The 71879-nt window shown below is 43.4% G+C and overlaps 4 protein-coding genes across 4 annotated transcripts; 2 read left to right on the plus strand and 2 right to left on the minus strand.

Moving 5' to 3' along the window:
* LOC8065713 lies at positions 14425-15157 on the minus strand. The gene is made up of 2 exons (XM_002438103.2): positions 14771-15157; positions 14425-14687 (listed from the first exon to the last, which is right to left on the minus strand). Exons 1-2 carry the CDS (start codon positions 15140-15142, stop codon positions 14679-14681), a joined length of 381 nt encoding a protein of 126 aa, XP_002438148.2. The 5' UTR covers positions 15143-15157; the 3' UTR covers positions 14425-14678.
* On the plus strand, positions 18582-27092 carry LOC8065714 (dynamin-2A). Its single transcript, XM_002436748.2, has 22 exons — positions 18582-18928; positions 19062-19112; positions 19223-19343; positions 19457-19561; positions 19978-20039; positions 20360-20477; positions 20565-20901; positions 21075-21222; positions 21328-21429; positions 21510-21629; positions 22310-22393; positions 22493-22620; positions 23073-23157; positions 23302-23440; positions 23786-23862; positions 24033-24089; positions 24301-24439; positions 24528-24682; positions 24882-24995; positions 25075-25142; positions 25769-25941; positions 26460-27092. The coding sequence occupies exons 1-22, from the start codon at positions 18788-18790 to the stop codon at positions 26675-26677; spliced, it is 2742 nt and encodes a 913-aa protein (XP_002436793.1). The 5' UTR covers positions 18582-18787; the 3' UTR covers positions 26678-27092.
* LOC8061500 (endoglucanase 16) lies at positions 30310-34320 on the minus strand. Its single transcript, XM_021450507.1, has 5 exons — positions 33565-34320; positions 33210-33422; positions 32442-32642; positions 31380-31634; positions 30310-31255 (listed from the first exon to the last, which is right to left on the minus strand). The coding sequence occupies exons 1-5, from the start codon at positions 33874-33876 to the stop codon at positions 30542-30544; spliced, it is 1695 nt and encodes a 564-aa protein (XP_021306182.1). The 5' UTR covers positions 33877-34320; the 3' UTR covers positions 30310-30541.
* On the plus strand, positions 64381-66081 carry LOC8065715 (U-box domain-containing protein 21). Its single transcript, XM_002436749.2, has one exon. The coding sequence runs from the start codon at positions 64517-64519 to the stop codon at positions 65894-65896; it is 1380 nt and encodes a 459-aa protein (XP_002436794.2). The 5' UTR covers positions 64381-64516; the 3' UTR covers positions 65897-66081.

The following is a 71879-nucleotide window of genomic DNA, read 5'->3' on the forward strand; positions in this document are numbered from 1 at the left end:
CGAATTATTTTCATAAAAACTACTAAGCCTATGGCTAAATATTTGTGAAAATTTGAGGGTTTGAGAGAAGTCACTCATACCAGTTCCATGTGGTGTTTATTTATGTGCTTTTGAAGATGGAACTTGGTTGGGTCAAAGTCGGGCGTAGTGCTTCGTTGAAAAAGTGCTCAGAGGAGCACCGGACGATGCACCGGACGCTGCCTCTGTGCGTCCGGTGCGGTGAGTGTGCCAGACTGCACTCACCGGACGTAGGAACAGTGTCCCTGCAGCGTCCAGTGAGGAGCGTCTGGTGCTCACCTGTCGAGACCTGAAGCACCGGACGCTAAAGCCAGCGTCCGGTGCCCATCATCCGGTGCGATGCAGTTTTGCATCCTTCTCTGCGCATGAGTCCGGTGGTCACCGGACGCGTCCGGTGCCACATAAAGAGCGTCCGGTGACCCCGCGGCGGGCGCATAAAGCCCGCGCCCAGGGGGTCTCGTGGCCGTTGTTTCTTTTCCTCTCCCGATCTCGCCCGAGCCGCGCCCTTCTACTCCGTGCCCTAGCGCCGCCGCCCCTGTCCGTTCGTCGATCCCCGGCGCCCTTGAAGTTCTCCCCGCGCCAGATCTGCCCCCGATCTTCTCCTCTCCCTTCTCTTTGCGTGGCTCTCCGAATCACGCAGAGATTCAAGGGTGTGGGTGAGTTCTCTGAACTACGCCCCTAAGGTGTTTGGCTTTATGCCTAAATGAGGTTAAACATTGTTTTTGACGATGTTTGCTTTCGTTCAACTTTCATAGCACCTTGTGGAGAGGATTCGTGGTCTCCGGCAGCTTTCGATCGCGAGCTTTCTTCCGGAACGCGTTCCGTCATCCGATCGTAAGCCGTTCGCTCCCGTCTCCTCGTCTATTCTTGCGATCTATAGGGTTTACTCACCTCTAGTTGTTATAATTTCTTATATATACCCTATCTTGTCTATTCTCTGCAGCACGTTGTTCTCCGTTGTCAGTCGGTTGTTTGTCGGACGCTTGTTTTGCAATGGCTCGTACCAAGAATGTCAGCGGTCCGGCAGCCGGCACTGGAGGTTCCTCAGGTGGTGATGGTGGAGGTGATCCTCCCCGTCGCCTATCAGCGGCAGAAAAAGGCAAGGGCAAGAAGCTAGCCGCCAAGAAGCGCAAGGCTAGTGACCGAGATACAGAGGTGGCAGAAGCAGTTGCAGCAGCAGCAGCTGAGGAAGCCGAGAGGGGTGGTCTCTCAGGTACCCTGAGGATTGGGGATGACCTCACGCCACGGCAGCGGCATGCAGTTCTTGAGACAGAGGCATTCCATGGATCTCCTCCAGGCACCATGACGATTGGAGGACAGAGGATTAGGCTTGTGGTTAGGGATCCAGCTCAGGAGGATCCAGACACTATGACAGAGGCCCATGCAGAGGGTCCAGCAGAGGGACAGGAGCAGGAGCAGACACTCCGGAGGTCGACTCGCGCTCGTACCCAGGCCACTCCTCAGACTGGTACGCAGGGTCAGTCTACCTCCACTGCACGTGCCACCCCAGCCAGAGGCACTCCAGCTTCTCGACAGAGGCCAGTCCGGATCCACAGGGATCTCACTCTCGTGTCAGCCAGAGAGATCCAGCAGCTGCGGTTCGTGCCGTTTCCCACCTGGTTTCCAGCTGCCAGGGATCCCAGAGCCGGTGTCAGGTTCTACACAGTCGTCCAGGAGGACATCCACGAGGCACTGGTTCGCTCTCAGTCACAGTTCAGGGAGCACAGAGTGATTGACCTAGAGATACTGGGGAACGTGGTTGGAGCAGACATCCGTCAGTACTTCACCTACCTCCACGGACTTCCAGAGTTACTAGCTCTCCCTGGTACTTATTGCGAGCAGTGGGTCAGAGAGTTCTACGCGTCAGTGTGGGTTTCTCTAGATCACAGTTATATTCACTACGCACTGGCAGGGACAGACTACAGAGTGACAGCATAGAGGGCTAGAGAGGTGCTGGGATTGAGAGCCTACTCCACCAGGATTCACCAGCTCTGCTACGGGAACGTTGAGCCACCCCAACGTCCTCACGGTGGTGAGATACCACCAGTTGACTTCGTGGCTCATTGTTTCTGTCCACCATTTGGAGAGGGCTCCAGCAGGACAATGGGAGACCTGACATGACCAGCTAGGATCCTTGACTTTGTGTTGAGGAAGACTCTTCTCCCCAGGACAGGCTACAGAGACGGATTCACTCGCATCCAGCAATGGCTAGTTGCTCACCTCATCTCCCAGACGGAGTTCGACTTGTGGGATTTGATCGTCTCAGAGATTGAGGACACTATTTCAGAGAGCTTCAGGGGACGGCGTCAGTTGCCGTACGCACATTGGATCACCTTGCTTATTCTCCGTGCCAGGCCACTGCCCCTGCCAGCTCACTTGCAGAGGGAGTCGACAGAGTCAGACACCGTCTTCCCCCACTACGACCCCAGGCAGATGTTGAGAGCACACCACGACCTCAGAGCTACACCTCCTCCTCGTGCACCACATGGACCTGTGCCCCCACCTTCTCCCAGGGGCACTCGCAGTACAGCAGCTGTACCAGAGATAGAGGAGCAGCAGGACATAGCGATTGGGGCTTTCGCAGATGCAGAGGCAGAGGGAGAGTTTAACTTCGCCTCAGACAGCTCGAATGATGATTATCAGCCGTCACTGGCAGACCTCCCTCCTAGAGCACACGACCACGAGGTAGGGGGCTCTTCTAGTGCCTTAGACCCAGCTCTTCTTGCTATTCTAGAGGGTATGAGGGCAGACCAGCGCCGTGGAGCTGAGGAGCAGGCAAGGAGAGACAGGGATCAAGCTGCCATCAATGTAGCCATGCAGGCCAGGCAGGATGAGCTCCAGCGACAGCTTCTCACCTTTCAGGAGCAGCAGCTTGCGTTCCAGGCCCAGCAGACAGCGATGATGGCCGCGATTATGGCCGCCTTAGGGATTCAGCTACCGCAGATTCAGCTCCCCGGCACGTCGACTGTCAGGCCACCAACTCCAGCGCCTCAGACTCAGAGCCAGTCATAGCAGCCGCTCTAGCTACCAGCTCAGAGTCAGCCGTTCTCGACGCCACAGCACCAGGTCTCCCAGGGTGCTATCTCTTCAGGCTTTGAGCAGGTACCTCAGTTTACTCCTCTCTGCTCCGGCTTCACTCCTCAGTCAGCGTCAGCGTCACAACTCGTGTGAGACCCGTCGACAGATCCGCACCTCAGCTTCACCTACAGTGCTCTGACTGGTGACCCTACGCCTCCTCCTCTGCAGGCCCCTGCAGTCTTTACAGCGCCAGTTACCACTACAGAGCTTTTGTCGTCGTCTGTAGCGTCGTCCGAGCAGCCTGCACCGTCTTCTACCGTACCTGAGACGACAGCTACAGTGACCGAGTCCGTGCCCGCCTCGTCAGCAGGACTCGAGCAGTCAGCACAGCCTGTGACAGCTCCAGCACCCCCGAGCAGACCCGGACCGCTTCGCCTGCCGAGAGACTCCACTGCTTCGCCTCCTCCACCGACTTCTTAGGTTTTTAGCGCTTGATGCCAAAGGGGGAGAGAGTGCGTACGAGTATGAGAGTTAGGAGTTAGGGGGAGCTAGAGAGGGCGTTTATTCTTTTGAGATACTCTTTTGTGTGCTACTCTTTATCATGCATCACGTTTACTTTTATGCATTGCACTTGTGTGAGATACTTTGGTTGTGAGACATGACTTGTGCTTAATGTGTTATCTTAATGTCATGTGCTTGGCTCATATTACCTTTGCTTCCGCGTTGTTACTCCGATGTACTTATGAGCCTTATGTTTATATCCTGTCGTATACCACTCACATTTTTGGATGCAGGATATTAGACTTGGCTGATATAAGCATGACTAATTCCTTTTGCTCTTATTGTAACATGCTTATTGAAACCAAGTCGTTGTGAAAACCTCAACTCTTTTCACACTAGAGGTTGTCATCAATCACCAAAAAGGGGGAGATTGAAAGAGCATCTAGGCCCCTAGTGATTTCGGTGATTAATGACATTATTGATTACTATGACAAACGTGTGTTTTGCAGAGGCAAAGTCATAGGTAAGGTCATGGTAAATAGGTACTCGATGGACAGGGACGTACATGCCTACTTAATAGTGGAAATCGTTTTGGTTTTCAAAGGATGGATGGACATCGTCAAGACTAGACTAGGTCTAAGTGCCATATCGTGAAGAAGGGCACTTAGAGTAGTTTAGGACTTTGTTTTCCTTTGACCGTACTATTAAGAAGGGCTTTGATCTAGTAGCTTGACTTAGGCAAGGCTATAGGTTTAGGTGTGGTGCACACTTGGTAAACCTAGCACTAGGCAGCTCAGAGATAGTCCTTAGTTCGAGAGGAGCAAACTTCGTTTTGAAACGATCGCGTTTCGACGAAGTTTGGGTGCCCAAAGGGGCACCGGACGCTGCACCGGACACTCTGTGAGTGCGTCCGGTGAGGTCCTTAGCCGTTGAGACAGTGCCGTGCTTAGGGTTAGGCACCGGACGCTAGCACCGGACGCACCGGGTAGCGTCCGGTCCCATACCCAGGGAGGTTGCAAGCCTTCCCCGAGCACCGGACGCTAGCACCGGACGCACCGGGTAGCGTCCGGTCCCATGCACAGGGAGCTTGTAAAGTTCCCCCGAGCACCGGACGGTGCACCGGACGCTGGAAGTTAGCGTCCGGTGACCTGTCAGAGAGAAGTACAGTTAGCCGTTATGAAGCACCGGGCGCTCAGTGCAGTGCGTCCGGTGCAACATAATGTGTGTCCAGTGACCCCGTTTTCAGTGGAAAACGGTTGGCCGACCTTTGGACTTCGTGGATAGTATTTGTACTCCTCCACCTCGTCCATGAAAGGCCTCTTGCCCATTTGAACATCAGAGAAACTTGTTGTGGAGCAAGAGAGTAGCAAGAGCCTAGAGAGGATTGAGATTTGAGTGATTTCTTGAGAGAATCCTTCTCTAGTGAGTTCCAAGAGTCAAGTGAGCATCCACCACTCTCTAGAGCCTTGTTTGGGTCAAGTGAGAGTTCTTTGCTTGTTACTCTTGGTGATCGCCATCACCTAGACGGTTCGGTGGTGATTGGAGGCATGAAGACCGCCCGGAGTTCTTGTGGGTGGCTCGTGTCAAGGTTGTGAGCGGTTTTGGGCAATTCACCGCGACCGAGTGTCGAAGAATCAGCCCGTAGAGAGCACTTGGTCCTTGCGCGGATCAAGGGGGAGCAAGACCCTTGCGCGGGTGCTCTAACGAGGACTAGTGGAGAGTGGCGACTCTCCGATACCTTGGCAAAACATCGCCGAGCACTTTCTTCCACTACTCCTTTACATTCTAGCATTTACTTTGTGCTTTTACATTCTTAGAATTGCCTTGCTAGAATAGGATTGGAACTAGGTTGCAAAACTTTTATCCGGTAGCTCTCTAGGTCACACTAGGCACAAGGGGTTGAATTGGAGCTTATAGGTTGCTTAAATTTTTAGAGAAGCCCAATTCACCCCCCCTCTTGGGCATCTTGATCCTTTCACCCCTCTTGATAGTCGGCTATCTATCCTAAACCCGGTCAATCACTTCTCTACTCATCTTAGACCGGCAAAAGTGAAACCCTATGTTTATACCTTTGCCTTGTTCACTTTCTCCCTTGTATGTCATCATGATCTCCACATCATGCTTCATCTCTTTGTAATCATGTGGCCACCTTTCCATGCCACCATGCACCTCCATCACATGTATTACTGTGCCTAACTCAAATCACTTAAACACAAGACATTAGCAACTTGGTGTCATTAATTACCAAAACCAAACTTGGGCTTTCATCTGTTCCGTGCTCAACGGGAATAGGGACAGGAATACAAGATCCATGAAATTATGGTGCAGTAGGAGAACGGAAATAGGGACAGGAATACAAGATCCATGAAATTATAGTGTAGTAGGAGAACAGGAACATGAAAATAAATACGGGATGGCCGGACGGGGACAAGAACATAGGACAAGACTGGACATAGTGCATGGAGCTCGGTAATCTCTTCTGGCATCCATGTCTTGGATGGTAGAATTTTTTCCTACCTTATATAGGAACTGATTTCATATTCTTTTTCGTTATTCATCCATGATAGAAAAAATATGTTTGATAGACACATGCATGACAACGAGCATGTGACACTGCGCTCTATATGACTAAGGCCTTGTTTAGTTCCTAAAAATTTTCAAGATTCCCGTCACATCGAATCTTGCGGCACATGCATAGTTGAAAGCCCTAGTTTGGTTTTGGATAATTGATGAAATCCTTGTACTAACCTCTATACTAAGTGTGTGTAGACTCAATGAGGTTGGTACATGTCAAGTGATGGAGCAAGTGATGATCATGGTGATGATGGTGATGACCACAAGATGATCAAGTGCTCAACTTGGAAAAGAAGAAAGAGAAAAACAAAACCCTATGGAGATCAAGGCAAAGGTATTGCTTAGGGTTTTGGTTTTGATGATCAAGACACCATAGAGGGTGTGATCACATTTAGGATAGATAGCCGTACTATAAAGAGGGGAATTCTTTGGCTAAGCGGTTATCAAGTGCCACTAGGTGTCATTGTTCATGTGCATGCATTTAGAACCTAGTGATCTAACTTAACTCCTTCGAAGAAAATGTTTGTGAAAATGCTAACACGCGTGCACATGTTGGTTTACACGTTGTGGTGTTGGCACACTTTGAGAAGGAGGTGGAGTTTGAAGTGTAGAGAGAGGATGGGTTCGGCGGGATTCGGCGCTTTTCAAGAAAATGAAGTGCATATTTTCTATTGCGCCGATGGGAGTTTTGGAGAAGTAGCGAGAGTGTTCCTCGCAGAGAAACACTCATCGGACGCTAGCTGTTGAGGCACCGGACGCAGAGGCTGTGCGTCCGGTGTGCTGTGGTGCTAGGGTTAAGCACCAGACGATGAACACCAGACGCTGGGAAGCTCCTGTTCACGCGTCCGGTGCTATCTGACTTCGCCGGAGTGTTTGACTGGAAGCACCGGACGCTCAGGGAGCGTCCGGTGTTTAGCGTCCGGTGTGCGGGCGTTTTGCGATTCTCTCTGCGCATGGGTCTGGTGAGCACCGGACGCTACCGGTGCTTAGCGTCCGGTGACCCGCAGGTTTGCGAAACTCTCTGCGCATGAGTCAGGTGTGCACCGGACGCGTCCGGTGCTAACTTGCTCAGCGTCCGGTGCACTACAGGTGACCGTTAGACTCTGACACGAGAGTTTCAAAAGGCGACATGTGGCCACTTCTGGAGCACCGGACGCTGAGTCTGAGCGTCCGGTGCCCCTTTAAGAGCGTCCGGTGACCCCGAGTTTTGCCCAGTGAAAGAGCCAACGGCTGTTTGAGGGGCTATAAATACGTGTTTGGCCGGCTTGGGGCTCACACTCTTGGCATTCTAACATACTTGACATCCTTGTGAGCCTAAGCAAACTCCTTCCACTCATCTTCTTCATAGATTATACATCTTTGTGAGATTGGGAGTGATTCCAAGTGCATTTGCTTGAGTGATTGCATCTATTGGCACTTGGGGATCGTTCTAGCCGCGGTTTTCTTGTTACTCTTGGTGGTTGCCGCCACCTAGACGGCTTGGAGCAGCGGAGGAGGATTGACACGAGTTGGTGATTGTTTGTGGCCATCTCTCGGTGATTGTGAGAGGTTTGTGCCTACCTCGGCGGAGAGCCAAAGGCAACATTAGTGGATTGCTCGTGTCATTGAGCTACCTCACTTGTGGGTAGGTTCTTGTGGTGTCCTAGTGAGGACGAGGTTCGTGCTACACCTCTTAGCCACCGAACCACCAAGTGTTGGTCGACACAACGGGGACATAGCGTGCCGGCAAGCACGTGAACCTCGGGAGAAAATCGTGTGTCTTCATTGTGTTTGTTGATTGGATTTCTCCCGGTGATTGGACTTCATTTTATTGATTGGTTCATCCCCTCTACACGTCGGTATAAAGATCAAACCATCTCTCTTACCTTCTTGCAAACTAGAGTAGCTTATATAGAAACTTTAGGAAGCTCTCTAGTGTAAGTAGAGACATAGCTCTTGTGTGTCTAGTGATCATATCAACTAGAATTGTTGGATAGGTGGCTTGCAAACTCCCTTTTAGAGCTAGAGCAAAAAGCTCCGCTTTGTTGTTTACTAACCTATTGCTCTAGTGATTTTGTAGATTTTTTAAATAGGCTATTCACCCCCCTCTAGCCATATTAGGACCTTTCAATACTGCATTAAATATACATGAAAACAAAAACTAATTTCACAGCTCATCTGTAAATTGCGAGACGAATCTTTTAAGCCTAGTTACTCCATGATTGGACAATGTTTGTCAAATAAAAATGAAAGTGCTACAGTATCGAAATCCAAAAAAAAATTATGAACCGAACAAGGCCTAAATGTCACTTTAACATTGATGTTTAATTTTATGGTATTGTTATCTTATCGTGCGATCTATGTGTTTTTAGTGTAAAAGTTTTGATATCTCGTAGCAACGCACGGGCACGCTATCTAGTGAACCTAAGTACATCAATAAAATAACTACTATACAACAATTCAACCTCACTAACTAACTACATTGCATACATACGAAATTTACCTGCCCAACAATGGCATTGCACAATGTAGTGGACAACACGAGGAGGCGCTAGGCACGGTAGAGAGCTACACGAACGAGCACCGGGGATGGCAAACGCGTATAGCATAACTGGGAGGCGGGTTGGGGTAGGCAGGCCGCGCGTGGCTGGCCGACTGCGGCGAGGAAGATGAGGCGTGACAAGCCGCGCCTGGCCTTGCGGCCACGGCTGAAGGGTCGAGATGGCGGACTAGAGGGGGGGTGAATAGTCCTTTCTAAAACTTATTGCGCCGGCTAACCGAAACAAAAGCGGAATTAAAACTATCGGTCTAGCCAAGACTACACCCCTCTATCTAAGTTCTCTAGCACCTTGAAAAGATCCTAAACAAGCAAGCAAGGTGCTACCTTAGCAAGAGCTCACCTAACCAATTCTACGAGCAAGGTCACACAAACCTTATGCAACTAGTACTTTGCAAACCGGGGAGCTCCTACACAACTAGTAAGCAAAAGCACAAAGCTCCTAAGCTCACTAGCAATGCTCAATAACAAGGCAACCAATGCCAAATTAGAGAGCGCAAAATACTTAGCTACACAAGCTAAGCAATGTGACTAACAAGGTTACACAAACCAAATTAGTCACACAAGGGGAACTACTTCTAGCTACACAAGCAAGAAGGTAACTAGCAAGCTACACAAGCTAACTAATTACAAGAGCAACTACACAAGCACAAGTATATGAATGTAAGAACAAGCTTGTGTTAGGGACTTACAAACCAACGGGAAGAACAATGTTGACACGATGATTTTCTCCCGAGGTTCACTTGGTTTCCACCAAGCTACATCCCCGTTGAGACAAGCTCCAAGGTTGCCGCCGGTCCTCTTGCTAGTGGTGACCCGCAAGTCACACTCTCCCACGTGGAGTGCTTACCACAAGCTCTAGCACTTGACCCGGCCGGACCACTTGTCGCTCTTCACGTCTCGCTCAACTAGAGTTGCTCTTCGCGATCCCCGCGGGGTGAGCACCGTACCCCTCACAATCTCTTCTCCGGAGCACCGCACAATCTCCTTGCGTGCTTTGACGGAGTCACAAGCCACCAAGCCGTCTAGGAGGTGGCAACCTCCAAGAGTAACAAGCACCACCGGCTTGCAACACGAACACCTAGTGCCACTCGATGCAATCTCTCAATGCAACGCACTAGAATCGCTCACTCACGCAATCGAATGATTACTATCAAGCATATGTGAGTTAGAGGCTTTACTAGCACTCCCCAAGCATGGACACTAAGTCCCAAGGGTGCTCCTGACTAGCCAAGGCCGGCCACCACTTCTATTTATAGCCCCAAGGGCTAAACTAGCCGTTGCCCCTTCACTAGGCAAAACACATGGGCACCGGACGCTCTCAAGGAGCCACCGGACGCTCAACACCCAGCGTCCGGTGCTCAGCTGACCGCCACGTGTCACTAGCCGTTTGAAGTCGACCGTTGCCGCCAACGACTACTTCGCACACGCGCCTGCACAGCACCACCGGACGATGGGCACCGGACGGTCCGGTGCTCACCGGACTCGTGCGCAGAGAGTTTGGCAAACTCGCGACCTCACCGGACGCTAGGCACCGGACGGTCCGGTGCTCACCGGACTCGTGCGCAGAGAGGGTCGCCAAACAGCCCGCACACCGGATGCTGAGCACCGTACTCACTCCGGTGCGTCCGGTGCACTCTGCTGCACCCGACAGCACACCGGACGCTAAAGGCCAGCGTCCGGTGCCTCCGCGCTGAGCGTCCGGTGAGTGTTTCCAACTGAGAAACACTCCCGCGATTTCTCCAAAAATTCCCACCGGCGCAATAGAAAATATGCACTTAATTATCATCACATGACCGTATTGGTTCATCGATCTTGACCTCACTTGCTCTTCACCGTTGCCTCGGTCCATCGGCGCCAAGTCTTGCTCAAGCTTCACCGTCACACGCGGTCCCTCGCTTCAAAACCTCCGACTTGCCCTTCACTCTTGCAACCAGTCCATCGAGCCAAGCCTCATCTTGATCTTCTCCACCTTGGTCACATGACTCTATGTCATGTCTCATATGCAATGAGCTCCTCCATCATCACCTGTGGACTAATTTCCTGTGTATCTCACATAAACACTATTAGTCCACCTAAGTTGTCACTCAATTACCAAAACCAAACAAGGACCTTTCAACGGCAGGGCGGGCACACATCCAGGGCATGCCACGCCATCTTAGCTTGGCCGGGAGCCCGCGACGGGAGATGATAGAGCAGGCGGGGCGCTGTAGTCCTGCTTGCTCGAGGCGGACGACCCGCTCACGCGCGAGAGGGGGTGGGCAGACGGCCTGCGCGACGGCTTGGGGCAGAGCAGATGACCAGCGGTGCGGTAGCTCTGGGCAGAGCAGGCGGCTGGCAATGCGGCGGCTCGGAGAGAAAGGAAGAGAAGAGAAGGAAAGGAGGAAGAGAGGAAGGGATACGCCAACCTGTAACACAGGTTTAACGCCAATGCGGCCAGCGCCAAGCTTGGCGTTAAAATCCATGGCGCTAGGCTTGGTGCCAAGATCTATGGTGCCATTGTCTCCGCCAGGTTAGCGCTACGTCAAAAATTGAGAGGGTAGCTTGGCGTTAGTTCCGCTGGCGTCTTATGTGACCTTGGTGTTCAGTGCCTATAGCGCCAAGATTAGAGTCTATATTTTAAAATCTTACTAGCAAGAACATATTTGAGAGAAACTTTTAAAAACATTAAAAAAATAAAAAAGACGGTTGCACGCATGGACTATTCTGGTGAAAGCTCCAACACCAGAACACTCTAAGCCTGACCAGCTTCAGGTTCGCTCCCACGAACAGTCCTCCGGAGCGCCGGACCATATGGGAAACATTCATGAATACTTTTTGCTGTTCAAACTTGATCCCTGGCCTCAACCAACCTACTGCATGTCTAGACAAAAATTACTAGACTACTAATCACCCTTTTTACCACTAATCCCGAGCCTCAACCAATCATGAGGTCATGTTTGTAAGGTGGCAGCATGAATCACTACGAAACTAGTGATGTGTTAGAGCATCTCCAAGAGTTCCCTAAATGAGGTTGCTATCCTTAATATTTTGGCAAAACAAGAAATTTCCTTCTCCAATGGTTTGCTATTCGAAGTTGCCATTTTTATCGAGTTGGTAAAACACCCTCCCGCGTGCGCATTTATCCGCGCGCGTATCGGTGTTGCTATCGGTCTCCCGCGGTTCATTGCCGGTGTTCCCGCGCAGTGACGGACAATTTAGGATCTTCCTCGGCCTATATCTATCGACTGATCTCCCGCGGCCGCCAACTGACTGCGATCAAGGAGGAAGGACCAGGGAGCAGGGAGAACACGCGAAGCATGAAGAACCGGGGAGTAGGGACGCGATCGAGGAGGAAGGACCGCAAATACGTCGTGCCGATCGACGCCGCGCCGTCCGGGATCACGCGCCCGCTCGCATGGCCATCTCAGGAAGAGATCGCCCTCCATCTTCCTGATTGATCGACCTCCGTCAGGATCAGGTTCGGCGTTTCTGTTCCCATCGACCTCCATCTTCCTGATTGATCGACCTCCATCAGGTTCGTCAGGTTAGGTGCTAGATCAATGGATCCCTCGCGTACATCAAATTCTTGATAGATCGAAAGTCCTCATCAGGTTAACTGACTGTACGTAGAGTTCAGTAATTTAGGTGATAATTGATAGGGTTTCTAGTTGGTAGTGTATAGGGTTCATCTATTCCAGATCACGCAATTTGCTACTGTCATGTACTCTCTCCATACTGAAAAAAGGAACGTTTAGGACATGATTGTGATAACCAAGGAGTCATTTAGTAGGGGGTATTTTTCCTTCTTTACCCTTATTAAATAGGCTGTCGGGTGCCTGTTATCCAAGAAAGATTCGTAGTTCTATTGGCTAGCAAGCACGAGTTGGGAGGTTGGCTGTTAGGTGGTCGGTTCGATCCCTGGTGGTTGCGCTATTTTTTGGCACTGAGTAGATTTTCACATGTTTTTGCATGGCACTGTGCGCATGCGGGCAGGGATGGCGCGCGCTTATTTTGTTGATTTGGACGTTGTTCGCGCTTGTAGCCGTGTTTGGAGCCTGTTGGCCGCGTTGAACGCATTGTTTGCCGCTTTTTTTTTCGTTTGACGTTCAGCGCGCTTTTGTTGGCGCTTTTTTCGTTTACCTGAACTGCACGCCGCTGAGCCGTCTGTCCGTCTGCCCAGCCCCTTCGTATATAAAAGATGTGTCCATTCTTTCCTTCACTTCATTTCTTTCCTTCTCCACTTCTTCTCTTTCCATAAAAACAATGGCTAATCCATTTGATTTGAACGTTCGTTTAGAAGATGATGACGACAGTCTTCCTTATTTTTTTGATATCAATGAGCCAATGCCGGAGGATGACAACACATATGGTATTTTTTACTCTTTTTTTTGCCAAAGCAAACAACTGTATCTCTCTGGTAACCCTCATTTTCTTTTTCTTTTTTGGACAGGGTTTGATTTGAACTTACCATTGGACGAGTTCGGCGCTGTTGACTTCGATTATTTTCATAACATGGCTGGTAAGTTCATCATGCTTTTTTTGTTGCTTTCTTTTATATTATGCCGTGACTATTATTACTACTATATCTAACCATACTATTCCTTTTTACATAAAATAGAACATGCTCCCGTGGCTAAGAGCTGCATGGATTTTTTTTCTCCTTTTGCTAGAACAAGATGCCGTTCAAGTAGACCAAGTAGACCAAACGAAGCACAATTATTCTGATCGTGTTAGACAACAAGTGTACCAAACTTTGTTGATGAGAAGCAAGAATGGGAAATTAAGCAAGCAAGATACAACTATTGTTAGTAATCAATTTGGAGTTAAGATTCGAACTGTTCAGCGCATATGGAAGCAAGGTAAAAACCAACTAGCTCAAAACATACCAGTTGTGGTTCATAATCGAAAGAAAGGTAGAAGTGGCCGTAAAGCAATTCCTATTGATTTGGAAAAACTGCGGGACATTCCTCTCAAACAAAGAATGACAATTGAAGATGAGTCTAGTAGAATTGGTGTTAGCAAATGTAGGATACAAAGGTATTTGAAAAGGGGTTTGCTTAGGCGCCACTCTAGTAGCATCAAACCTTACCTTACCGATGCTAACAAGAAGACTAGGTTGAAGTGATGCATTGACATGATTGACCAAGGTTTGCTTGATGATCCCAAGTTCAAGGATTTGTTTGAATTTGTGTTTATTGATGAGAAGTGGTTCTACCTCTCTCAAAAATCAGAGAGGTACTACTTGCTACCCGAAGAAGATGAACCACACCGCACTTGCAAGAACAAGAACTACATCCCTAGAACCATGTTCTTGTGTGTATGTGCTCGTCCAAGATTTAGAAATGGTGAATGTGTGTTTGATGGCAAAATAGGTTGCTTTCCACTAGTCACTTTTGAACAAGCTATTAGAGGAAGCCACAACCGTCTTCGTGGAGCGGAAGTAATCAAACCAATTCAATCAATCACAAGGGAGGTGATAAGAGATTTCATGATAAATAAGGTGCTGCCCGCAATTAGAGCAAAGTGGCCAATAGAAGATGTGAACAAGCCAATATTCATTCAACAAGATAATGCTCCATCACATTTAAAAGTGGATGATCCTCAATTTTGTGAGATTGCTAAGCAAGATGGGTTTGATATTAGGCTTATATGTCAACCACCCAATTCTCCAAATTTTAACATCCTAGATTTGGGCTTTTTTCGGGCAATTCAAGCAATTCAATAAAGGAAAGATGCTAAGACATTAAAAGATTTAATTCTTGCAGTTCAACAGGTACGACATGATAATGCATTCCTTGTCTCATTACAACAAAGACTGCTTAAATGATCTAATTTCTTTCTCTCATGTTTTTGCAGTCATTTTTGGAGTACAATCCATGGAGAGCAAATAGGATCTTTGTGACACTACAAACTGTTTTGAAGGAAGCAATGAAGATAAAAGGTTGCAAAAAAATTAAGATTCCTCACATTCAGAAAGAAAAACTAGATAGGGAAGATAGGCTGCCATTGCAAATCCCTTGTGAACCTTCATTGCTAGCCGAGGCACTTGCTACTCTTCCTGATACAAGTTAGAGGATGCAAGTTAGTTTTTTTTGCTTGGTAAACGTCATTGCAAGATGGATGTAGGGAGTACTACAATACCTTGCTGTTTTTTTCTTCATCTGTGCTGGTTTTTTCTTCATCGTTGTTGGTTTTTGCTTGCACCTTCCTGATGTGTGCCTCCACCTTCTCCAGCACTTCATCAGTCACGTAGATGCTTGAACCTCTCATAACCAGTTTATCGACATCAGGAATGTAGAACTCGCAATCGAACTTGTCCATTAGATGGAGGAACTTCACTGGGATATCATATTCTTCGTGAAGAAGGCCACAACGGCCACACCTCCGAGCATTCCGGCGAGCTTCGTAGCAAGAATCTCTTCCTAATACGCCACCAACAACGTGGAGCGTGCCGCAGCGAGAACACAGAGACTCGACGGAGTCCGGCACCATGTCGACGGAGTCCGGAACCATGTCGACGGAGTCCGGCACCATGTCGATGGAGTCCGGAACCATGTCGACGGAGTCTGCCGCCTCCAGCGCAACGGATCCCGACGAGGCTGCGATGTCCTGCGAAGAGCAACCGGTGTCGGCGAGAGCGCGGCGAGTAGCGACCGCACGGCGAGCCGCGACCGCGCGGCGAGCGGCGAGCACGCGGCGAGCGGCGATCTCGCGACGAGCCATCGGTGGCGGAGAGGTGCAGGCGAGCGCGCGGCAGACTGCGAACGGCTCGGCGATGTGAACGGATCGGTGGCAGAGAGAGACGAGCATGCGGGCGGTGCAGACTGCGGGCGGGCGGGCGATGCATGTGAATGCGAAACGGCTCGCTTCGGCTTCAATGTGGGCGATTGCCGAGGAGCACGCGAACGGACGCACGCGAACGGGCGGCTCGCAGGGCAAACGCGTCCACGATAGGCCTCAGCTGTGTAGGATGTCTGTTTTTACGAAATCAGGTCTCTCCTCCAGGACGTCCCTTTTTTCAATATGGAGGGAGTATTTCGAGTTTGGCTATAGAAAACGAGAACGTTTCAAATTTGCTTCCTGATGCCATAACTTTGTTTGGATGTGATTCTAGCGTTTCTAGGCAGAAACAAAACCGATTCCAATATCCAAACACAAGAGTATCTTCTATGTTTCGTTATAGTTCAACTCAGACATCAACCTTTGATTCCACAATGCTGGCCTTGTTTAGTTGAGCAACTCCAACAGTTTGCTAAAAATACTTGGCATCCTAGTGTTTTTGCTAAAATCATAAAAACAGCCTCCAACAAGTTAGCAAAACTATTTGGTAATTTTGTGAGCTTGGCAAAATTCCCCCTTCACTTGGCAAATATGCCAAGTCCTCCATCGCTTGGCATCACGTGTATCCCAATTTGTCAACTAGTTTTGCCAACTTGTTAGAGACTCAATTTTATGATTTTGACAAAAATCCTAGGATGCTAAGTTCTTTTACCAAGCCCAAATAGCAAACTGTTTGGAAAAGACCTTTTTTTCACTTGACATTTGATTTTAAGACTTGACAAAACTATAGATTTGCCAAATGAGTTTTAGCAAACTGTTGGAGTTGTGAGTGAAAAGTTTTTGGGTATCACATTACATGTTTTATGAGATGTTGGAAGAGTGGTTCAGATACTAATCTATTCCTAATATATAATTGTGAAAATTTCAGCTCAAAACTTTCTGTCCGCTCTGCGTTCATCCGGAATCGGCACGTGCCACGCTGGTGGAAGAGGAAAAAATCGAAGCTTTCCTAGGATTTTCAATGTAAAATTTCCTGTACATATCAGAGCATATTGAGAATAAAAAAAGTACAGAGCCTAGGTGCAAAGTGTTTGTCCTATTTATTTACTTTTCTTTTATTCTTTAAATCAGTTGAAAATTGGTAAATGTGTAGTAATTCATAGAAAAAAAATCTAAAAATTACAAAACAAATTTTGTTCACCTCCACATAAGTGGACCCATGCAGTAACAAAAATTATCACAAATTTTAGTATATTTTTTTGCTGGAGATGCTTGCCTATGCTTTTTAGTGTAAAATTGATTGGCTGAAAATTGATAAATGCGTAGTAATTTATAAAAAAAACTAAAAATTACAAAACAAGTTTTGTTCATCTCCACATATGTAGATCCATGTAGTAAACAAAAATATCTCAAATTTTAGTATATTTTTTTGCTAGAGATGCTTGTCTATACTTTTATTGTAAAATTGAAATTATAGTTATCTTGCTTCAATTATTACGAAAATTTTATGGTAGCTTATTTAATGTGATGCTTGATTTGTGGTAAAAGTTTTAGCACGATTCCTACATATCTCACTGATTTACTAATTTACCTAAATTTATGCTTGAGGATGTTTCCACTACTTTTGCACGATGTGTTGTTATGTCATATAAACACTTCATAAGTTCATGTGTTCATAATCTACATACATTTAACTGGTATATCATATTTCATAGGAAAAAAAATAAAACTAGCAACAAACTTCTCATGCTTTAATATAATAATAAGGTTTATTAAGAGATAATATTAGAGTAAGATAAGGTTTGACTAATTTCTATTTTTATTATTGAATAGATATGTCTCCAAGCTACATATTATTATAAATATTAACAATCTAATATCATAGATGTCGTGGTTATCAATAAAATAAATTATGGACTTCAAATTTTATAAAAAAAGAATAAATATAAATAGATATGTAACATTATGTCATCACTTTTTATGGACATTTGATGTTTTTCTCCTAATACAACACACAAGCATATTTGCTAGTTAAAAATTAATTACCTAACTCGACTGAAAACCGCGAGACAAATTTATTAAGCCTAATTAATTCGTTATTAGCATATAATCATAGACTAATTAGGCTTTCTTCTCGCGGTTTAAATGCAAACTGTGCAATTAGTTATTTTTTTATCTATATTTAATATTCTATATATATATCCAAATATTCAATAGAATGGAGCGAAAAGTTTTTAGGTGGAAACTAAATAGGACCTTAGCTAGTGTGGCTAAGAGAACATCTACTTCGACAACACCTACTTTATTTTGTAGTAGTCATTGTGGCTCATGTCTAGTTAGGGAATCTTTGGGCAATGTAAATTTGGGAAAGATATGATATCTATATCTCTTGTAAAGATAAACTTCATTTGCTATTTTTCTCGCTATACAAAGTGTTCACATAGCATCCACTAATACATCCAACTAACACATTTCATTATGTCTTCATTCAAATTATTCAAAACCACATTATTTATTAATATATATTGCTACATTACCAACACCATATATATACATCTCCTGATTTTTCGCGATTAATACTCTAATCTATTTATATTCCTTCTTCATACCCGCGACAACGCGTAGAAAATCCTCCTAGTTCTATCTGTCATGTAATGAAAATTCCTTATAAGAAAACACTCAAAGCATAACATATTTTCATAGAATCATAAATTTCTATGGGTACTCAATGAAGGAGACATATATAAAATTATTACTCGATTGACCTACAACTTCGTAGCCTCTCATTTTTGAAACATTACAAGAACATTTAAATCCACACTAATTCAAATATACAATTTTTCAGATCTCAACACTTGTAGGCCGGCGTGAGAAATTTTTTATTTCCATGTAGTCGCCATGTAAAAAACTTTTTCATATTCTTTTGAGGCCGATGACTAGCTTTTGTAAAATTAAAATGAATTATATAGTTAATAATTAATAAAACATACAAAAATACAGAGTTTTCTCAATTCAACAGGCCATCGCTTCATGGGCCACGTCCTGGTGCAAACCCGATGGGAGTAGGGGCCCGTTCCAACATGCGAAACCCAACCGCTCTTCGAAAAATTGTGCACCTTCGCAGCCAAGCAAGCAAACGACTCCGTTGATGTGCAGTGCTCCTCCGTTCCCATCTCTGTGCCTGTGAATCTGTCTCTCTCGTGTGTCGCCCAAATCCACCACCCCCACGCCTCCCCCACCCCATCCCCGTGTAGATTTCAAATCCGCGTCAGGCCAGGCCAGGCCAGGGCAGAGCTCAGGTCTCGGTCTCCCCCTTCGCCGCCAGTTGCCGCAGCTCCCACAATCCCTCGAGATCCGCCGCCGGGGAGACCGCTGACCATGGAGGCCATGGAGGAGCTGTCGGAGCTCGCCGAGTCGATGCGCCAGGCGGCGTCGCTCCTCGCCGACGACGACCCCTCCGACGACGCCGCGCCGCGCCGCCCCACCACCTTCCTCAACGCCGTCGCCCTCGGCAACGTCGTGAGTATCGGTCCCCCCGCTCCCCCACCCCACCCCACGAGACCCCTCGCGATCTGCTCCTGCTGCTAGCGTGCTGCACTTCTGCTGCTCGTGTGACCCGATCTGATCTGTTCCGATCCGTTTGTCCGTGCAGGGCGCTGGCAAGTCGGCCGTGCTGAACAGCCTCATCGGCCACCCGGTCCTGGTGAGCTCCTATCTCCTTGCCGAGCGGCTTAGTTCCTTTTCGTCCCTCTTCCCCTTCTCGCGCTGTGTTTTTTTTTTACTGGATTTGGACGGTGTTGGTGTGCGGTGCAGCCGACGGGGGAGAACGGGGCGACGCGGGCGCCGATAGTGGTTGACCTTCAGAGGGAGCCGGGGCTCAGCAGCAAGGCCATCGTGCTGCAGATCGACAGCAAGTCGCAGCAGGTCTCCGCAAGTGAGTTGGATCTCGTGGCCGTGCTTCCTGCATCTATTGACGAGTTTTGGAAGCTTGGGGACTGAGCCTGATCTTGACCCTGATATTTCCTGTTTCGTTCTGCTGTGCCGCAGGTGCCCTCCGGCATTCACTGCAGGACAGGCTCAGTAAGGGGGCGTCTGGTGGATCAGGGAGGGGCCGTGCTGATGAGATTTACCTCAAGCTGCGGACGAGTACAGGTTTGTTTGTGCTGCGAGTAGCATAACCATTTAAGCAACTATGTTGCTGTTTTTCTTTCCGTTTCACTAGCATTGTACAGAACACTGTGTTAGTACATGCTCACACAGTCACACTTTTTGTGACGGTGCAAGGTGCTGAACTTGTAGAGTTGTTGTAGTCATGGAACAATGATGAAATAACAATTGGGCTGGGATATGTATGCTTGTGACACTGTATGCTGTGTGTTTGCGCATTGCACTGTGGAGCAGTATAATCATTTGCGAGAACATCTTTCTATGTCTTGATGCCTAACTAACATAACATTGGTGAACCCCACACATAATTTCTGTACTAAATCTTCTTTGTTCGTTTGCCTTTTTATTTTGTTGTGCTGCTTTATGAAACCCTCACAGTACTTTTACTGTTTTTTCTTCAGCTCCCTCATTAAAGCTGATTGATTTACCTGGGATAGATCAGCGAGCTGTTGATGATTCCATGGTAGGTATTTGAATTATTTCTAAACTTTTTTTTTTTGCTGTACTTAGATGCTTAGAGATTAGGTAGAGTGCTGATTAACTGGTTGTGTAGTAATATCCACAATGAACTTTCATCAGAGCATTGAATCGTGAAAGACAAGCTACAATTTTTTTTATCTTGGGACCACTAGAACATAGCTTTCTTTTCTCTGTACCTTGTTTCATTTTATTTGATAGCTTTTGAATTACCCTTGCACATTTATTTATGGAGATCACTTCTAGTTCTTTTAAGGCCATCAACTTCTTACTCTTTAGAAGAATGCTGATTGTTTCTTACTTTAGATCAATGAGTATGCTGGGCACAATGATGCAATACTGCTCGTTGTCATACCCGCAATGCAAGCTGCTGATGTCGCATCGTCTCGAGCTCTGAGGTTGGCCAAGGATATCGATTCAGATGGTCTGTGTCTTTTCTGAAAATGTCCTCGTTAGTTCCATTGCCACTGTATTGTAGTAACTGACGTATTTTCATTCACTGTAACTGTAGGGACAAGAACTGTTGGTGTTATAAGCAAAGTTGATCAAGCAAATGGAGATGCAAAAACTATAGCTTGTGTTCAGGCCCTACTGTCGAACAAGGGTCCAAAAAACCTTCCTGACATCGAGTGGGTTGCTCTAATTGGACAATCTGTTGCGCTTGCGTCAGCACAATCAGCTGGGTCTGAAAACTCGCTAGAAACAGCTTGGCGAGCTGAAGCTGAAAGCCTGAAAAACATCTTAACTGGAGCTCCCCAGAATAAGCTTGGTAGAACTGCTTTGGTTGATACAATTGCTAAGCAAATCCGTAAAAGAATGAAAGTGCGGGTTCCTAACCTATTGAGTGGGTAAGAATTATGTCTCGGTTCTTCAGTAACATCGTATCTGCTATCTAATACTTATATATAAATGCTATATAGTGGCACATGAGTTCTTCTATTACTACAATGGTGTTAATTCACTTTTATGCATGGTATGTTGCTAAAATTAAACCCGCTTGCTTCTTGTGCTGCAATTTCAGCCTTCAGGGTAAGTCTCAAATGGTGCAAGATGAACTGGCAAGGCTGGGTGAATCTATGGTACAGAGTCCTGAAGGAACCCGGGCAGTTGCTTTGGAGCTGTGCCGAGAATTTGAGGACAAGTTTCTTGCTCACATAACATCTGGTGAGGTTAGTAATGAACTTACACTCAAATTTGGTTATGCAGTTATACCTCCTAAAATGAATAGTTGATAATGATGTGAGTAACAAAGTGTACTGTTTTCAATATAAAAGGGATCTGGTTGGAAAATTGTTGCAAGTTTTGAAGGCAAGTTTCCAGACAGAATTAAACAGCTACCATTGGACCGACATTTCGATCTCAACAATGTCAAAAGGGTACGATCACTTTCAATTTTTTCATTGAGCTTTGGTTGGCAGTTAGCACATAATTAAACAGATTTTTCTCCACACAATAGATTGTCTTGGAAGCCGATGGTTATCAACCATATTTGATATCTCCAGAGAAAGGGTTGAGATCCTTAATAAAAATAGTACTGGAAATGGCAAAGGAACCATCACGACTATGTGTTGAAGAGGTACGTACCAATCAATCAATAAGAAAAATAAGCCATCACAACTCTGTGTTAGCTTGTACACATTTAATTTTGTTCTTCCCTACCCCTCAGGAGACAAGCAGTGAAGAAAATTAGTAGCTGCGTTTTCACAATTTGTTGCATACTCACCCTAATATTTTATTATGCTCTACAACACTGCTAAGACCACTCTTCCAGGGCCAATGATAAAAGCTACTCCATCCCAAAAGGAATGCATGTCCAGGTTCAGACCTAGGATTGCATTCGTTTTGGGATGGAGGGAGTACCTTATAAATTAAAGTTTAGTTCTCATTGGATTCATTTGAATGATGTGTATTTATTTTTGTTTACCTGTTCTTGCTCTTGCCTACCTGATTTTAGTTTTTAAAATTGAGGTTGAATTTCATTTACCATGACTAATATCCCTCAGCTGTTAGCTAGTAACTACTAATGAATGTGATCTCTATCTAGAGGAAATTCTTTATGTCCAATTAGGTTTTGGTCTACCAGGCGTTTTCTATGTGCTATTATATGTTATGCCCTCTTTGGTATTGTCTTTGTCAGTCATGTCTTGTGTATATTGTCGTGAAGTTCTTTGTGTGTACACATTGTGAAGTAATACTATATATAGTTTGTGTCCATCTTGCTTCCTTCCATGGAAAACTAATTTTCCATTGCATTAGGTTCATCGTGTATTGTTGGACATAGTCAATGCTTCCGCAAATGCCACACCAGGACTTGGAAGGTATCCTCCATTCAAGCGTGAGGTATCACTTTTTCTGTTTTACACGTATTTTTCCTCTTCCTGCTTGTTGATACTGTGTTTTGGCCTTTTTGAGGTATAAACTTTCTTCTGTCTGCTCAAGGTTGTTGCAATAGCATCAAATGCATTGGAGACCTTCAAAAATGATGCAAAAAAGATGGTCGTCGCACTTGTTGATATGGAACGTGCCTTTGTTCCTCCCCAACACTTCATCCGCTTAGTGCAAAGAAGGTCAGTCATCAGGTTGCTGTAGTTTGTTTCTAGTTGTTATATTTCATTCGCATTGCTCTGTGCTTGTAACTTGACAAGAAGAAGTATTGTATGCTTCCATTTGTCACCTCGTTTTCCACTGTAAGCCTGGCATTGCTGGACCATTAGATTCAATTGGCTTTAGGCTGAGGTAGTACAAAACATTTATGCACTTCCAAATAGCTACTCTATTATTTAACCACATCATACATAAACACAGACGGAAATAGGCGACTTAAGGTTGTGATTGTGACTCTTCTCTCTTTGGGTTTTTTATGATTTATATGTAACATATATGTTATCTATGTTGTATGTCGTGAATTGCAGTTCTGTTGTAAACTAAACTGTCCATTATTCAGCTCCAGCAACATCTGGTTTCATGATGAGGTTATGAAACACTGACCCATGGCCTTCTATTTGTCTTGTATTGATAGAATGGAAAGGCAGCGTCGGGAGGATGAGTTAAGAAATCGATCTTCTAAGAAAACACAGGATGCTGAACAGTCAACATCTAAGAGGGTATGATTTTGCGTCTGTGCGGTGGTATTTTTAATATAAATATTGAACTATAGGATCTTATGGTTAGACGTGTATAGTTCATACTGACTTTTTTGGCTTACAGTTACAGTATATATTGGCTTCAATCTTAAACTGTTATTATAGGCCTCCAGTCCCCAAACAGATGCTGAACAAGGCGGTGGCAGCTTAAAATCAATGAAAGACAAATCTGGCCAGCAAGATAAAGACGCAAAAGAGGGATCAAATTTGCAGGTTGCTGGTCCTGCTGGTGAAATTACTGCAGGTACAATGCTCCTAAGATCATACTGTGCCTAAGTTAGGTCATGGAAATACAGTGTCAAACATTATTCACCTATGCTTGTGCAAACTAATATTCTGCTAAACCAAAAATAGATATCAAATTTTTCTTTAATGTTGCCACAAATTAGCTGCATACTTGCACCATGTACTAACTAACTTCAATCTTTTTGAGACGTTCCCCATTTAGTTTGTTAGATTAGCTTGGGCAACATAACAAGAATTCTCTTGATAAACTGCTTCAACCACTTCGCATGTGTTCGTGGTAGTGGATACATTTTGATTGATTTGAGAAGTAAACCTATAAGCATATTCTTCTGTTCCTCTGCAGGTTACCTCTTAAAGAAAAGCGCAAAAACTAATGGGTGGAGCAAAAGATGGTTTGTTCTTAATGAGAAGAGTGGAAAGGTTAATCAGTTCTTCAGAACATTTCTTTTGAACTCTTGATTTGTTTGATATGTATGTGGAAGACCTTTGGTTTTCAACTGTTTACTTACTGCTTATTGGTTATTGTATTTTATGGTTATTGTTTGATCTGTGGGTGTGGTTTTATTCACTATGTGTTGTTTCTATGCCAGCTTGGGTACACAAAGAAACAAGAGGAGAGACATTTTCGTGGTGTCATCACTCTTGAGGTGTGCATAACCTTTGCCTTCATAATGTGTTATTTATTGAGATGATATAATGATCATGTAACTTTTGCATTACCACTTCAACAGTCTTTCCCTGTTCTCTGGACCGTAGTGGAAAGTTATACTGATTTTGCAAAACATGGCTCAATGTAAAGAACTGTGAGATGGACTACTTTGGCAAGGTGCTTATGTTGTAAGCTGTATTCATTTGCAGGAGTGCAACCTTGAGGAGGTAGAGGAGGAAGAACCTTCTAAAAGTTCAAAAGACTCAAAAAAGGCAAATGGATCAGAAAAAACACCAAGTCTTGTATTTAAGATTACTAACAGGGTTGCATACAAAACAGTCCTAAAAGGTTGATACACCCTTGAATCGTACAGCCTACAGAGTTATATTTGCTTCATGATTCTGTTTTTTATGATTCTTTGCTTTAAATTTTGCAGCTCATAGTGCTGTTGTGTTAAAGGCTGAGAGCATGGCTGACAAGGTTGAGTGGGTAAATAAGATCAAAGCTGTTATTCAGAGCAAAGGGGGTTCTTTCAAGGGTCCAAGTACTGAGGGTGGCTCTATGAGGCAAAGCAATTCGGATGGCGCTTTAGTAAGTTCTAGATTAACATAATTGAATTGCATTTCTAGCTTTCATTGTAGTTTTTTGTAACTCAACTTAAATCTTCATTTATTGGGGGTCATCATGTAATTTTAGGTTCCCTTGTAGTTGTATGTTTTAGAAGTGCCAATATAAATACTGTTCCAGTAAAATACACAAACTAACATGTGATCATACACTTTTTTGAAAGGATACTATGGCACGGAGACCTGCTGATCCTGAAGAAGAACTTAGATGGATGTCTCAAGAAGTTCGTGGTTATGTTGAGGCTGTTTTGAGCAGTCTTGCAGCAAATGTTCCGAAGGTTCATATTGTTCTGTCAATCAGCTTATATGGCCTTGTATTTGTGTCAAATTTTGATTATTTGTCTGTGCTTATATTAGGCTATTGTGCTTTGCCAAGTGGAGAAAGCAAAGGAAGATATGCTTAACCAGCTATACAGCTCGATAAGGTTGATTTTCTGTACATTAATACTCCCTCTGTTCTCAAACACTTGGCATTCTGGACAAGATGCAGTCAAACTTTTGAAACTTCAACTGTCAGTTTATAAGATATTGTTTAGTTTGCAAACAGAAGAGCCATGTGTAGACTTTTGTTGAGAAATAATTTCGTAATCCCATAAATATTAGCTTTATAAATAAAATATGCTGTGATAGTGGTCAAAGTTGAATACGAAATGAAAATATATTGGAAGGAGTATGTGTTTTCTATTTCTTCATCCAGAGATTAGCACCTAGCAGGTTGTTTGTGCTAAATAGCTTAATAATCTCACATTTCAGTTAGAATAAGAAATATTGTTGCAATATGCCATTCAAGGAAATAAAGCTGGCATATACTTGAACATACTAGTACACTAACTCCTTGACCTAGTATATGCCTGTATGATTGTTCTGAATTCCTTACTTTATCTGAATATTGTTTCGAAATTAAGGATGTAAAACTCACTATTACAGATGGATATTCTCCCCTTTTGTAGTATTTCTAATCAATTTTGTTTTGCCATATGTTCAGTATGGCTTGTGCTTATATTTAGTACATTTTGAATAACTTTTGTATTTTCATTCATTTCTCTACCAGCGGGCAAAGCAATGTTAAGATTGAAGAGCTTCTTCAAGAGGACCATAATGCTAAGCGCAGAAGGGAGAAGTACCAAAAACAATCATCACTCTTGTCAAAACTTACTCGTCAACTCAGTATCCATGACAACAGGGCATCTGTTTCCTCTTATTCTAATGACACCACTGAAGCTGGTAAGCTGCCATTTTCATTGTCTGTTTACCAACATAAAGTGCAATAGCCCCCCCCCCCCCCCCCCCCCCAATGTTAAAGACGATTGGCCAATATGGTTTAGTGCCTAATGTAGATAATAAACTGTCCGTGGGCTCATTGAAGGTACTTTCTTAAGATTCCTGGCCAAACAAAACAAATTAGCTGGTGATTATTACTTGATAAAGCAGTGCTAGTAGTCCTGTGCTAACCATAGTTCTGATGTTTGTATAAGCAATGGTCATGCAAAGGAGCCAAGGAGGCTCATATCCCAAAGCCTTATTTAGCTAATGAACCTTATGGTCAAGGCTGGTCTAGCTTATGTTCGCTATACCAAATAGATCCTTTAGATGTTCATGTGGTTATCCCATTTAGTATTTGATACATTTTGCATACTTGTTGGATGCACTGCACACTGAAGGTATGATTAAATAGCAATTTAGATATTTTGTTTCACATTATGTGGAAGATTTCATAACAATCCAAAAATCATTATTTGCAGAGAGCCCTCGAACACCGAGCCGCTCAGGTGAGGACTGGAGGTCTGCCTTTGATTCTGCATCAAATGGGCCTGTTGCTGCAAGCAAAAACAGTGAATCAAGGTCGAGAAGTGCTGATGGTCGCAGTCGGCGCTACGAGAATGGCGATGTGAGCTCAGGTGCCAACTCTGGCAGCCGGCGCACACCGAACCGGTTGCCACCAGCGCCGCCGAAATACTAATCGTGCTGATTGGTATTCATGAACATTATGTATTCTTGCCTGGCACACGCCCCTTGTTTGTCATATGGGTTATTGGAGGAGCGTATTCCAGATCGGCTGCTAGGGATTGTGGTGTAGTGGAGTCTGGGGTGATTGCGTGAACATTGTGTTCCCAGGTCGCTGCGACTCAGATGAGTTGTTTATAGAAATATATAGGTAACCATGGTCTCTACTGTTTATTATCTCCGCATATTTATGCCCTGGTGCCGTCCCTGCCTTTGGGATTTTGTTCGGAAGATCGATCTTGCTTTTCGCAATTGGTCGTTCTAGGACGACGGCTGTCAGACTAAGATTTTATGTTGTCCTCCCCCGCATATTGTTCTTTGCCCCTGATGATTCTTATTAAGACATGGTACATATATATGACTTGAAGCTTCACGTTGTGGTTGCCATTTTTCGGGATTTAGAGTGGTAGAGACCATGGACGAAAGTAAGGCCTTGTTGGCCTTGTTTAGTTCCCAAAAAATTTTGTCAAATTTTTTAGATTCTCCGTCACATCGAATCTTCCAATACATGTATGGAGCATTAAATATAGACGAAAATAAAAACTAATTGTACAGTTTATCTATAATTTACGAGATGAATCTTTTGAGCCTAATTGGTCTATGATCGGATAATATTTGTCATATACAAATGAAATTACAGTGTTTATTTTGCGAATAGTCCGTGCTGACAAGTGGGCAACAACGCAAAATGGAAATGGGTTCATTTATGGAAGCCCAATACGTATTTTTGCATGAGCTTATGGAAGTCCAATATGTTCCTGCAGTTTAAATAAATTCTTCCTTTTTTTTTTGATAAACTGGATAAATTCTTGCTATTGACATAGGAGTGGTCTTATATTTCCTCAGGCCTTGTTTAGTTCACCCTGAAAACTAAAAAGTTTTTAAGATTTCCCGTCACATCGAATCTTGCGTCACATGCATGAAGCATTAAATATAAACGAAAATAAAAATTAATTACATAGTTTACCTGTAAATCGCGAGATGAATCTTTTGATCCTAATTAGTTTATGATTGGACAATATTTGCCACAAACAAACGAAAATGCTACAGTAGCGAAATCCAAAAAAAATTGCATCTAAACAAGGCCTCAAGTCTCAAAGTGTAGGTTGCTTTAGCTTTAGAGCATGTTTATAGAGCTCCAACATCTCTAGATCCATAAAAACAAGAGAAACCTATAACAACTAGGAGGATTCCTCGCGCGTTGCTGCGAGTATGAAGAATAAATATAAATGGGTTAGTATGTTAATCACTAAGAATCAGGAGATGTATATGTTGGTGTTGGTAATGCAACAATATATGTTAATAAATGATGTTGTTTGCTAATGTAAATAGCTTGAATGAAGACATAATGGTATGTATTAGTTTGATGTGTTAGTGAATGCTAATATAGACACTTTGTATGTTGAGAATCGAATGTGCTATGTGCTACTGGGATATTTTAGTAGATGCTGATGTGAACATTTTACATGATAAAAGAAATAACTAGTGTGGTTTATCTTTATAAGAGATAATTGCTACTCAAAAACATGTCGTCCCTTCAATGCCATATGTTTAAATGGTAAAGAGTAATATTGTATTCTAGCCATTCATTCTTTACGCCTCGTTTAATCCTAGCTGTTCATCTATTTTCCTTTCTCTATCCCACTGCCTGTATCTTGGTTTGCAACGTTGGGTAGTTCAAGGATAACTCCCGCAGCCAAAAAACATGGCAAACTGGTTGATACTGTGGTGGCTCTTTAAACGTTTTAGGCAAACTCAATTAGTAAACTTTGCTACACCAGACAGGAACCACATACAATATGATTGCCAACAGTTCCATTCACAAAATTGATTTGGCAACGAGTGGAAAGCTGGTCTGAACAGCAAGAGCTACAACTTAACCAAACCGTGACAAGGATCAGCGACCGGTGGATTAAGCTGAACCCAGGAAGAGGAAGAGGTGTAAGTAACGCACATAACCTGCTAGCAACAACCATCATCTACACAGCTTGTGGAATCTGTGGAAACAAAGGTGCAAAAGAGTGTTTGACAATAGAGTGCAATCTGCAGAGCACCTCAGCTCCTTGCGGCTATCAGAGACGACATTCAGGGCAATACAGCAGGCATCGGAGTGATCCGCGCCCAAAGAAGTGGACTTTCTTTTGGAGGGTTCTTTACTCTCCTTTTTTTTCTTTTATTTTGTTACCTGTATAGCCTGTTGGATATTTAGTCATTTTATACCATGCATTATTCCATAAAAACGATAACCAGTGTACTAACACAAGTATTATACAAGCGACAGCTTCATAATTGGTACTGTTACTACTTCCAGCAAAACATATTATGCGAAGTAATAGAACTGCAGTAACAAAATAGAGTGCATAGAGAGTATTAGCATTATACCCTAGCGTGGCACTTCCGGTACCCGCGGAAAGTGAGCCACCAGTCATGTTGACGTCGCTACCGCCTCCTGCGGAGTTGTCATTGGCGGCGTCATTCCCGACAGCTAGGGTACTTCTAGTACCGACGGCCATCACAGCAGTAGTTGGCGAAGGTGAAGCAGTCGCAATCATGTTGGGACAACAGGAAGCAGTCGCACCGGAAGGTGCTCCCCAAAAACTTGATTTCCCGCCTACCCCGAGCAAAGTACGCTTGACGGGAGAAGAAGTTCCGGAGGCCTGCTACCAGAGACCTCTATGCTCGCAGAGGCTCTGGTCGGAGATGCAGCACAGCAGCTCGAGCTCAAAAGATGGTGGCGGCTGGAGAAGGGAAATGGACACAAGAGATGAAACCCTAGTGTGCAGACGGGGGCCTTTATATAGGCACGCCCCTGTCGGCTTCCACCCAAAGAGGGATGAACCTCGGCTCGGCGGCGGCGGCGCCGCCCGCGTGTGGCTTTCCGGTTTTCCTCCTCATCTTGTCTATTGGAGCATCCCAAGGCTCACTATTTAAGTTGATAGCCTTGCTAGTGATTAGTCCATTTGGTACTAATCACTTTTGCACCTAACACTAATTGTGTGCCTTTGAGGTTTATTGAATTATTAGAATGGGCCTGACCCAATTACTCTAACATAGCCTGCATCTGTTGCAGATTTTTTTTGTTTCTCTTAACACTCTGTAAACTTGCTACTTCTCAGTACTAATGAAAAGGCAGAACACCTGCCATTGATGTTCAAAAAAAGGCTTAAGGCCACTTGGTTGTCGGTGTTACTTTTTCATGAACCCCGCGGCATTATTTTTCAGATATGGAGGGGCATAGAAACCTGCATTTTTTAAGTAGAAATTGAAATGCTCATCATAAGCTATGGTCCAATAATGGCCACTTTCAGTGCACATAACACGCCATTTCCCTGCAAACTTTGCAGCTGAAAGAGCTCTCCTTTGCATCGTCAGCGTGAAAAAGCCAACCGCACTTGACATCTTTCTCGACGTTACATACATATATTCATTCAGTACTACTCTGCAGAATATCAGACTTTCTTTATATATCCGGTACTCTTCAGAATAATATTTGATTGTAGGTGCCTCGCTACGCTGAAATTGCTTTACAAGATTCTGTGATCATTGCGTGCATGAGCTGCAAATGATTTGCGAGGCAAGCTAGCTGGGTGATCTGAATGAAAGACATTCTTTCTTGTATTTTTTTCTCTGATATTTACGGGGAGGGAATTTACACTTGCTTTGCCAAATCCCTCCTCCTATCCTTTTTTTTCCCCATCGTATACAAATAATATAATTTGCTGTGAAGAGCGCCTTCACTTCACATCTACTCCGTATCCGTAGAAGAAAAGAATGAACTAAAGAATAGGTGCAAAATTGTACAAGCACCCCCACTGTATGACTATCTATTTACACTTGTCGCCGTCTCCCCGCCGGGCTGCGACGCCGCCGCCGCCGCCTCGTCCCGGGCCAGCCTGTTGAGCATGGCGAACATGCCGACCATGGGCGCCGTGTTGTACGTGCACGCCTCCGTCTGCATGTAGTTCTCCCTCTGGTCCCTGAACCGGTCCCGCCGGTCCGGCCCGCCGACGATGGCGCCGACGACGACGTTGGGGTTGGCGCCCTTGCGGATGAACCAGTCGTCGAACCCCTGCGCGCAGCCGATGAACTCCTTGCTGTGCTTGTACGGCACGATGGAGGCGGCGCGGTGGTGCACCCTCGCCGGGAACCGGGCGCCGTACCCGACCAGGTAGCTCATCCCGCGTGGGTTGCTGCCCAGCACGTAGTCGACCTGCGCACGGGCCAGCGCGAACACCTCGCCGGCGCTCGCCGCCGCCGCCGCCTCGCCGCCCGCGCCGCACGTCACGGAGGACGACGAGGAGGAGGAGGAGGAGGAGAGGTAGCCCGAGTAGACGGACAGCAGGAACGCGGCGCTGGTCACGTACTGCATGTTGTTCCACTGCCGCACGTACAGCATCCCGCCGGGGCTGCGCTCCACGTTGCCGTCGGCGGCGGCGTTCTTGCCCAGGCACGCGCACACGTAGTGCTCCGCCTTGGCCCTGTACTGCTCCAGCGTCTCCCTGTGCCGCGGCGAGTGCTCCCCACTCAGCAGCAGCTGAAAAATAATGAACCACAGAGACTTGTGTTGTTAGCAAATCACTCGTCCTTTCGTGTGTTTTTTTTAAAAAAATTATATATACAGTATAAAACAAATTAACAAGAAATATACGACGACGTACCCTGGCGGCGAGGATCTGGACGCCGGCGTACTTGACGTCCCAGCTGAACTCGGTGATGGCCCAGCCGGTGCCGCCGAAGTCGTCGGCGTTGTGGACGACGTAGTCGAGGTAGTGGGGGCGGCCGGTGGCGCGGTGGAGCCAGAGCGCGGCCCAGAGGAGCTCGTCGTGGTAGCCGCTGACGGAGGCGTAGTAGCTCTTCACCTCCGCGATGCTGCTGTCGTACTTGCCCCGGTACTTGTCGGCGAACTCGAACAGCTGCAAATCAAAGTACAGCGCATGCATGCAGCAGCTCAGTTTTTTTTTTTTTGTCCATGGTTCTTCGACCATTATTATTCGAGCTAGCTTAGCTGGGTGATCATCAGTGCTACTCACTGTTCACACACCATACCAGTACTAACCAACCAGCTAATATTCCAGTAGAGTGGCCTGGCCTAGCTAGCTGCTAGCTCTGCCTGGACGATTGCCCCTGCCATGATCGATGGATGGATCGAGATGATCCATCATCATCATCACTGCATCGTTGTAATAACGTGATGACATGGCTGGCTCTGCTTAGCTTTGCAGGAGATCAATCGACCCCATCACAACGTGACCGAATGTGGTGGTTACGTTCAGCCGCTTAATGAGTAGTTTCTGCTCACCTAACCCTGACAGTAACATGATGCTACGTTGTGATTATACCTATCAACTCCATCGATCCGTCGGACCCCACATGGCAGCCTGTGTGGACCGACAGGACAGCATGTTTTCACACACACACACGGTACAAAGTTCAAACCCCCCTTGACCCGAGACGTCACGCGCCACGTGCGCCGGGCCGGCTGCTGCACAGCACAGACAGGGGTAGCCACGAGTGTGAACCAGGAGAAGAAGAAGAAAATCGTGCGGCTCCGACCGGCCAGATTCCGCAGCACGACAAAAAAAAAAAAGCTCTCTGGACAGTTCTGAGCCAATCGGGGGCGGCGCTGACCGTGCGGTGCGGTAACGAATCTCATGATTAGCAGCAGCGGTGATTAATTAAGATATTACTGTCATCATCATCAGTAACAGTAAGTAAAGTACCTGCAGCGCGTGGTGGAGGAGGAGGCTGGCGTAGTGCGGGTTGTGCTCCCGGAACACCATGGACGCGGCGGCCATGGCGGCCGCTGTCTCGCCGGCGACGTCGGAGCCTGGCCGGTCGCGGTCCACCTTGTACGCCTGCCTCGACGTCGTCATGTCCTCCGGCCGCTGCCAGCAGTAGTGGTCCGTGTCGCCGTCGCCCACCTGGCATCACGCACCACCAGTGGTTAATCATTATGCATGAGCAGATGAGCTAGCTAGCTCTACATCACGTACTACTGTACAATACATTGTCAGTCAGAGCCGCCACCGAAATCCATCGGGAAAAAAAAAATAAAGGAGCGTATATATATATATATATATATATATAAACGAACAGCTCGCAGCACTGGCTAGCTAATCCCCCATGTGAAAGCACAATGATGGAGCGTGTGAGATTTGCGCGTTCCGAACCGCAGCTTGTCCGCTAGCAGACAGTAGCGCCACCTAACAAATGTTCGTTCCCCTTTTCATCTTTCGAATTCGAATATTTTAGAAAAAAAATTTTCCTGCAACCACGACTGGTGTGTGTGGATGCATGTCTGTTGGTCGCTCTCACTACGACCTGGGTTTAATTAGTTTATCTTGCTTGTTTATTATTAACCATATGCATGTTTGCTAGTCCACGCGACGATGTGATTAGCTAGGTGATTGCTAATTAAATTTTGTTACTGTAAATGGCAAGGAGTAATAGCTATAACAATTCAGTTACTAGCTAGTCGGTCGGTGTACCTCTGCCCAGAGCTCGTCGGGCCTGGTGTGCGCCTTGATGAAGTAGTCGGTGCCCCACTTGATGGACTCGAGCGCGTGGGCGAGCTCGCCGGCGTCGGCGACGTCGGCGCCGTACTCGAGCAGGCTCCAGGAGAGCATGGTGACGGTGAAGGCCATGGGCAGGCCGAACTTGACGTGGTCGCCGGCGTCGTAGTACCCGCCCACCAAGTCCACCTGAAAATTGGGAAGAAAAAGAAAAAGGCGACCCAGCGATTGAGATGAGATCCAACAAAGCACCGTCGTCGTCGTCTCAGTCGGTGACGTTGGCCGTCGCCGGTCACGAAGCAAACACAGCAGCAGTGGCAACGTAACGTACCCCTTGCTCGAGGCCGTCGGTGAGGCCCGAGTGGTCGCGCCACGCGACGCGCTGGCCGTGCGGCAGCCGCCCCGACCTCTGCGCCTCGAAGTAGAGCAGGCTCTTCCGCAGCGCGTCCTCGTAGTCGTGCCGCGCCGACGACGGCTCAGGCGGCTCGGTGGCAGCCGACGACGCCGGCGGAAGCAACGCGGAGGCGAGGAGAGCCGCGACGGCGAGGAGATTCCCGAGCCGGCCCGGCCGGAGCCACAGTCCCGCTCCCGCGGCGGGCGCGGCAGACGTGCCGCCGCCGCCGCTTCTCGTGATCCTCCTCATCGACGCCGCCTCGAAACGACCGGAAACGACGACGACGACGACACTCGCTGGTGTGCTGACGCTGTGTACCGGCCGGTCAGCCTCCGGCGGCTAGGAAGGACTGCTGGACGACGTACGGGTAGAGCCGAGCGAGACGGAGGCACTGGCACACCACGACGATCGTCGGAGGTAGTAGCGCGTCGTAGCTAGGTAGCAGAGGAAGGACGGACGGATCGGCCGCTTGGTAGCTCGGTGGAGGTTGGTGTTACGTTGGCGTACGTAGCAGGTGGCGCGCGGCAGCCGTCGGTTGTTCGATCGGCGGTGGGAATCGGCCCGGGGAGCAGGAAGGGGGAGTGGGAGAGTGTGGTGGGCTGTCCAGTCTGCGGGGGGACGTCGCGCAGCCCTTATAAGGGCGAGCAGCGATGGAGGTTAGGTGACTTGGCGGATGGGGTCCATCCATCCATGGCCGCCGCGAAAGAAAATGGCAGGGGCAGCGGCATGGGATGCGAGTAATTCGTGCGTGGGGTGGTGAAGGAAGCTGCCTGGGACTGGGAGCGGGAGGAATGGCCGGGGCCGGCCGGATGAGGGACGGAATGGGCCCGGTTGGTTGACCGAATAAACTGAAGCTGTGCTGCTATTCCCGGGGAAATTAAGGATCGTTGCTCCTGGCTGGAGTTGAGTTGGGGGAGGAACCCCCGGCCAGCATCCGAATTGGGGAGGGACAGCCCGCGCCAGGTCCACGTACACGTACGTACGGAATGTCTGAGAAGCCTGCAGTTCGCAACAAATTTGGTCATATATATACTGTTTCTATACTTGGGCCTTGTTTAGTTCACCCAAAAATCAAAAAGTTTTTAAGATTCTCCGTCACCTCGAATCTTGCGTCACATGCATAAAGCACTAAATATAGATGAAAACAAAAACTAATTAAACAGATTGTCTGTAAATCATCAGACGAATCTTTTGGTCCTAATTAGTCCAAATGATTGGATAATATTTGCCACGAACAAACGAAAGTGCTACAACACCAAAATCTAAAAAATTTTCACAACTAAACAAGGCCTTGAAAACTTCAATTTATAGAATTATTCTAAGTCAAACTTTTAAAGCTTTGATCGAAATTTTAGATGAAACAACTCTAAAATTTATAATATCAAATTAATTAAATTTATTATATGATATATTTAATAAAATATTTATTTTATATATAGATATTGATGTTCTTTTTTTATAAAGTTGGTGAAACTTAAAATATATTTAACTGACATGAATTCTAGAAGTTGCATTTTTGGCGGGGAAAATAAGTACTAACTTGATCACCTAAATCCACGTCAATGAATGGCTACAGAAATCCGACGGGCCGGCCACCAGCGGGGTCACCTGCTCTCTGCCAGCAAAGAGAATTATGATAGCGGATAGAAGGGGATCAAAGTGCTGACATTATTTTTGGTGATCGCCGTTTTCCAAGTGTTTCTCCTGTTCGTATACCTATTAATGAGGTGGAGTAATATTTGAGATTTTGGAGTAATATTTGGGATTTTTTCTTTTAATGACAATGATTTTGCACTTCATGAATGTTCTCAGTATACAACAGAATAATGATAGCAGATACTAGTATGAATTTACAACTTTCCTAGACAACCAAAACCGGGGGCTGCAAGGGTCAGATTGAGGGAACAAGAATCTCCGTCCCATGATTTCCCACCTAACAGAAGTTAGGCCTTGTTTAGTTCCCAAAAAATTTTGCAAAATTTTTCAGATTCCCCGTCACATCGAATCTTTAGACGCATGCATGAAGTATTAAATATAGACGAAAATAAAAACTAATTACACAGTTTGGTCGAAATTGACGAAACGAATCTTTTGAGTCTAATTAGTCCATAATTGGACAATATTTGTCAAATACAAACGAAAGTGCTACAGTGTCGATTTTGCAAAAAAATTTGGAACTAAACAAGGCCTTAGCCAAGAGCGTGTGCGAATAGACAGAGAGGAGAAAGTGTAGATAAGGGTCCGCCCACTTTACCCACGTTTCTCATGAATTAAAAAAGTCATGACTTTTAAATCAAAGATCCAAATTAAATTCCGATTACATCATTGATTTTTTTTAATAAATATTTCAAAATAAGATCCCACATGAGTATATTTAAATAAATTTTATTAACGAAGATTTTCTTACGAAAGATAGAACATTTTTTAATTAAGCACAGATAATGTTCTAGATTCAAAGAACAATGTTCCGTTCTTGTAAGAAAATTTTCTTGATTTAGAAGAACAATGTTCTAGTTTTATATTCATGAAACTTGTATTATAATATACATAAAATTAAATAAATAAATAACATAACATAAATAAAAAAATAATAAAAATCTGGAGCAAATTTTAAGGAAAAAAATTAAAACACACCATATATAAAAATGAAAAGAACATCACATGGATACTTTTATACATCCTAAAATACATTATAGAACATCACATATATAATAAACGAATATCATTAAATATATCATAAAATAACATTAAAGACATTGTAGAACACCACTAAATATACCATAACACATCACATATACACTACATGAAACATCACAAAAAACATCATAGAACATGGCCTATATACTATGAGAACATTACAAAGAACATCTAGAACACCACCTATATACTACGAGAACATAAAAAAACATCATAGAACATCATAATACCCCATAAACATAAAAAAAATCATATAACATCACATGTATATTATGCAAACATCACAAAATACAACATAAAACATTACATGCATACCACGTGAACATAAAAAAATATCACATGTGCAATACGTGAACACCAAAAATATAGAACATCATATATATATATATATATACACTACACAAACATTACGTGTATATTACATGAACATCATAAAAAAATATTACAGAATAATATATGCATACCACGTGAACACTAAAAAACACAGAAAGATAATAAATTAAAATAATAATAATAATAATAATAATAATAATAATAATAATAATAATAATAATAATAATAAAGAAAATAAAAAAAATAATGGTGCACAAAAAACAAGAAAATAGAACATCACATGTACAACACGCCGAACATCAAAGAAATATAATACGAAAAAGAAAATATAAAATATACCAAATAAAATAATAATAAAAAAGGAAAAAACATAAAAAGAAAATTTAAATGCAAAATGAAGCATGAAAAAGAAAAAGAAAGATTGGAACAAAAAAAAGAATATAAAACAAAAAGAAGAAACTAACGTATAGGAAATAAGAAAAAAGAAAGAAAAAGAAAAGAAAAGAAATTAAAGAAAACAAAATATAGCAGGAAAAAAAGAAACAAAAAATAAAAAGAAAAGAAAACAACACGAGCGGTAGGGGAAAGAAAAGAAAAAGAAAAAAAACAAAAGAATAGGAAAGAAAAAAAACATACTTACCTGAGGCCTTGTTTAGTTCACCCTGAAAACCAAAAAGTTTTCAAGATTCCCCCATCACATCGAATCTTACGGCACACGTATGAAACATTAAATATAGACAAAAACAAAAACTAATTACATAGTTTATCTGTAAATCGCGAGATAAATCTTTTGATCCTACTTAGTTTATGATTGGACAATATTTGTTATAAACAAACGAAAATGCTATACTAGCAAAATCCAAAAACTTTCACATCTAAACAAAATATCTCCACGTGTCGCCGCCTGTTTTTTACCTATATTTAATGCTTGTTTATAACAAATATTGTCCAATCATAAACTAAGTAGGATCAAAAGATTTGTCTCGTGATTTACAGGTAAACTGTGTAATTAGTTTTTGTTTTCGTCTATATTTATTGCTTCATGCATTTGCCGCAAGATTCGATGTGACGAGAAATCTTGAAAATTTTTTAGATTTCGGTAGGAACTAAACAAGGCCTAACTAATCAAACCACCCGGGTCCCGTGCACACACACAGTACGTGAGCAGCTAGCGCGCTCGGTCCTTCTCTAGTTCTCCAGTACTGTAGCAGGAGCAGGAGCTGCTCGCCTCACCTCTGCATTCTCTCCTCGATGGTTGTTCGCTTGGCTGATACGATTGAAAGTAATATTGATTAATTTTTTATAAAAAAAATATTGATGAACAGATAAATTCAAAGAAACAAAGCTGTAACTCATGCTCACCATCGTACGGTAGAGGGCTTTTTTTTCGAAGCTTCGCTTTGCCTCCTCGGATCCTCTGCCTCCTGATCGTTGTAGGCTCAACCGTTGCCTGCGCTAATTAATCTATTGCTATGCCTAGATTGAAATCACACGCACATTGCGGTTTCCGGCACCCAACACGCGTAGGCCCTGCGTACGCGCTTTCAGCTGCCGCGCGCGCTTTGTCTGTCCTCATGCTTGCCATTTGTCTCGTCGTCCGTCCGTTATGATTATTGTGAAGCGGCTTTGTCTACAAAAAAAAAAAAATGCAAACACGTAAATATACTTAATTTAATAGAATATATAGAATAATACCTGATATGTAGAAATCAAGTCTATTTAGAGCAACTTCAGCAGTAGCCCCCAAAACTAGGCCCCTACTTTTAATTTAGGTGCTCCTCCTACTTTTTGGGGCTCAACTTTTTTGCTTCAACTCCAACAGTAGCACTCAAATTTAAGCCCCTAAACCTATTCTAGAAAGAATGACAGAAGGGACCCACTCGTCCCACTCGTCAGTGTCTTTTTCTTCTTCCTCTTTCTTCTTCCTTTGGACATGGACACAATTAGAGCATCGAGCCGGTTTACCGTAGGGTGTCATGCACATGCAAGGGTAGAGAGAGAGGGAGCATGTGCTGGGGCTAGCACACGCGATGGAGGATGGGGGTTGACCTGTTGGGCCAACAGGAATGGGGTCTGGGAGAGAAATATAGGTGCCCAGCCAAATATAGGGTCTGGTGTAGGGGCCCTGCTGGAGTAATGTTTTTAGCCTGGGCATCCATATTTAGCTATTGGAGTTTGAATAGGGGCCCTGCTGGAGTTGCTCTTATAAGTTTATGCACAAACCCGGCCGCTTAGTGCTTACATCCCTAGTTATTGTTTTGTATATATACTAGCAGACACATCAGTGTACTGTTTTCATTGTGCCCTTGTCGTGGGTTCATTTTTGCTCGTGCTACTTACACGCTCGTTTCCTGTTGTTTATTTATGACGACGACGGACGGCTGCCTCAAGCAAGCGAGATGGCCTTGTTCAGTTCGCAAAATTTCTCAAAATTTTTCATCACATAGAATTTTTAGATGTATATATATATGAAGCATTAAATATAGATTAAAAACAAAATTTAGTTGTATAGTTTGTCTATAATTTACGAGACAAATCTTTTAAGTCTAGTAAATCCATGATTGGATAAAATTTGTAAAATACAAATTAAAATGCTACAGTAACCAAAACTAATTTTTTTTGAACTGAACAAGGCCGTACGAGCGATAACGCTCACGAGTAAACGTGTTCGCTTGGAATGTTTTCTCCACAGGTGTAGATGATTGTGCTTTTTTTTTTGTCTAGGCTTGGGCGATTAGCTCACGTTCATTACTATTTTTGTTACTTAATCTAGACTTGTAAGAAATATATACGTCCGTAATTAAGTAGCCACTGCCGTCTAATGTCTAGTTGTGTACGCCCTTAAAACCTGAACCAAAAATCGCAAATGCAACAAGAGGTTAAAATAGGGCCGACTATAAAAACAGTTGATGTTGATGCTGATGTTGAATGTTGATTTGTTATGAGAAAAAGATATTGTTGGATGGTGTCAAATTTTCGCAGATAAATTCAAGCGAACATGATTCACGCATCCTAGAACTCTGAACTAATCTTGCGAATTGCGACATGCATATGTGCGGTCAGTTTTCTCGAGGAAAAAAAAGAAGCTTTTGAAAAAAAAGATCAATGGAGGAGGCGGCAGGTGGCGGCGAGTGACGTGACCTCCGTGAAGGAACAAACGACCTACCAAGGGCAAAACCCATGGAGATCACCATTGGTCACAGCTACTAGCTGGGCGATTGAGGCCTAGTAGTTCGCTCCGAAAATCAAAAAGTTTTTAAAATTTTTTGTCACAACGAATCTTGTAGTTTATGCATGAAGCATTAAATATAGACGAAAATAAAAATTAATTACATAGTTACCTATAAATTGCGAGACAAATCTTTTAACTCTACTTAGTTTATGATTGGACAATATTAGCCACAAGCAAACGAAAGTGCTACAGTAGCGAAATCTAAATTTTTTTCACATCTAAACTAGGCCTGACATGTCATTTCTCGGCATGAAACAAAAAGATTTTTCAGCTTCTGCGGTACCGGAGTGTCGGAGCCCCGACGGCGCCACCGCAACCACCCCTGCCCCCGACGGCCGACGCCCAGGCGCGTGGGTGCGCGATGCCGAGGCAGCACATCAGCTCAGCTCAGCTCAGCTAGCAGGTGAATTCCCTTTCGATCAATTCGCCGAGAGCAGAGCAGTCAACAGTGCATGCATGGTCGCGGACTCGATCGCGGTTGTTTTCCATCGTTTTCCCTGGCACTCAATTAGACAATTACGACTTAACAAAGTGCGTCGTCGTCGGTCCGGTTCGCTTTCCCCGGTTCGTTAGGGGCTCGTGACACACCACACACGACCGCAGCGTCTCAGCTCATCATCTCATCTGGCAGAGAGGGTTTGGTGAGATGAAAGTGACACACGACTGCAGTGTGCTCCTTGTCCTTTGTTGATTGTCTTGGTACCACAAGTCAGGGTTTATTAGGCATGATATTTTGTTGTATTCTCAGGGGTGCATGGCGCGTACGTGGTTTATTTCAAAGTTCAAAACATCTTCTACGGGCAAATTAGTTTCTCAACTTTATTTTAACTCCTATAAGTCCAAACAGTGTGACCCGCTTTTTTTTATTAGGACATTGTCACTGTCACCGAGACGAACCTTTGACTCAGCATTTTCTATAAAGATAAACATGGGCCTTGTTTAGTTCCCAAAAGTGAAAAGTTTTCGGTACCGTAGCACTTTCGTTTGTTTGTGACAAATATTATCCAATCATGGACTAACTAGGATTAAAAGATTCGTCTCGTGATTTACAGCTAAATTGTGTAATTAGTTTTTGTTTTCGTGTATATTTAATGTTTCATGCATGTGCCACAAGATTCGATGTGATGGTTCCCAGAAAATTTTGCAAAATATTTCACATTCCCTGTCACATCGAATCTTTAGACGCATGCATGAAGTATTAAATATAGATGAAAATAAAAACTAATAGCACAGTTTGGTCGGAATTGACGAGACAAATCTTTTGAGCCTATAGTCTATAATTAGACAATATTTGTCAAATACAAACGAAAGTGCTACAGTGTCGATTTTCCAAAATTTTTCGGAACTAAACAAGGCCATACTATCATCCGTTTCAGATTGCTTGTGTCATAGGTGAAACATATTTTATTTGTGTTATGTACACTTTCAGGTATATATGTTTTTTTTTTGAAAAAAACAGTGGTACGGTCAAAATTGTTACAGTATTTTGGTAGTGACATAGGGTAGCTGAAACGAAAGTCGTTGGCACTATTTTGAATAAGAAACTCATATATATTACGGAAATGTTTCCCATGATAATATATAGTATCACTGTATATTATATTTTTAATCTACTGGTGGGTTAAATTATTTTCTCGAACACGCAAAAAGATTTATGCGTCATTATTGTGTTAAGGCAAAAGAAGTATCAGCTTAGAACATCATACTTGGGTTTCGAAGTGCTCTACGGAGATTATGTTTGCGACTACTCCGCTCCATGGTTTCAGCTCCACGCACTCAGTTCGAGAAAAAAGGGTAGAGTTGTGAGAGGACTGAGAGCATCTAAAGAGGTACTCCACAAACTTCAGTTTTTTGTGGAGGTGCTCCATGGTGAAGTTTATGGAGCAGAGTTTGTGGAGCAGTCCCAAACACCCTCTAAGGATTTAACAAGCTGAATTGATCCGTCCTATGACAAATATAGTAATTGTTTATTTACTCATGGGTTAATTTATAGATGTTTAAACAACTCAATTACAAAACGACCTACATTAATAACTGAAGGGAATATTACTTTTGTTAGTTTTATAAAAACATCTGTTTTTTTTTGTCAAACTTTATGAAGGTGAATGTCCGTTTCCTTTTTTTTCTCCATTTAATATCCATAGTGGTCTTTAAGCTAGGTCATGCATGTGAGGATAAGTGGTTCAGAAACTTTACTCTTAAGGTTTCTTTTGGAATATGATTTTTTTGCTATTTCCTATGATTTTCCTTATAAAAAGGAACTAATTTCTTTGAAAATTCCATGTTCCAAAGGGGCCCTAAAGAGAACTACCCATTTTTATACAATATTAACAGGTGTTAGTTGCTCATGTCCTCAATATTATACCACTTATAGGCCCCCCTTGGAATGCAAGATCTTTTTAGTGTTTCCTATGTTTTTCCTATGAGAATGAAATCATTCCTAGGAAATTCCTGCATTTTAAAGGGGCCCTCAATATCTCATTGTGAAGGTCTTTAAATGGAAAAAAAATAATTAAGTGGCGTGACAAGGTTACTATAAAGACACTGTGTGGTCTGACATGCGAATATATTTTTACTATACCTTGACCTGGTAAATCAACTTGCTTTAACCTCTGAACAAGTCTACATGGAATTTTGAAATATCCTGTTAAAATTAAGATATTTGTTTGGTGTTCTTAGCTAATAACGAGATGATTTTAATGAAAGAGAATCTCTCTAGAAATGGAACTAGCTAGAGAGGTGACGATTCTTGCTATTTCTATAACAACATGGAATCTGTTGGGGGCTGAATGCCGCCTTTCCCCGCCTGGTTGCTCCAAAGGATCACCTTCGGCCAGAACCTTCGCCCGGGGAACCTTCGAGCATAGCAGTGCGGAGGATCTGAGCAAGACTAATGTTAATGCATCTCTTGTGATACCGAGTGAATGCAGGGACTAAGTCAATGGCGGAGGCCACGAGGAGAGAAGGAAGGAACCTTCGGATCTCCCCACGATGAAGGATGGGCGAAGGCAAGACGGAGGACGCAGCAGGGCCGACGAGCCCTCGGTGCACCCGGGCCGAAGAACCTTCGGCATGACCAAGCCGAGGAACTTTCGTCACTTCTACGCCGAAGGTTCCGCGGAGGAACGAAGGATTCAAGCATTTAGGGCCTGTTTGGTTTCCTTCTCATCCCAACCAGCCCAGCTCTAGAGAGCCAGGCTGCCTTTGGCCTGGCTGGATAGATGCTGGAAGCCTAGTTTGGTTGCATACATATGTGGAGCTAGGCTCTGATTAGATGCTGTTTGGTTGCCTATATGAAGGTAAGTTGTATGAGATAAAAATATTATAAGATTGTGATTATAATTTTTATTTTTGTACGAATAAACCGTTACAGGTCTTATTTTATCTAATTATATCTTAATCAACTTTAAAGTACAATAATATCACTTGATATTTACTAATCACGCACTAATACACCATTAGCCACGTAAACGGCTGCATCTCTCCAGCCTGGCTGGCTAGGAACGGCCGATTTGGGCGTTCCTCCTCAGCCTGGCTGAGGGCTTCTTTTTGCATGCCCAGAGCCTGGACCAAACCTGCATGCAGGCAACCAAACAGGGCCACGCTGCATCCCGAGATGCATGTATGGTCTCATGCGGACAACCAAACAGCCCCTTAACGAACTGGAGCCCCTGGCAAGGAGCGCGTGAGGAACTCGTAGTGTGAATTTACCTAAGTGACTTGTGGTCAGTAGACTGTAACATAGGAATATGCCGGGATATTCTCCTACTGTTACGGGGCATTTTTTAATAGTCTTAGGTCGGTTTTCGAGCCCTATATAAAGGGAATGAAACCACAATTAAGAGAGGAGAGAGCATTTACTGTTTCCACCTACTATCGAGCTCACTGTTCGTATTCGTTAAGTCTCTCACTGCAGCGCGTGAGAAGACACATTGTGCAACGTGTTGCTGGGGAGTATATATATATATATATATATATATATATATATATATATATATATATATATATATATATATATATATATATATATAGTTTCACAAGGAATGGTTCAACCCCCTCGAGGTCGAGGACCATAAAACATTCCCCAAGTTGCCACGTGATCACGCGGTTTTGTTTTGCATGCGCCGTAGCTGGTCCTAAAAGCATGTCCCGACGTATAGTATACGGCCGTCAAATATATTTTACCCCAGTCGCCGCCCATGCTCTACGAATGGTGCTCTATAATTCGCAACGATTTGTTGCTTGCTTGCGGCGAGCTAGGAGAGGAGATGGAATGGACAATGGGCCGGGGGTGCATGCTGCCATGATCCATATATAGTTGAGGGTGCGGTTTAAGTATCATGGCCTTCGTAATGCTTAGCACCGTACCAGTGTGTGTGTGTGTTCTTTTATATATAGCGCAGCTAGTGTAAAGTCTCCATGCATGGGCATGGATCATGGTTCATGAATGGGGTGGTGGTGGCGGCCAACTAAGCGCTTCGTTGGCCGAGGGCCACGGCAGACGCGAACTCGAGATGCTTTCGGATGGGATGAACATGGCATGCAAACCGCGTCTTAGAGCGATCGAGAAAAGCTGCAGAAGCGGCTAAAGGAGTGGTTTGCTCGATCGCCCCTGTGTACGTACGTCTTCTTTAATGTTGCTCCCTCGTCGCTCTCGCAAAGAGGAATGCTGCTGCGTGCTACAGTAGATATTGTACTTTAGCTCATCACTACCGGAATCCGGCTCTTTGCCGAGTGTCTAATGGTTTGCCGAGTGTTTTTTTTCGGACACTCGTCAAAGAGCTTCTTTGTCGAGTGCTAAAGAAAAAAACGTTCGGCAAAAAAAAAAACACTCGGCAAAGAGGGTACTTTGCCTAGTGTCAAAAAAAAACACTCGGCAAAGAGGGTACTTTGCCGAGTGTATTTGGGCTAAGCGTCTGTCTCCCGTAGTGCATCCTGTTGTGCCTCTCAGATCATCATCATCAACCCCTGCAGATGGATGCAAATATATAAGTGTTTTGTTATCTGAAAGCTAGCATGATATGATCCTGCATTCTTGCCTTTACATGTTCCAGGGCCAGCCGGGCAGGGAGTAGCGATGGGAATTATTGGAGTTATCGGTTACAGTATGTGTGTGTGCGCGCGCGCTACTAGTGTGGTGCATGTGGACTAGCTTGTCTTATTGCGGTGTTGCCATGCATGTGTGTGGTCCGTGGAGAGACTTGAGAGTCAAAAGGGAGTACTCATCAGTCGAGACTCGACAAGTACACGTACTTGAGGCATGCATGCAGGTTAGGCCTTGTTTAGTTCGAAAAAAGTTTTGGTTTAGGATACTGTAGCATTTTCGTTTTTATTTGATAAATATTGTCTAATCATAAAGTAACTAAACTCAAAAGATTTATCTCGCGGTTTATAGACAAAGTGTGTAACTAGTTTTTATTTTTATCTATATTTAATGCGTCATGCATTCGCCGTAAGATTTAATGTGACGAGAAATCTTGAAAAAAAATTTAGGTTTTTGGGTGAAATGAACCAGGGCCTTGTTTAGTTCCCAAAAATTTTGCAAAATTTTTCAGATTCCCCGTCACATCGAATCTTTAGACGTATGCATGAAGTATTAAATATAGATAAAAATAAAAACTAATTGCACAGTTTAGTCGGAATTGACGAGACGAATCTTTTGAGCCTAATTAGTCCATGATTGAACAATATTTGTCAAATACAAACGAAATTGCTACAGTGCTCATTTTGCCAAAAATTTTGGAACTAAACAAGGCCCAGGCCTAGTTAGGCACCTCGCCACGACCGGACCGGCCTCGTTGACGGTTGACACTTGACACTGCGTGCATCGCAATCGGATGCTGCCTGCCTGCATGCATGCTCAGATGCACGGCCGGGAAAGTCTCGTAGCAGCCTTCCATGGTCAATTCACACCAGCGCGAGCGTAACGGCAGTAGCTAGCTAGCCGGCCATGCTTTCCTCGCCTAGTGTGGCCGCGAGAAGAGACGACGACGATAACTCTGGACCACACGGTCTAGGAGTTTGTAAGAGCAGCCCCAAGGCTCCACGTTGTCTAGTGGTTTCATTGTGCCAAGTAGGCTCGGATGCCCAAAAAAAAACGGCAAGATGGTAGCCCTGGTTATAGGAGCCTGCAGAGACAGTCATTTCCTCGTAGTAACATATACTCATAAATGCTTACGAGCATTTTGTTGGTTAGCTTTGGCCTTGTTTAGATACACCCAAAAACCCAAAACGTTACAAAATTTCCCGTCACATCGAATCTTACGGCACATGCATGAAGTATTAAATATAGATAAAAAGAATAACTAATTGCACAGTTTATCTGTAAATCACGAGACGAATCTTTTAAGCCTAGTTACTCTAAACTTTTTGCATCTAAACAAGGCCTTTGTTTAGCAAGTTCAGTTGACAAGCAGTAAATATTAGCGCTAAATGTATACTTATATACTAATAAGTAGTACGACAAATTACACAGTGATGAGGTCCGACTGACGCTCCAACAGTGAAGTGAGCTGTGCTCAAGTGTGACTGCACTTGTTGCCGGTGTGGCCAAAGGAGTAAACGGCGGCAAAGAGAGACGTCTTCTTTGAATTTTGTGTGTGTCCCCATTTTCCCAACGAGAACCCGGCAGAAGATCACCAGATATTCTCCGCGTCCCCACTCTTGTCAACCAGCGACGGTGGCCCGCTGGTCAGCGCCTCCTGCCTCCGACACCGCACGAGCACGGCCACGTATGCATGCTGCATCCATGCCCATCATTTTCCTGATCCGTTACAAAGTCGCGCCACAATAAATATAGCAAACGTTGGCAAGCAAAATACGTACTCCGTCAGTCCGTCTGTCTTAAAAAAAACGGTTGTTTTTTATTTTGACTAATTATGTTTAACCCTCATCTTATTTAAACCTTTTATGCAAATTCTAAAGTAGATAAATCATTATTAAAATATCTCTAATGATCAAATAAGTCATATTAAGATAGAAGATATTTATACAAAAAGTTTAAATAAGACGGATGGTCAAACATAATACCTAAAGTCAATGACAACGGTTTTTTTAGATGGAAGAATTACTACGTACGTACGGCCTAGCGACAACAAGAGAGACTAATTCAACAAATTGTAGCAACGAATCAAAATATATACTGTATTTACTACGTACCTTGTCATTAATTGGTACTAAACACATATCCCAAATAAAGTTTGGCCAACTTTGACCGAGATGATCAGATGACTCAAAGTACTTAGTTTATTACTACACGACAAAAGTTCGATCCATCCTAGTACATGTCATTTGCAGGGTTCCTACTAATTAACCAAGACGATGATCCCGTGTTGTAAGAGGGGGCCGGCCCCCCTAAAGTCTGAATTCTGAACAAGAGTAGACGATGTGCGCACTAGTGTACTTAATTTGGAGTTTGTCCTTGGATCACCAGCTGCAGGTTTGGCTTTTGCTTTCTATTCAGACTTCTGCTTGTCCAAAGTGTGCAATGAACTTGTCTGAGATAGACCTTCTAAACCTTCTAATAATTGTATATAAACCACTTCTGCGAACGCCTTTTGGATTCTGCACTGAGACCAAAACAGAGAAAAAGGCACCGTATATATGTGCTGCATCGCTAGCTGTTTCAGCAATACTAGCAAGGTGTGTACGCTTTGCCCCATCAAACAAGTCTATGATAAAAAGCCTTGCTACTACAAGGTCCTCTTTCCACACATAACTGTTCGAGAGGTACTAATCATGCTTTGGAAATTAGAACAGGGTCTGGGGTAGCCTTTTCTTCTTCTCCTCCAACACATTAGCAATATCTTTTTTTGCGAGACCATAACCAATATCTTTTAGAGTGAATAGGGGATGGATCTAGTACATTTGAGGGAGAGGGGAGGGGTGAGTTTAAAGTAGTTACTTTGTAAGTGCAATCATCCCCTATTGTGAGTTTTGGTGTTAATGGCCATCAAATTAGAGGACTAATGAGATTTATCAAGACAATGAGCAGGGAATCAAATATTAAGAATGATAAACAGGTTGTAGGTATCTAAAAGTGTGAAGTAAGCTGATCCAAGCTCAACGAAGCTTTTTAGTTATTTCTCTGTTGTTTATTGAGTTTAGGAAAAGTCGTACTATAAAGGGAAATTCTAGAATAGTTGGTCAAATATGCAACCAGATGCTCATCTTCATAGAATAACATCCTCTTTTCTAGCCAAAGCAGCCTGCCAAACAGTTTCACATTTCACCTGCTCTGGCTAGGGCGGTAGTGCCGCCCATTTCTGACCGTTGGGACCCAGGGGGTGTCTATACCTCTGGACACACCCCACAACGGGCATGACTCACCTCAGTCGACACATCTCGAGTTTAGACAGAACAGAGCTCTCTCTCTCTCCCTCCATTGTTGCTCCTTCATCCCTCAAGCAAATTCTTGATTCCAACCATCAATCCTTGAGAGAAAAGGCGGCAGAACTCGATTGGAGAGTAGATCCACTGATTCCCAAAGTCTAAGAGCATTCGGTTCACGGTTGGCTCGCGGTTCTAGGGTTTGTTACTCTTGGACCTTGCTCCTAGCTGGCTAGGCGTCGCCCTTGAGCTTGCCCCCTTTGTGTGGCAGCCTTGGGTGGTTTGTAATCTCATTTTGTAGCTAAGAAATTACCCCACCTCAAGAGTTCACTCTCTTGATTTGAGAACGAGGGTAGGGCAAGCCTTTGTGGCAAGCCTAAGCCTTTGGTGGCTTCCTCAACAACGTGGACATAGGCAAGCCTTTGTGGTGAGCGGAACCACAGGATAAATTGCTGCGTCTTGTGTGCTTCTTGCAGATTATTTCTTAAGCTTAACCCGTTCTAGGGTTTGGTGGCCCGATCTAGTCTTGTGTGACATTTCTGTGGTATCCAGTCTTCGCATTGGATCTTGGCCTCATATTGCAGGATTGCTTAATTCACAATATTAGTTTACTTCCTGCAAAGTCTCGGTGTTTTCTGTGATTTCGTTGAAGGCCGGCAGTGCCGCCCTCTGTTCTAACAGAGATTCGAGTTAAATTTTTACAGGCCTATTCACCCCTTCTAGGCCTCCTTTACCTTCCAGGAGATCCTATATACTTAAAACTATGGAGCAACCTCAATCTCTCATATAGCATTTTGTATAGATTGGAGATGAGATAAGTAATCTGTTGGAGATGTTTTTACCAACCCCATAACTTTATTACTTCAACCCAATCTAACATTATCACGGACTAGTAGAACCCACATATTTGCTAAAAAAATCTAGGGATTTGCAGAAAAGGTATACATAAATTTGCATAAAACATGAGGGTCCACCTCAAAAGCCGAGTACTAGAAATTTAAAATATCACATTCACATCTTAAAATTTTATCAAAAATTTTATAGAAATGATTCAATACATGCTGAAACTAAACCCTTGTGTTTGCATCTTAAATTTTTTAACGAAATTGTTTGAAATTTATTGAATATAATTCAGTATGACATGAAGCTACTTTGTGCCAATATGTGTATAGCTTAGAGCAAGCTCATATAATTTTAATAATTAAATAGTAAAAAAATACAAGAGATTAGTGTGGACTCAAAAGATAGTCTCACACACTTCACGATGCATTCCTCTCTCGTACCATGATGTATTCCTCTCTCACAGCACATGTTTAGAGCTGTCTCTCTCCACCATATTTATTAGCTTAGAGCTAGTGCTAACTCATACTGTTAGAGATGTTGTACTGTTCGAGATTGATGAAGTTACCACAGGCGTAACATGAGCGCACAATCACCCACTATGAACGCACGCACGGAGACCCTACCCCTATAAGCATCTCCGAAGAACCGAGTTGGACCGGCAAATCTCGAGACTGACGAAGTCACCATAGACGCCTACCCCTATGAGCACCTCCGAAGAACCGAGTTGAACCGACAAATCTCGAGATTGACAAAAACATCACAAACACCTCGCTGTCGACGGGCATGTCACTTACCACTGAAAGCATAGTATCGTTAAATCCTGAAATAAATCCAGCAAAATGCGAGCACCCGTGTCAAGTCGGGGACTTGAACCTTGGTGGGTAGGTTCCACCTCAAGGAACCCAACCAGCTGATTTATGATCAGTTCGCTGTTGGAGATGCCTTTAATGGGCAAAATCTGCATGGACGACTCACATCAAAATTCGAACCCTAGAATTAAAAGCTCTAGTCTCACACCTTAAATTTCAGCAAAATTGAATGAAATTTGTAAGGTCATGTTTGGATGCAAAGTATTTATGAAGTATTGGAAAATACTATAATTATATAAAATACTTTGATTTTCAAAAGCTATGAAGTGTTTGGATGCAACAAATCTTGTAATCTCTAAAACCATGGTGTTTGTTAAAACTGTAGTCTTTTTAGAGTTTTAGAAACTCTCTCATGACCTCTTTTTTCTAAACCACGGTTTTTATGTCCCTTTGACTTATAAAAAACACAATTTTGTGTGATACTACAATTTCAAAACACATCGTCCACACAGGCTCTAGTAATTAATAAGAAGCTATATTGTGCCGATTAACCCCTCCCGGTGAATATGTGGGTCCCACTTGAATCTACTCCATCCATTTATAGTGTACCCCCACTTGAGAATCCAATTAAACCCATGTCAACTCGCGATCCGTTAACAATGTATAATTTCAATCTCAATATGTTAAAAAAACAAATTTAACTAGCTTAATCACTGCAGGACTTAGCTATGACTTGGATTGGATCCGTCTAATAAGCTTAGTACTCTATAGTGAGTAGTGACCCAGTGAGAACTGGTTTGGAAAAAGAATTCTAAAATCCTAGTATGAACGACGCTTTTCCCCTATTCATCTCCCACTACAAAAAGCATCATGAATCTTTAAAGGGCTCTACATATAAACAAGACACAATCACACAATTACACAACTTTCTCGCTCTCCTCTTTTGACAATGAGGTATCTAGAGCTAGCTTTAGGCTTGAAAAAATGCCGATATAAAGTGCGGCAACGCCTTGCAGACTTGTACTGGCCTCAACTAGGAAAGAATCAGCTATTGGAAGAATCATGCTTTCCTGGTTGTTTACATGCGTTTGATTGATTCCGCCATCTGGACAAGGGGAAAATGTTGCTGCTTTCCTACTATGGACCAAATCTTGTACCAGTAAGCTGATATGCTATATATTCTTCCATTGATTGGTTTGGTCCACTAATACTATACAGGGTTATGTAGTACAAGAGGTTTACCCTTGCAAAAAAGGACTAATAAAAAGGCCTTTTGTGGGAAAAAAAATCCACTACTGTACGTTTGATCTTGGGTGTCTTTTAATTGTGCAAGCTTTATCTATCCAGCAATCAAGTATTGAATGCATGTTGGACTAGGATACTCCCCCTCTTTGGTCCTGGGACTGTAATCCTTGTAGTTTTTCTTTTTCTGTAATCCCCTGGATTACTTTGTTTGTTTTTTCTTCTCGAACCTTTTCTTATTTAATATATTTTCAGTAGAGGCCCCTTGGGTCTCTCCTGTTTCTTCAAAAAAAAATATATGATCGAGATTCTGAGCATGCTTTGTGTAATTTAAGTAATCTCTAGTGTCCACTATGAAAATCAAGGCTACAATTGTTGTCCTTACTTTAATATAACCAATGTACTATTTGTGTAAAAGAAAGATATTTTTCTACTTTGTAGTCTGTTTTTTAGAAATTGATTTCTATTGACGGTTACTAAATAGGGCTGTCAGTAGAAATAAATTTACACTAGCAATTTAAAACTATTGTACATGAAAATGTCCTATTTTTAGAAGTCTTTCACGACGGTCAAAAAACTACTGTCAGTAGAAATCAATTTTTGCTGCCAGTAGACAGTTTGTGTCGTGTTACTGTCACAGGTGTTGTGCAACTTTGGTCCATCTTGAAATAAAGAACATAGGAGTGGCAACAAGATTATGCATATGAATTGAAAAGCTATTTTTTTTCTAGAAAAAAAAACAAATTGAGCTGAAACTTGTAGTGCAGTTCAAAGGTCATAACAATTGGTTCCATTTTTCCCTGTTGTGTTAGATGAATTATTTGCTTTGACTTTTGAAGTGAGCAATGAGGTTTCAGGTTTATTCAAAAGTTGGTGTGTCTTTCACCTTGATATGTTTCGGTATGAAAATTGCACCCAATTAATATAATAATTGCGTGGCTTATTGATGTGACATCCCTTGAAAAGCTGCTTCCAAACGACACCGGAGAGTGACTGTCCTACTCCTCAGGAGGAGGTAGTAGATGAAAAAGAAAAGCAGGAGGAGCTAGGCAGAGAAAGAAAAAGGCGGGAAAGCTATGTGTCATCTAACGAAAAAACAGGACGCATGCTTTCAAAAGCGATGGATTGTTGTATAACGTCATAACGGCATGATTAGATGTTGTGAAGGGACAGGAGGCATCACTGGCTAAATCTTGTTCATTAAGCTAACTGGGAAGATGGATTTTATAATACCTGAAGAACGCGTCGACGCCGATGTATAAATTAATAAAAAAGATTTATTAATTGGCCAATCAGGTAATCTATCACTGAAATTAATGGAGACATGCATCTCACATCCCTCTGCTGGAATGTCGCTACAGACGTTGATAGTGTTAACATAAATATCATTTCGACGGCGTGCTATTGAGCTGAGGAAATAATCAAATATAGTTAAGGCGGAGAGAAACGAAATTGCACATAGTAGTAAACACTAAAAGGATGCTCTTGTTCCTAACTAAAATATGGAATTGGGTACTTAAACTAACCCTTCTCTGAAAATGATCACAAAGTCAAGATGTAGAATATATAATGAACCAACAACCTTATGGCTACTAGTTTGTTAGGATCTTGATCAATCTTTTTGTTTGACTTGTTGTGAGGCTAGTCCAAGCAAGGTGAACGACATTGCTCTCGGTCCTCTCTGTCAATGCAGCATCAAGACGGTGACGAGAGGATAGCTAATTAACTAGGCGAGCACCACACTGCCAAGTATATTCTTGGCTGCATATATACCAGCCCTCAAAGGAAATGAAAAGAAGAATTTGTACTACTAAAAAAATATACATTGATGTCGCGTGAGCAGCAAGGTATTGTATGTAATCCATCCATCGGTTGAGTTGGCGCCATCAGACCGAGTCATCACCAACCATCTTCGTACTACGTGGAAGGTCAGGGAAGGACTGAAGGAGCACCTGCCTGCCTGCCTAGGCTGCCACTGCGACTCAATTAGTGATGAATGCTGAATGGAGTAGCAGTATTAATTCTATCAGTCGTAGAATCTAATCTCGAGTTGGCTGACGATGGGATTTGGTTCCATTTTAAGCAGCTCTGCTGTGCCTCTGTGCCATATATTCGCTCTCTGCTTCAATTCGATTTAATTGGTGCCGTTTGCTGATTCTGTTCTTGTCCGAGTGTAATCGTCGTGGCTTCTTGTCTGTGCCTGCCTAAACGCGGGGAATCAAATTAATAATCAGGCAGCCTAATTTTGAAGTTGTTAGTTGTGGGTGCTGCCGCGCTGGGGAACTGATGGAGGATGTTGTCGTCGAATCCTCTCACTTGTCTCCAGCGCCGGGAGAAGTTTATAATCGGAATTCCAAGCATCGATCCAACAACCAGAATTCAGCTGTTTTACCGGGCCGCGTGGATTGGAATCCTGCATTCTGAATGTGCCATACATAAGTTTCTGAATGTGCCATACTACATAAGTCTGAGTCGTGGAGAGCTTTGATGTGGTCATCACGTGCTGATTAATTATACTGACGACGACTCACCTTTTTGCAAGTGATGGAAAGAATGATGAACCCTCCCTAACAACTACTACTAACAGTACTAAATGGAATGAGCACCTTCTGATATTATAGCCACTCGTTTGCTTTTAATAAACTTTATGCCTTATTATAGCCATTCGTATTTTTTTGTTGCTACTTTTTTGTTCTGTTTTCCTTTTTATGCAGTTTGAGGCGTGTTCTTTTTTAATTTCTTTCTAATAAATTAACTTGGCAAATCTAATAAAATGCCCGCTCTGTTGTGCTCCAACACGGCAACACAGTACCGCCGGACACCTTCACGTCAAATAAGTGCTCTTGTAAACGAGCCCTTAACTTTCCATATATATATTCAGAGTATTTTAAACAGAAATGCTAGTCTGCTGCTCCATTAGATATTTGTAAGCTTAGTTAGTTGGACCCATATAGCTTTCAATTATTTAAGAAGAAAAAGAACAGTGGGGTGCATCGCAGTTTCATCATCAATGTTCTTCTGAAAATGACTTGACACTGGTGGTAGACATTTAAATTGAGTTCCTGAAACCTGCAATTTATTTTGCATAAACAAGTCTATGACCCATGTGTATCACACCCTGGACCCTGCTCGACCAGTCCTCATCTAGGTCTAGGTTCCAGAATCTGAACTGGAATTTGAAGGCATAGTGATAAACCTCGTTAGGAAAGACTGTTACTCGTTGGCCAATGCAAGTCTAAGTATTTTTTTTTTCGTTAGGTAGCTAGGGTGCGCGATCAGTCAAAGTCACTTAGTGATTAGTGAGTGTACGTGTCCTACTCGTAGTACAGCATTACCAGAATTGCATCTTGGATCATGCTAAGCCTTTTTTTTTTTAAGGTTGTTCGTTGGTTTAAAAAGTCATAACTGAAAATATTATTTACTGATTTATTATAAAAAAAATATTGTTAGCTGATAAAAAAAAGTACCGCTGATAAAACAAGCGAACCGAACAAAGACCTCGGGCGGTCAGTTCCAACTCTAATTTCTGTCTACATACAAGATACCGGGCTTTCAGGGCCGTAGCGTACTAAACCCAGGACAGGACGGAGTATGAGCCTCTATGGGCCGGGCCAATGCGAGCACAAAAAATATAGGAGCCCAAGGCAGGAGGGGCGCCATCGCGTTACGTCACCTGCATGTCATGCAGCGAACGAGCACACCGTGACCGTGCACACACGCCATGCCCATGCACGAGGCCACGAGAAGCTTTAAACTTATTTGGTCTCGTCCTTTCTCGCATGGCCAGCCATTGCAAAAGTCTTGCTCGATCATCTTCTTCTTCCTTTGAGCGCCCTGGGGGTGGGGGTGGGGGCAGTTGTTGGCTGAAAACTACGTACGTGATGGATTTGAAAGATCTTTTTTTTTACAATGATTTGAAAGATCCTTATTAGAGGAAAGGAACAAGCTAGGGCGACGTAAGAAAGGCTTTGTTTAGTTTTATTTTTTTTTAAAAAAAATAGACATTGTAGTATTTTTATTTGTATTTGACAAATATTATCTAATTATGGATCAAAACTTAAAATAATCGTCTCGTAAATTACAGACAAAATATGCAATAGTTATTTTTTTTATCTATATTTAGTGTTCCATGCATGTGTCGCAAGATTCGATGGGATGAAGAATCTGAAAAATTTTGTAAACTTTTTTTTTAGAACTAAACAAGGCCAAAGCAGCGAGGTCAATTCGAGCCAGCATGCACTCCAGGAGCAGTCACCACTGGAGATAAAGAGCAGCGGGTTGCATACGCCAATTATATGGAGTTAGCAATAATGCAGCTAGCTCGCTTAGGAGCGATGTACGCCTATAAAGGATCTTGTAAAGCTAACAATATAATCCCAGGCTATACCCGTCTTTTTTTTAGAAAATATGGCTGATGGCGATCACAAACAGGAAGCATGGATAGTTGGGGCTAGTTGTTAAGATCGTGACCTTTGTGTCAGCAACGCAAAAGAAAAGAAAAAGCTATACTTATAGTGTCAAAGGACCTCTTTTATCCGATTCTGATGATTACCGTCTAAATTATTCACCTATACAGAGAACGAAAAAAAAGTGGTGTCGTTTCTCCGTGAAAATTGAAAGTTTCGATTCTCTTTCTACGTCGTTGCATGCAATGGCGGAAGATAAAAGGCGAGGGGGGGGGGGGGGGGGGGGGGGGGGAGGGCCGGAGGGGGGTGGAAGGGGGCAAAACTCCCTAAGACCCTATAGTTTTTATTGAAATATGTTGAAATTGACTACATTTTAAAACAAAAATATACTGTTGGTCTCTTTTAAAAAAACAGTAAACATCGTATTTCTAGATTTGCCACTAGTTGCATGCATGCCTTTGGGATTGTATGCACTTTCGTCCACCAGTTGTTATGGTCTTGTTTGGTTTAGACTGTTTCTTTAACACCTATCCTATCAAATGTTGGACACATGTATGAAGTACTAAGTGCATCTCCAAGGGTTTTGCATAATTAAGTTGACATTTGTTGTTATTTACAAACTCTCAAAACAAAATGCAAAGTCTAAAAATAGGTCATCTCCAAGGGTTTTGCATAATTGAGTTGGCAATTAGCCAAAGTGGATTCGGCCGTGATTTTTTTCCTTTGCGCGCGCTCGCGATCGTCTTCACGCGCGTAAAGTTGCCGCTGGTTCTCACATTTTCCTCACAGGTCGCGCCGCCAGTTCTTCCTGCTCCCCACCGCTTGTTGCAGATGCTGCCACGACGACTCGTATCAGGTTCTACAGCGGACGGCGGCGATGGTGTTGCTCGCGATCGGCAGTGAACGGCGGGGGGTTTCTGTCGCGATCGATGGACCATATATAGCGCGAAGAAAGTCTGGGATACGTGGGGGATTGGAAGACGCGCTCGATCGGCCTTTTGCCAAACCGTGCGCGGCTTGGCATATATGTCAAGTTTGTTCTCTCATTTGCCAAGTTGACCAAAATGCAAACTCCAAATGTAAAACCATTGGATACCTCTTTTTGTGATTTTTGACAAATTACAAGAATACAAAGTTCAAATGCAAAACCCTTGGAGATGCTCTAAATATAGACTGTTTGCAAATCTAAAAACACATCTAGAGAATAATATGCAAGACGATGTTTGTAAGCTTAATTAGTCCATAATTGGATAGTAGTTGCTATAGTTATAAATGTGCTACACTACTTGTTAAACTTTAACACCTCCAATCAAACACCCCTAAAAATGTTTTTGACTTCAAGTAAACTATCAAATAAATCTAATAGGCCATAGAAAGGTGGACTCCACGTTTTTACAGTGCTATTGTACATAAACAGTGCTTGTAACAGAAAACTAGGGTTTCTCTGAACCTACCTTAAGCTTGCTGCAATGCATATATAGTCCTGGAAAATCTCTTTAGACTTTGCAGCAAATTTGACTGAACACGCTGTATATGTTCTATACGTTGCACCCGCATGTCCTAAATGATGCAAACTTATCGTCGCATCCACTACTGAGATGATGACGTGATGGCCAAAATTTGTTTGGCAAAATTATATATATATCCTCGCGTGCACCAAATTAAAGGGCGATCGAGTCTCTAAGGCCTTGTTTACTTCCAAAAAATTTTGCAAAATAGAAATAGTAGCACTTTCGTTTGTATTTGATAAATATTGTCTAATTATGGACTAACTAGGCTCAAAAGATTCGTCTCGTCAATTCCGACCAAACCGTGCAATTAGTTTTAATTTTCATCTATATTTAATACTCCATGCATACGTCTAAAGATTCGATGTGACGGGAAATCTGAAAAATTTTGCAAAATTTTTCAGGAACTAAACAAGGCCTAAGATAATTTCAAAATTTCAGAAATTTACATGATTCCTTATCAAATTAAATCTTTGGATGTATATATGAAGTATTAAATATAGATAAAAAATCTTTTAAAAAATATAGATAAAAAAATACCGTACAGTTTGTCTGTAATTTATGAGACGATTCTTTTGAGTCTAGTTAGTCCATAGTTAGATAATAATTTTCAAATACAAACGAAATTATTACAGTAGTAAAATCAAAAAAAGATTTGGATCTAAACAAGGCCTAAATCAACTTGTTGCGCAAACAGGATGCACGAGTCGGGCTGTTTGGTTGGAGGTGTTAAAGTTTAACAGACACTGTAGTATTTTCGTTTTATTTGGCAATTAGTGTCCAATTATTTACCAACTAGCCTTCAAAAATTCGTATCACAAATTACTCTTTAAATATGTTTTTAGTTTCGTAAATATTTTATATTTAATATTTAATATATGTATCTAAACATTCGATATAACTGAGTTAAACTTTACTAGAGGAAACCAATCGGACCTGAAGGATGTGTGCAGCAGGCCGCATGGGGCCCAGACACGTGGATCCTGCCACATGGCACATGATCCCACGTGGATCTATCGACGGCGGCAGCCTAATGATGGAGACAGACATCGACCCTATACCTGTAAAGTGCCGCCTACTCTAGTAAGGGCTTGTTTAGATGCACCAAAAAACCCAAAACTTTACAAGATTCTCCATCACATCGAATTACGGCACATGCATGAAGTATTAAATATAGATAAAAATAAAAACTAATTACACAGTTTGTCTATAAATCGCGAGACGAATCTTTTAAGCCTAGTTACTCCATGATTGGACAATGTTTGTCAAATAAAAACGAAAGTGCTACAGTGCTAAAATCCAAAGAGTTTTTGCATCTAAACAAGCCCTAATACTCAGATCGGTTCCTGCAGCACGATTGATTGACGAGTGCTCTCCAACATTTCAACCTCCTCGCAAACATATATATAAGTGTATATAATTGATCAATTAAGAGATCTCATCTCCTCGTTTACTAGAGTAGAAAGTGATTAATTCAGCTTATTCGTTTAAGCTTATCAGCCGAATTTATTAGTCATTACACAATGTTTTTCTTTCGCAATAAATCAACGAACAGACCGTATCTCCTTACTTACTAGAGAATAAGGGAGACAAGATGAGGCCGTATCTCCTCACTTACTAGAGAATAAGGGAGACAAGATGGACATGGGCTCTCTCAATCCAGTTAAGACGAACAATCGAGGGAGGCAACGTCTTTTTCAGTTATTCAGAATGGCAACGTCTTTATCAGTTATTCAGAATGGAAACAACTAGAGAATAATTTGCAAGATAAATCTTTTAAGCCTAATTAGTCCATGATTGGACACTAGTTGTCAAATAAAACGAAAACGCTTTAGTACCTATTAAATTTTAACACCCCCAAATCAAACACACTCGCAGTTCACATTCAACTTGGAAGCCTTATTGATCTTATACTCCATCTATCTAGCCACCGCGTATTGAGTTTTTTTTCTGTCTCAATTTTTAAGTTTAACTATTTTTTTAAAAAAATAATTAACATCAACATTCATATATCTAAATAGTTTACTACAAAATATATTTTAAAATTAATCTAATGATATTTATGAAGCAGCTAACCAGTTGGAACATTGAAAACAACACATGCAAACATGCTTCTCTCGAGCATATTCGAATGAGTGGATGACGGGATAATAACAATCATAATGCAACCAAGCAGGCCCAAAATCAATTAGACCAGATTACACAATCTTTGATAAATCTCTAAACTTTATGTACCTATACAAGCTAGAGCAGCATGTATGTATTTAAATGCATGATATAATGATAGTTAATAAATATTAGTTAATAAAATCTCTGGGCCGCAAGTTGTTCGGACCACGCAAGAAAAGCTTATGGGCCACGGACGCAAGAAAAGCTTAAAGCCTATTTACTATAGTCGCCTAACACCTTTATGGGCCACGGATGCATCCTCGTTCGTCGACATGGGCTGGCCTCACCGTCACCGCAACTTCTGTCGCGCGTGCGGTCCAACTCTGCTTCCTCCTCCCACACGACCCTACAACCGCTCCAAGTTGTTGCAACATCAGGTGTATTACCTCAATTCCAGTCAGCACTCAGCAAGCATGCTCTGGGAATCTTTTGCAAGAAGTACAGCACCCTATCTCACTTGACCCTTCGTCTCAAAAGTTTGGGGCCTCATTTTCCTGTACAAGTAAGATGTCTCAAGTCCAAGTACAAGTTCCAGTGCTTCAGACTTTTCCAAAAAATTAAACTCTGAAGCTTTAAACTCATTATTCTGGTGCAAACAATACAATTCATATAAGATCCACACCTCTATTTCCAACTGGAGTACCAAAAGGCCTTGCTACACCCAAATCATGTGATAAACTAAAGTTTCATATTGAGTCTCAAGGATTAAATATGGGGGCAAGAGCAAGAACAAGAAGCATTTTCTTTTGATGAAATAACAAGAAGCATTGACTGTGCAGGAATACTGCAATTTCGACAACTGAAGAGCAAAAAGATTCTACCCTGAGTATACCGCCTGATCTTTTTACATCAGGTACGGTACGGTAGCTGCATTTATCATGTCGGCACTTTGAAGTCTAAAACCCCTTTACTGGTTCTTTGGCAGACAACGTGGAGCAAACAAGTATTGCTCATCTGCCCAGCGTGGAGCAAACAAAGAAATTGCCATTCAAGTTGTTGATGCTGGCTTCACTGTCACCATAGCAGCAGATGCACTCGTTGCACTATCAGGTAATTCAATTCAGGTCGCTACGAGAAGTGCAGATAGATGAACATCAGGTACATTTATTTTTTTCCTGCTGAATTCCATATGTTTGGTGCTGTAATCTTCTCCCTTTGTGGCACAACAGATGGATTTTTGTTGTCCTGTCAGGTTATTTTAACTCCTGATAACCCGTGGAAGAAACCTAGCTAAGTTTCTCTTACCAGCTAGACAGATCTCACCTCACCCTAAAATGGCCTTGCTGGTTTTAGACTTCTAGTGGTGGTTTACAGTTGGTTATGAATGTTCAATCTGGAGCTTCAGCTAGGTTGGTTAAATTAAGACTGCACCATATGGCCTCATTTTTTTTAGTGAAACAGGAGGGGTGCTCCCCTACTGTGTTTGTATTGTCAGGATATGGCCTCATTTGCAGCTGGCCATCTACTTCATGACATATACATGGATCATGAAACTCATAAACTTATATTATTGTATAACACTGAAATCACAGCTTCGTACTGTTCTTTGTCCCAATATTTTCTGTGGAAGTATGTGCTGGAATTCCATCATAAACTCATAATATATATTTGCTAATGAGTACGCGCTTTCGGAACACCCTTAAGCAAGAAGATTTTATCTAAGCCGGATGAGGAGTACCAGATTCCATTCCAAAACCCCACATGGGTTCAATCCACGGAAGAGAGTGGCATTCATACGGCTATGCAACCAGCCAACCAGGATTAGAAAGTTTTCCATAATAATAATAAGCTGAAGTCATTTCAAAAGGACTCAGGTGCTCGATTACGGCGCGGCATCAAGCGAGCACATCCTTCCAATGTGGCTGTCCATTCGCTCGCCGGAGACCAAAAATCAAGTCTACTGCGCGTACAATTCCAAGACTGATATGATTAATAGTAAGGTATAGTATATATACATATATGCGCTCTCTTTCTCGTCCTATTATTTATTTAGTTTTGATATTAGAAAAGCTTATCTCTCCCAGTTGCCTAGACTGTTGCACTACTTGGGGAGAACAATGCGAAAAATAGATGTTAAAATCTCTTTTGTACGTACGTCTTAAGTTGTATGCATAAGACAAGGTTATGGACGCCTATAGTATTTTTGACTACAGAGCGAGGGTAGTTATTCCTGTAAAGTGTATCCACTTGTTCTGCATCGCAAATCGCAGACGCTCGACACTACACATTTCCACTGAGAAGTTATCCCGGTCAGACACCGGGTACGCCGTAGACGACACACATACAGCTAGTTGCCTGTCATTCTAGATCGTTTCCTTGTCTTATCAGCCGTATTTTTTCTACTACCTATCAGCTGTATTTTTTTCTACTAGCTAGTAGTGTTTTTTTTCTCACAATAAATCAGTCAACAATAATTTCAGTCATGACTTTTCAGATTAACGCATGCTGCGGCGGATTTGTGAGGTGTGCTGTGCAGTGCGGCAGCGCCGGCTCGGTGCGTTGTGTCGCTGTCATAGACGACGTTGATTGATGCACCTGGTGTGTCCATGCAACATGATATATATGATGAAGCCCGTTGATTTAGTCTAGTGGTCTGTCTCAACTGGCCGGCGCGGATTCGGCTGCTCGTCTAATACTTTGCGTGGATTCTCTACGTACACGGACAAACTGCTGGGGACGAACAACATATGTACATGTTTCACGTGAATATATCTGTTGGCAATACGTTCAATTTCGGAAAATGAACAGGTGTGCACCCTTCAATCTCAATACGAGATGAGGAAGGCTGATGATTAATTGTCGATGCTCAGCTAGTAGCAACACGAGTGTTTGTACGTAAGGAATACGGGCTTAATTAATAAATACTAACACTGAAGCAAAGACGTACGGGCTGCTCCAAATTGCTAAAGCTGTGTCCATATATATAAAAATTTCCTTTTAATTTTCTCGATGAAAATCTGTCCATGGTTTGGATCCAGCTCAGGAGCCAGGACGACGAAGTCGACGACGCGACGAGCAAGGAGCAACCTTGTTTACCAAAGAATATTCCGGTGAGCTTGGGACCTACCAGTTCAGCTAGGTTCGCAGGATTAATCGTGGAAAATGTTTAATTACAGCTGCCAAAGTCGAGTAGTCGACATATTATTAGTCGGCACGCTCGATGCGAAATACTTTGCGGGCAAGCTTGATAGGCCACTAGCCTGATAGTTAGGTAAAACATGTCCACTAGCATGACAGTTAGGTAAAACATGAGGTTCTTGAGTTTATCAACCGAATCTTTCGGTCATTCAACAATATTTTTCTCGCATAACAAATCAGCAAGAGATTAAAAAATAATATTAAAAAACTAATGAGAACAGCGTAGTTTAAATTTAGGGTGTAAAGTTTTGCGGTGTCACATCGGATGTCACATGGGATATCACATCGAGTATTCGGATAGTAATAATAAAACAAATTACGGGAGTCCTCAATACCCCACGAGACAAATTTATTAAGCCTAATCGATCCATCATTAGCACATGTTTACTATAGGTTTATATTATTAAATCAGGAACTAATTAGACTTAAAAGATTCGTCTCGCAAAATAGTCGCAATCTGTGCAATTGTTTTTAGTCTATGTTTAGTACTTTATAAATGTGTCCATACAGCCTGATGGAATAGGCAGAGTAACCTTTAGGGAGAAACTAAACAAGGTCTTGCTATTTGACGTTTTCTTATAATATTTTTATGTTTTTGTTCATAACAGAGCTACTGCAGATGGCCGGCGGTGATCCACCGATAGGCGGTCAGCACCAGTGGCGTCTAGTTGTAGTTCGTCGGATAGAAGGAAAAGAAAGAAGGAACCGGCCAAACTTAGGCCTTGTTGAGATCAAAAAATTTTTGGATTTTGACACTGTAATATTTTATTTTTATTTGATAAATGTTGTCTAATTATGGAGTAACTAGGCTTAAAAGATTTATCTCGCAATTTACAGACAAACTGTGTAATTAGTTTATGTTTTTATCTATATTTAATGCTCCATGCATATGCCATAAGATTTAATGTAACGAAGAATCTTGAAATTTTTTTAATCTTTGGGGTGAATTAGGTCTTGTTTTTGCCTATATTGGAATGACCAACTTAACCTTGTGGCTGAAAAAATCCACAAAGAGGAACCACGGGTTCTTCTCAAGCATCGTAAACAAACATCTATGTATATAGATAAATAATTTTTTTTAAGGGTTGGGGTGTTCGGCCTTACATCGTCCTGTTCACTTAAACTTATCAGTGGTACTGTTTCAACAAAATAACAATGTTTTTTCTTTCAAAACAAATTAGCATCAGCATCAATCGTTTTTTCAGCCAGTTGTTGTTGCTGCTACTACTACGACACGCTACTAATTACTTCTTTCATACCAAATTATAAGTCATTTTAAAAATCTTAGAGAGCCAAACTATTTTAAGTTTGACTAAATTTTTATGATAAGATAAATAATATTTATAGTGTAAACTAAGTATATTTATATATTCTTCATTAATTATATTTTCATAGTAGTATCTATTGCATGTCATAAATATTTGTAATTCTCTCTAAAATTTTGGTCAACTTAAGACGTTTTGACTCAACTAAATTCTTTTATAATTTGGAATGGAGGGTGTATTTCCTTAACAAATAATAAGGTCTTTGCTTGAGATGAACAAAAAGTTGTTGAACTACTAATGCACGTCACTAATTATTCTAGGGTTGCCTTACGTAGTATTATTGTCCATCTGAACAGTTCCCAAATCTTTCTAGCGCCCGGACGCCGCCAAAAGGAACACCAAAAAGCGTCTCAAAAAAAAAAAAGAAAAGAAAAAACGGAACACCAAAACCGCCGCGAAGACCCGAACCCGATTAATAAACAAGCAAGAAAAAGGGGAAACACGAGGAATCCCAATCCCAACGTCTCCTCCGCGGCCCGTACGCGACGAGGGCGAGCCAACGCCAACGCGGGGTCGCCGTCATCGCCCTCGTCCTCGTTCAACTCTCCACCTGTTCAACGGTCAATGTTCAAACCCCGCGACCCAGCCCAGCTTGCAAAGCAGAAAACAATGCCATTCTCGCCATCCGCCACACGCCGACGCCGACAGGTCTTCTCTTTCCCTCCCCCGCAACCTATATATCCTCTCTCCTCCCCATTTTCCCCACCGCAGCACTATCTCTCTTCGTCCTCCTCTCAACGCTCAGCTCAGCTCAACTCAAAGGACTCAGCTTTCGTTCATCGTTTTCGGCAAAGCTGCGGCGGCCGACATAGCAAGCATCGACAAAGAACCACACTTCTACCGGCCGGCCAGAAACGCGATGGTTCTTCCCATGTCCCGCGCAGCGAGGGCGGCGTCCAGGCTGGTGCCGGAGATACCCATGCTGAGGCGGAGCAGCAAGCAGCAGCAGCAGGCCTCCGCGGCGGCGGAGGAGGAGCAGGAGGTGGCGGTGCCGGCGCACTTCGTGTGCCCGATCTCTCTTGACCTGATGCGGGACCCGGTGACGGCGCCCACGGGGATCACGTACGACCGGGAGAGCGTGGAGGGCTGGCTGGCGCGCGGGAACGCCCGGTGCCCCGTCACCGGCCGGCCCCTGCGGCTCGCCGACCTGGTCCCCAACCACGCCACGCGCCGGATGATCCAGGACTGGTGCGTCGCCAACCGCGCCAGCGGCGTCCAGCGGGTGCCCACGCCCAAGGTGCCGCTCGCCGACGCCGACGCCGCCGACGCCGTCGCCTCGGTGGCCGCCGCGGCCAGGCGCGGGGACGTGGCCGCGTGCGGGGCCGCCGCGGCCAGGGCCAGGGCGCTGGCGAAGGAGAGCGACCGCAACAGGCGCTGCCTCGCGGCAGCCGGCGCCGCGCGTGCGCTGGCCGCCGCGTTCGCGCGCCTCGCCAGCGAGCGCGTCGAGGGTGCCGCCGCGGTCTCCTGCGCGCTGGGCGACGTCCTGGCCGCGCTCACCGTGTTCTTCCCGCTCGACGACGAGGCCCGCCGCTGCATTGCCTCCCCGTCGTCGCTCAAGTCCCTCGTCTCCGTCATGTCCCACGGCGAGCTCCAGGCGCGGGCCAGCGCCGCCGTCGTGCTCCGCGAGCTCGCGTCGTCGTCGTCGGCCGTCGACGGGCACACGCTCGAGGCCGTCCAGAGGACCCCAGGCATGTTGGACGCGCTCGTGGACCTCGTCCGGAGCCCCATCTCCACGTCGGCCACCAAGGCCGCGCTCGTCACGGCCTACTACCTCGTCGCCGCCTCCGACCGCGCGGCGGCGCGCTTCGCGGAGCTCGGCGCGGTGGCGGTGCTCGTGGAGGCCCTCGTCGACGCCGACAAGGGCACGAGCGAGAAGGCGCTGGCCGCGCTCGACGGCGTCCTGTGCGCCGACGCCGGCCTCGCGGCCGCGCGCGCGCACGCGCTGGCCGTGCCCGTGCTCGTCAAGAAGATGTTCCGCGTGTCCGACATGGCCACGGACTTCGCCGTCTCCGCGCTCTGGCGCCTCTGCCGCGCGGGCGACGCCGCTGGCGCCGCCGCGTGCCGCGCCGAGGCGGTCCGCGTCGGAGCGTTCCAGAAGCTGCTGCTGCTGCTCCAGGTCGGCTGCGGCGGCGTCACCAAGGAGCGCGCCAGCGAGCTGCTCAAGATGCTCAACGGCTCCAGAGGCAGCGTCGAGTGCATCGAGACCGTCGACTTCAAGGGACTCAAGAGGCCATTTTGATCGGCTGAGGGAAACCAAATTGGTTCTTTTTTGTGAAGATTTGATTTGATAGTTAGATCAGATGTGTGGATAAAAGATACAAACAGGAAGTTTAGTTTTTAGGAGAATTTTTTGACACTGTAATTGCACAGTCACATACAAAGAGAACAAAACACAGAGAAGTTAACATAGTTTCATTGACATATGATCCACTTTGTGCAATCTTACTGCTTCTGTGAAGTTATTTCATTGCTTGAACATTTTAGTCTGATCTGAACTGAGGGAAGTTAAGCAAAGATAGAAAAGAGAGCAGAAGAATTTGACTCAGAACAGGAAGCCATTAGAATCAGATAAAATCTGTCGTCCCACACGTCTGTGGCTGCCGTCTAGGCGTTCAGACAGTTCATACTTCAACCAATTCGTTTGATGACGATAGCCATGCTTCAGATTCGTGCAAACAACACACCAAACACGCCATGTGTTTGATAACCTGCTCGTTTTCTTCATCATAATATAAGTAAACAAATGAAAGAAACGACTCAACCACCTTGTTCTTGATCCCGGCGGCAAATGCATGCCATCCGTATATCATCCATCCATGTGCTCTTATTCCATTGGTCCAGCAAGCATGTTCCCACTCCCACAGATCAAAACCACCTTCCTTTCCAGCACTCAACTTTATGGCTGTGTAAGGCTCAATCTTTTTGCTATATAGTTTGTTCCCAATTCGTTCAACGATTGCTGCTACATTTTGGAAAACAGACGGCTGAGAAGTAGAGGCCACGAACACATGGATCATCATGATTCATGAACAAAACTGAATTGATCACTCACGCAGCAAAGAAATCGGGGCAGGAAACTGAAGGCAGCAGCTCGTTTCAGTGGTTTACACCAGAAAAGATAAGCAAAGTTAGGAGGTGCTGCGTGCAGTAGTGGTCGTCGCCGACGAGGTGTGCGTGACGGCACCGATCACGGGGTGGTGGACGATCCGGCGTTGGAGACAAGTCGACGAGTCGTCGTCTCCGTCCGTGCAGTGAGTGATGATGATGACCGAGGTGTCCGTCCGTCGTCGGTTGGATTGGATCCGCCGGTCGAGTCGTCGTCGACGGGCAGAAACGTTCAACCTCTGCTCATCATCCGAATTGAATTCCAAGTTTATCTATCTCGTCGCCCGCCGAACTCCGATCTTCCGTCCAAGTTTGGGTTCAACAAGTTCAAAGGCAAAGACGTTGGGAGTAAACAATGACAGCCACGGACACGGACGGAAGCAAATTAATACGGAGATGAGACCGGAGACCCGGTCGGTTACCAATTTTTTTTAGAAAGGCACTCCAAATTAAAACCAAATGGACCGGCAACGTTGACCTCTCGCCATCCAAAACAAGTGCCTTTTGCCTGCACTTGTTTTACGGGTGGGGTTGCCGTCGGTGATGCGTGGATCACCAATTGTGGCAAAAGGTTTTCAGGGGGCGGTGTGTTTAGTGTGGGGAGAATTTGAGAGTCTCGATCGCATGGAACTTTATATAGCTTTTTATAAATTTCACGTTTCAAATGAAGTGCTTAACCAAGAGAGCCCAAATCGCTAGCCTATGTGAAATTCTATTAGCTGAAAGAGTGACAAAGTACCGCGCTAGCGATGGAGTGACAAAGTCTCACATGTCTTTCGATAAAATCTCTCTCACAACATATATACCACTACGATATGATATTCTGTTTTTTAATCTCTTTGAAGCTCATATCGCTAGCGGTTTAATCATCTCAGTTGAGAACGCCCTAATATAAGAGAACGCATGTGTCGAACTTGAACTCGACCAACTATTCTGGGTTTGGCACCGTACCTAAGTCTTTTTTAACACATAGACTAATATTTTAGAGGTAATATCAAAATTGGATGATTGAAAAATATATTTGTGACTACTAAATCACTTGCGTGTGGTTAAGATGCAAGGTGGAACACATATCACCTTGTCACATACATCCACCAAACGAGTTTTCCCCTTAGACGAAATCTTATGTTTGCGTTTGAATCCAGAATGTCTTTGTTTTCTCAGTTAGAACAAAAGAGTGCTCCGGGTGTAAAACGGTGGATAAATACTATAGGCTGGTGTTCAAGACTTGATTGACTAGCTAGGTTGGTCGTTCTTCATATTGCTTCGCACTGTTGGTAGGTTATGGACGTCTAAACCAGCTAGAGGCACCTCTGTTTATTTGGAGGACCTTTCGCGAGTGCTGACTGCTGACTGGTTCAACCATCGCCATCATCTCCGGTCTACGATGGAGCACGGCCAGCAGACATATCACACCTGTGCACGTACGTCCATCTCATTGAATATCACTGGCACGTAACGGCATTCGTTTGTCCGTTACTTATATATAATATTTTAGATAGCGGGTTAAGACGTTTAGCGGTTTATGTCTAAAACAGCTAATAGCGGAGCTAAATCGGACTATAGCGGAATATAACGGCTAAATTGTACATGAACACAAATAGCGGTACTCTGCCTCAAAAGGCTATAGCGGGCTATACCGGCAGCTATAGCGGGATATTTAAAACGACTTTGTTTAGTTCACACCGAAATCCAAAAAGTTTTCAAAATTCTCTATTACATCGAATCTTACAGCACATGCATGAAGCACTAAATATAAACGAAAACAAAAACTAATTATACAGTTTGCCTGTAAATCGCGAGACGAATCTTTTGACCCTAGTTAGTCTATGATTGGACAATATTTGTCACAAACAAACGAAAGTGCTACAATAGCGAAATCAAAAAAAATTCATATCTAAACAAGGCCTTAGATGAATTCTTCACGCGTTTCTATGGGATTTTCTTAGGCCCTGTTTAGTTCCCTACCAAAAATTTTTTCATCCATCCCATCGAATCTTTGGACACATGCATGGAACATTAAATGTAGATAAAAAATAAACTAATTACACAGTTTAGTTAAGAATCGCGAGACGAATCTTTTAAGCCTAGTTACTCCATGATTAGCCTTAAGTGCTACAGTAACCCACATATGCTAATAACAGATTAATTATGCTTAATAAATTTGTCTTGCAGTTTCCTGACGAGCTATGTAATTTGTTTTTTTATTAGTTTCTAAAAACCCCTCCCGACATCCTTCCGACACATCCGATGTGACACCCAAAAAATTTTCGTTCCCAATCTAAACAGGCCCTTAGTATATATATAGGATAATTCCTTTTACTCCCAGTAGTTACTCCTATGTGTATATCTCTAGATTTAGGGCGTATATGGCCCGATGAAGTGTATGTAGACGAAGTGTATGATCATACTAAACCATCTAAGATAGTATATATGTTAAGTATGTATGCATACATAGTGGTTATACTTATTATATATACTACATTAGTGGCATTTTAGTAATATATTAAAAAATATGAATTTCTTTGAATTTTTTTCACATGGTAAGATCTAGAGTATCTTAATATAAGTATATGAACATACTCAAACCGATAAACAAGTATGAATACATACATAATGTGGTTTATTGAATATGGGAGTAATTACTCCTGGGAGTACGGAATATATATATCCCCTATATATATATATGAATAGATTTGTGAGCTATTAAATCACTTGCGTGTGGTTTAGATGCAAGTTGGAACACATATCTCCTGTCATACATATCCACCAAATTTTTACAGGTGGTTTAAAGAACGCCTGTGGAAAGAAATTGCCTTGCCCGACTTAAAAATCGCATGTGAAAAATTAATTTTCACAGGCGGTTCCTAGGAAAACCGCCAGTAGAAATGGTGCATTATTTCCACTAACGGAACCGCCAGTGAAAATTGATTTTTATAGGTGTTTTTTTCTAACAAAACTGTCTATAGAAATCATGTATTTCTACATGCGGTTTTCCTAAGGAACCACCACTAAAAACCATATTTCTACACACAGTTTATTAAGAAAATCGCCTGCGGAAATAATTTGAAATTGAATCTTTTGAGCTTTTCAAATGACATCGTTTAAAAAACCGTCAAAATAAAAGTTGTAGATCTCAAAAGGTTGTGAAACTTTATAGTTGATAATTTTTTTCATTTGAAATAATTTTGTCATCGAAAACTATGTTTGAATTTCAAATTTTGTACATGACCTCGGATGGAGAAACTACCAATATAAAAGTTGTAGATCTTGAAAAATTATGAAACTTTGTAGTTGACAACTTTTCCATTTGAATCTATTTAGGGCCTCAAACAATCAATGTATGCTCGGTTTAGGATAATATGTTGGGAAATAAACTCTAATATAGACACAACTGAGTAATGGATGGAGACGGACGGGCGATTAGCGTGGGCCTTCCTTGGGATTAAAATCTTTTTTTTTTCCTATTTTTAAAAGCTGAATTTATATTTTCTAGAAAAATGTTTCCACTAACAGTTGGCTAAGAGAACCGCCTGTAGAAATCTATTTTCTACTAACAGTTATCTTAGCAAACTGTCTGTAAAAATAGATTTTTATAGACGGTTCTCAGTTAACCGCCAGTGTAAAGATTTATTTCTATTAGCCCCTAGCGCTGGCGGTTAAAAAAACGTATGTAGAAATGTGTTTACAACCGTAACTATTGAGGTCATGTGTACTAGTGTGCGTTTGAGTCCAGAATAAATTAGTTGTCTTTGTTTTCTCAGTTAGAAGAAAAGAGTGCTCCGGGTGTAAAACAGTCACACCCACCCATATTTTAAGAACAAAATAGAATGCATAAAAGACTTATATGTGCCCCAGAAACAGTCGCACACATAAGTAGACAAATCTTAAATGTACCATTGCAGTGTTTATTACATAGCGGAATATAACATATCACATAGTCTCATACAAGAATGATAACATAAAGTAAACAACGCTCTCGACGGAAGCTCCACGCAGGGACACTGTTGACTGGTTGACTCCAAACCTAGTACTCATAACGGTAATCCTCATTCCAGTCATCTTCATTATCATATCCTGAGGTGTTGGGAAATTGCAAGAGTGAGCACATGTCGTACTCAACAAGTATAACCAGGGGTTCATGAGGCTCAATTAGCTGACACTGGTTTGACTGCATTTAGCTTTTAATGGTGGATGACATATTCATAATTAAATAGCAATTATCAAGGTAGCATAAACAATCCATTAATCACATGATCTAGTGTAAGCATAATTAATTCATAGCATAAACGATAATCAAATGAACATAATAACATAACAAGCTCATCATCTTAATGTAGATGTCCCCAAGACCGCTCCTGACCGTGAGCTTGGCTAGTATACCAGTTTTACACTCTGCAGAGGTTGTACATCTTTACCCATGACTCATGATTTACCCTTTCGCCCGAGGTAGCTAATCTCTTAACCCCCTTCCTAGGGAGGTCGGTAGGGACCACTATGAAGCCTTTCAAAAGTTCGTCTAACATGTTAGGGCCGCAAGGTTTCCTTTGCGATCAGATACAGATACCCCTTCCGAATGGCACAATGACGCGCAACCTATACACATAGGGACAGGGGCTCGCACTATACCCGTGTCGGTTCAGCCCCTCCGCCCTTTCGGGGAACCTCTAACAAGCTAGAAAAGGTCTCCATACTGAGCTAAAGCCAGAGCCATTATAGACCTCATGGTTGCACTGTTATCCCGGGTGATCACGTACAGACAAGATCTCATACAGTTATTTGTCATTCTTTTATGTTCATTGCATAGCTATTAATCATCTTACAAGATCATGGATTATATAAAGCACTAGCACATCTACACCAAATGCATATCAAGTAGGTAGCAAGGAATACAGGTAACAATCATCTATGATTTTGCTAAGGTCGACAAGGTGATAGCATGCATATGATATATATGTGTAGTTATATGTAAATAGGTAACAAGGATGATCCCAAGTTATACTTGCCTTGCTCAAAGCTCTCCTGAGCCTGCTGGTCTTCAAAAGCTTGGTCTTGATCACCAACGTACGGCTCACCGTCTAATCCCAAACATCAATCAATAACACGCAATCCAATGG

Source organism: Sorghum bicolor, chromosome 10 (genome assembly GCF_000003195.3).
Source record: "Sorghum bicolor cultivar BTx623 chromosome 10, Sorghum_bicolor_NCBIv3, whole genome shotgun sequence".
NCBI classification, from domain to species: domain Eukaryota; kingdom Viridiplantae; phylum Streptophyta; class Magnoliopsida; order Poales; family Poaceae; genus Sorghum; species Sorghum bicolor.

What these genes read in the sequence shown, in the direction of transcription:
- LOC8061500 (XM_021450507.1), bottom strand. Translation starts at nt 33,876, where the DNA reads ATGAGGAGGATCACGAGAAGCGGCGGCGGCGGCACGTCTGCCGCGCCC. An exon ending in TCCTCCACCACGCGCTGCAG is followed by an intron (nt 31,635 to 32,441) that starts GTACTTTACTTA and finishes TTTGATTTGCAG; the next exon opens with CTGTTCGAGTTCGCCGACAA. An exon ending in TCCAGATCCTCGCCGCCAGG is followed by an intron (nt 31,256 to 31,379) that starts GTACGTCGTCGT and finishes ATTATTTTTCAG; the next exon opens with CTGCTGCTGAGTGGGGAGCA.
- LOC8065714 (XM_002436748.2), top strand. Translation starts at nt 18,788, where the DNA reads ATGGAGGCCATGGAGGAGCTGTCGGAGCTCGCCGAGTCGATGCGCCAG. An exon ending in CACGACTATGTGTTGAAGAG is followed by an intron (nt 21,630 to 22,309) that starts GTACGTACCAAT and finishes CCATTGCATTAG; the next exon opens with GTTCATCGTGTATTGTTGGA. An exon ending in GTGGTGTCATCACTCTTGAG is followed by an intron (nt 24,090 to 24,300) that starts GTGTGCATAACC and finishes ATTCATTTGCAG; the next exon opens with GAGTGCAACCTTGAGGAGGT.
- LOC8065713 (XM_002438103.2), bottom strand. Translation starts at nt 15,142, where the DNA reads ATGGTTCCGGACTCCGTCGACATGGTGCCGGACTCCGTCGAGTCTCTG.
- LOC8065715 (XM_002436749.2), top strand. Translation starts at nt 64,517, where the DNA reads ATGGTTCTTCCCATGTCCCGCGCAGCGAGGGCGGCGTCCAGGCTGGTG.